Source organism: Manis pentadactyla, chromosome 9, assembly GCF_030020395.1.
Source record: "Manis pentadactyla isolate mManPen7 chromosome 9, mManPen7.hap1, whole genome shotgun sequence".
Classification (NCBI taxonomy): Eukaryota; Metazoa; Chordata; class Mammalia; order Pholidota; family Manidae; genus Manis; species Manis pentadactyla.
In genome coordinates this window covers 20933963-21006051 of record NC_080027.1, presented here as the reverse complement: position 1 = coordinate 21006051, position 72089 = coordinate 20933963, and the positions used below count along the sequence as shown (strand labels likewise).

Genomic DNA, 72089 nt, shown 5'->3' with positions numbered 1-72089 from the left:
GGTTGGGAAAATGTATTTCCCTCAAAGTTACAGGTGGTTATGACACAGATGTGTTAAAAGTGACCTTTAAGATCTTGACACTGTTTTACTAATAATTTTCTTAGTACCACAATCATATCCTAGTCTCTAAGGCTGTATGTCATGAGTTTAAACATTAGAGTCCTTACAGCTTAGAAAAGAGAGGTCATTTTGTCAGTTCCTGCAGAATGGATAAACTTGGGCCTTAAATACGTGATCATAACAGAGACAAAGAATAATGAGATGGGAAGAACAGGTGGTGAAGGCTTTGGACAGACCTATGGTTAAGGGCAACTTCAGGATGATGGAAAGGATCTTGACATAAGGACAGTATCAGTAGGAAAGGAAACATGACAGAGAATACAGCACCTACACAAACACGGGCCAGCTTGATCACTGGGGCTGTCACAGGAGAAGTGGTTGATTTGGTTGGAAGCACCAAAGGGCAGCAAGATCGCCTGATGAGTCTGCCCTGTCTGGACAGGAAGTCCCCTGAGCCAGGCACCAGCAGCTAAATGGACTCACACCTTGTGGTTCCTGACTAGGGGATTGTGCAGAGGTGCAGGCGGACACGTGGTGGTCACAGGCCATCAAAGCCAGAAGAAACACCAGTGTTCCCTGAACAAGGAAGAAGCACATTGAAGTGGTGCGGCCCAAAAAAGAAATGCTTCTATCCTGAGTCCAAAGGCTCACCAGAAGCCTGGGATGACTAGTTGCACATACAAGAACCATAATAGTTATGAGTAGTTCTTCATTTATTCATGAACAGATCAAAACACCAAGAACTACAGTGAACACATGGTTTTTCTTTCTCTGGCAACAGAGTAAACATGTTTTCAGTTACATGTAGAATACCTGTATCATGTTAAGTGGAAATAATTCCACTTTTTAAAATTTAAGTCTTTGTTTTATGAAGTCTCTGTTATTGTCTGCATTTGGAAAGTAAATCTGGGTTGTGGAGATTTATATCATTGTCAACTTGACAGGAGATGGACTCTGACAGTAGTATCTTATGCCAGCATGCCCGGGATCTAGTGTCCAGATTTCAGCCAAGCAACAGGCTAGGCATTGTTCTGAAGGTATTTTGAAGATGTGGTTAACATTTAAAGTCAATCAACTTAAGTAAGAAAGCTCATCCTTGATAATGTGGGTTTCATCCAATCTGTTAGAAGACCTTGTGAGCAAAATAAGGATTCCCTAGGAAGAAATTCTGCCTCAAGACAGCTTATTCCTGACAGTTTTTAAAGTCTGACCATTTCCACAGACCTTAAATTTACCAGCCACTACAATCTCATAGCCAATTTTTAAAAGGAAATCTTTCAGTGTGTGAGTGTGTGTGTGTGTGTGTGTGTGTGTGTGTGTGTGTGTGTGCATTTATTCGTGTATCATGAGTGTCAGTGTTTGTCTCTGCTGCTGGCATTTGGACACTCAGCAGTGACTCTAATCATAATATTTTAAACGTTTATCTACATTGTAATATGTCCATATACATATACAACATTTTGTATTTCTATCCATCAGTTGATGGGCATTTGAGGTGTTTCTAATTATGCCTACTGTAAATAATACAATGTAGGAGGGTTCCCGTTTCTCCATATCCTTGCCAACACTTGTTATTTCTTGTCTTTTGGATAGTAGCCATTCTAACTGGTGTGGCATGATATCTCATTGTGGTTTTGGTTTTTATTTTCATGATGATTAATGATGCTGAGTATCTTTTCATGTGTCTGTTGGCCATCTGTATGCCTCATTTGGAGAAATGTTTGTCTGGGTCCTCCATCCATTTTTTAATTGAGTTATTTGTCTGTTTGGTGTTGAGGCATAGGAGTTTTCTATTCTTATTAGTTTTTGTCTGGTTTTGCTAGTAGATAAGATTTGCCCATAAAATGATTTGACATTTGTTACTTCCTTTTCCTTATTTTGGAAGAGTTTGTGAAGGATTGTTATTATTATTATCATATTTTTATATATTTGATAAAATGTGCAAGTGAAGCTGTCTAATGTATAGAGATTTTTTAATTACTAATCCAATGATTTTAATTATTATTGTTTTTGGAGATATACTTGTGTTTGTGTATGGTTTATGGTGTTGTGCCTTTCTAGAAGTGTCTCCAGTTGTTTAAGTTGCCGAATTGGTTGGCAAAATTTGTTCGTGCCGTCCCTTAGAAATATTTTTTTTCTTTAAGAACATTCATGGCATACAATAAATGCAGTTTTTAATCATTATTTTAAGCTACTATTTTAAATGTTTGCCTACTGCTTTAAAACTTTTAAGTAGGAAAATAGAAAAGCACATATTTGTACTGCAGCATAATTATCTATGTAATTACTTTTACCAATGCTCTCTTTTGATTTTTGTGAATTTGAGTTACTATATAGAAGCCTGGGCAATTGAGTTTTAACAAAGGTGCAGATGCTTTTTTTGGAGAAAAGGTGTTCTTTTTAACAAATGGCACTGTAACAAATGACCAGCCATCTAAAATATCTAAATCTAAAAGTCATCCCTTATACAAAATGTAACTCAAAAGTGTCATTGATTTAAAGGTAAAATCCTAAATCATAGAATTATTAGAAGAAATCATAAAAGAAAATCTTTGTGACCTGGCATTAAGCTAGAGACCTTAAATGTGTTACCAAACCACAATCTTTAAAAGAAAATATTTATAAGTAGGATTTCATCAAAATGAAATTATTTTGCTCCAAGATTGGCATTGCTCAGATAATTAAAATACAAGTGAACTGGTGAAAGAGTTTGGTATCACATATCCAAAAATGAAAATTTATATAAAATACAAAGAAATCCCCAAACTCAGTTGAAAGGTGAGAAACAACTTAATCAACATATGTAGGAAAACCTGCATGTATATTTTACAATAGAGATATATAGAAGTCAAATAATCATGAAAGATGCTTGCTGTCATTAACCATTATTAAAATGCAAACTAAAGCAAAAGGAGATTATGCTATTATGGTTTAATGACCAGAATTAAAATAAAATAAATCACAATATAATATAATACAAATATGGTGAATAAATATATAAACCTTGAATAGTGAGACCTTGCAATGCATGGGCCATGATGTTTCCAGTATCTGTTTTTTGGTCTCCCAACTCATCAATTTTTATACAAGTGTAAACGTATTCCTGCTTCCTGTAGTTAGACCTAATATTCTCATCCGTTAAATTGTGTGAAGGTGCGTTTATGTTTGTTTGTTTGCAGGGACTGTCACAGAAACTTATTCTATTAAATCACACTCATAACCCTGAAAGGAGCCACAGTGACCCTGAGGACATCCTTGGCTGGAAAACAACACAGGAGCTACTTGGATTCTAGGTTTTGACAGTTGAGGGGAGATCATGACAGATACAGGGCATTGTAGCTGGTCACATGGCTGAACCACTAGATACATTTCCTAGCTTCTCTTCCAGCTTGGGGCGGGCTGGTGACTGAATTTGACATGAGGGGTTATGCATGAAGTTTCCAGTTTGTGCTTCTAAAAAGGAATCAGTGAGTGCTCCGCTCCTTCCTCTTCCCCTTTCTATAGCCCAGGAGATGCTGAATTCTGCCTGGTAAACATGGACGTGAAGGTGGAAGTTATCTATCAGAGATGACGTAACTGCCCCCAAAGCCCTAAACTCTCCTTCAGACTTTTTACTGACTGAGAAAGAAACTTCTCTTTAAGACACTGTTCAATTGCATCTTTATGAGAACATCTTACTTAATCTTCAGTAATATGTAGTTATAAGTTTCTGGTTTCACAATGCTTATATTTTTTAATAATCACAAAAAGTAAGACAGGTAGGGAATTTAGAGGAATGGAGTGGCCAGAATATTTTTCATTGTACCAAACACCTTGAGTGGCAGGAAGAATGGTTTAGTTCCATTGGAAAGGGACAGGGGAAAGGAGTGACTCCCAAAGGTAAAGCATGTTTTCTATTTAAACAGCACTGTTTGTGATGACAAGAGAACATGTTTTACAAGGTTAATGACCTCTGTTTCAAATAAAGGTAAAGTACATAACCACCAAAAAAGAAAAGAAGTTCTAATTTTTTTCTGTCTTTTAACTCAATCAATACAGGTTGGCAGTATATTTAACCTTAATCCAAACAGGTAAGCATGAATGATTTTGTCCAACACAAAATTTAGTTTTACATGTATATTGTGCATTTATTTAGCAACAAGGAATACTCATTCACAGAAAATTTAAAAAGGAATCCTTTGTTGTTATTATTGCCATTGTTTAATTTCAAGGGGTTGACTGATGCAGACAGCCTTTTTACTCTTCTGACTCCCACTATAACATCAAAGTGTATCAAAGTGTAGAGCACTTTGTAATATAAGGGAACAATGCACCACAGACTGCTGACATCATCATCATCACCACTGCCAACATTATCATCCTCTTAAGTGCTAATATTTCCTAAGTTATTACTATGTGTTAAGCATAAGTTTAAGTAGTTTGCATGTGTTCATTCTAGGGACCATATCTCAGTAATTTATGTATAACTAAGGAGCAACGTAGCGAGGCGGCTTCACTGAAATGGGTTTGCATACCACTGATACCAAAGGGATTCCTTGTTTCTTAAGAGAAAGTCCCATGGTAAATGAATCTGGAAATTCTAGATATATTGGCAGGTGTCCATTTTTATCTTTAGAGACTTCTGAAGAGAAAAAGACTTCTAAAGGCTTCTGAATGCATCACCGATTTCTGATTATGACCTCCTGTCTTCGATTTGATTTTATAAACTCCCTTTGAACACAGCACTGTATACACCCGGAAAATAGATGGTGGAAGTGGTATCCCAAACTCCATATAAAGAAAATCATTGTTTCAGTGGGAAGACCGGAAAAAGAAACACGAAATATTTGAATGAAAACAATGATGGCTGCACTTAGCTGAGTTATATAACGGTTTTCTTCCTATGTGGTAGAAGCGGAAGCACTTCAAGCTTTCCAGGCATCATTGAGAGCAGCAGCCAGGCGGCGGAATTTGAAGTTTTTTTTTTTTTTTTTTTTGATGAGATGTATGGAAGTACAGTTTGGATCGAATTTGAATAATTATAATATTTCTTTACAAATGGTTTTATATTGATAATTCTACTTAATAGTAAAAAATGTGTTGCTCCATTTGAAAAAAAAAATGTTACATCCAAAGAAAAAGACTTCAGTTTCTTTTGAACATTACATTCATGATTGCAAATTCTGTTGTTCTTGCTTTTTATTCTTTTTAACTTTGTGACAGCTTGATTTCAGTTTTCTTTTCGAGTGTGCTACCCCACTTGCCCTTTAAGGAATAAGCAGAGCAGAGAGTGTATCAGAGGATGATAGACGAGCTTAACAAAGGGCAGATGCAATAAAGAGAAGAGAAAGGATAGCAGTTCTGAGGGCAATGGTTAGCGCACCAGATGTGGCTGCATGATGCTTGCTAGTCTGGAAAGATGTGGTGATTCGCTCAACACACAATTTTAGTAATTGTCCAATTATTAGACCCTACATTGAATAAAATAAGTGAATAAAATGTATTTTAAAAGTGTATAGGATGGTATATTGAAAAAAGGCAGGGTTGTGTAGTCATATACACATGAAATGATATCTTAGTTATGTCACCTACCAGTTTCTATTTTTGGACCATCTTAGAGTCTCAGCTAAAGAATTTTTACATTCCCGATAGTTAAATTTTCATTGGGAGAATTGCATAATAATGAAAACGAGTACTTTAACATGTAGCCTGGAATACTGCCAATGGTAAAATAAGATATTATGTAACTTTCCTTTTCTCAGTCACCTAAAATCCTCTGAATGTCCAACTTTTGCATGGACACCTTCTCCTGCCCCATTTGTGTCTACAATTTTGTAGCTGAACTTTTGACCACTGGCCACACTTAACACCCTTAGGATATGGTTTTGATGTGTCTCTTCTTTACAGTGAGTTAGTCTCTACTAGCTTTCAAATGAGTTAACATATAATAGGAAAGTTATCTGCAACATACTGAGATAATGAACTCATTGCTACTTCTCCAAGAGTGAATGTAAAGAGCATAATTCCTACACACACACACACACACACACACACACACACACACACACACACACACACAAACATGCCCTGAGAAGACATGCTTAATCTACACCAGGTTGTGGGGGAGGCCTGCATTTTGGTAGGAACACGTACCTACACCTTGGGGACTATTCCAGAGAAACAACCAATTTGATTAACTTGTTTTTTCAAGGAGTTAGAAAATTGCTCTTTGTGGAACAAATACAATATGCATTTCATGGAAAGATGTACAGAATATCAGAAGAAGCTTATAATCTAGTTACAGCAATAAGAAAAGGATATAAGAATCATGAGCATCATATCCCAACCCACTCATGAGAGTAAGCACACGCACCCATGTATACAAGGGAAAGTCTGAATGGATTGACTGGGTCAGTAGACTTATAGCAATTAGTGAGGATGTGGGTGATTTAACCTCTCAGAGATGACTTAAGCTGATGTCTCTTGCATATGATTAGTGAGTGACAGGGGCACAGTCGAGTTAGAATTGCTTCCCTGATCATAAATGCTAAATGAGCCTGCCCCTAGCCTCAAACTTTTCTGGACTGGAAGTCCATCTTAGAGTTCCTTTTCTCTCCAATACAAAATTTGATAAATTATGTCTGCTGATTCCATAGATCTTACATTGTAATACATGATTTTAAACATTAAATAACATCCCATAATACATAGTAGTCAGCTCATCAATTTTGTTTTATAGTGAGATAGCCTAAGTATGCAGAAGGTGAAAGTTAAACAATACTTTGGGAATACAACAGAAAAACCAACCACCCCTAAAGCTATTTGAGGTGGCTTACAAAATATTTACTTGTGCAATGAAGTTAATTTTGAATTGGTAATAATAGAACACAGAATTGAGAGGCAAAGAGAAAAACATGGCAGCTGAAAGAATGGAATCATTGTTATAACTGAACATAAATTCAGATTTTGCATTTTTGAGTGTCCAGATGAGTAGCAAAATTACAATCATCTGTCTTATCTTCAGAAGCAAAGAAATATGATAATCTACAGCAGAAAAAAAATGCTATGAACATTGTTTCCATTTAGATACCTTTAATAGTAATAAAAAAATACATTTCACTATACTTTAGAACACCTGGCAGTTATAAGTTTTGTTTTCACAGATAGTTGGAAGAATGGCAAGGCATCCTGCTTGTGCATCAGAAAACCAAAACCACAGAAGGTGAATGAACTTGTGCTTCTGATCGCGTCATTCCCACAGATGAGCTCTGCAGGGATGAAAGATGGGGACAATGTTTCTACAGTGATGCAATTTGTACTCCTGGGATTTTCTGACCTTCCAAACCTCCAAGGCCTACTATTTGGGCTGTTCTCCATCATTTACATTATTATCCTAATTGGAAATAGCCTTATAATAATAATAACCAGACTTGACCCTGCACTACAGAAACCCATGTATTTTTTCCTGGCAAATCTTTCCTTCTTGGAAATCGGTTATGTGTCCGTCACTCTCCCTAGGATCCTGCTGAATCTCTGGACTCAGGATAGAAGCATTTCTGTGCTGGCCTGTGCGGCCCAAATGTGCTTCTTCCTGCTGCTGGCAGCCACAGAGTGTTTCCTGCTGACCGTGATGGCCTATGACCGCTACGTGTCCATCTGTCGTCCTCTGCACTATCCCCTAGTCATGAGCCGCAACGTCTGTGTCCGAATGGCTGTTGGCTCCTGGATCGGTGGAATCCCAGTGCAGATAGGACAGACCTGCCAGATTTTCTCTCTGCGTTTCTGTAATTCTAACCAGATTAACCACTTCTTCTGTGACGTCCGTCCCATTCTCAATCTAGCGTGTGGAGACACTTCAGTACATGAGATTTCGGTCTATGCAGTAGCCATACTGTTTGTCGCAGCCCCTTTCATGTTGATACTCGCCTCTTAGAGCAAAATCATTTCCGCCATTCTGCAGTTGCCCGCAGCCCGAGGACGGGCCAAGGCTTTCTCCACGTGTTCTTCCCACCTGCTGGTTGTGCTTTTATTCTTTGGATCTGCCATTATTATCTATTTAAGGCCCCAAACCAATCATTCTGCAGGAATTGACAAACAGCTCTCTCTTTTCTACACCATAGTGACTCCAATATTTAGCCCCGTGATATACACCCTTAGGAACAAGGATGTGATTGCTGCACTGAGAAAATTATTACTTAAAAAATAGTGCGATGACTTTCATTGTAAATGTTTTAACTGCTTGTAACAAGTTCATCAGAGAAACTTTTCAAATCTCTACATTCTCATTGAAGAAGTTACCCACTTATTGCTTATGATGTACTTGTAGATACTTTTAAATACCTACCTGCTAGTACTGTGATTGGATATGTCCTAGGCAAATTAATCTATCTTCAGTGCTCCGTGTCTAAAGAATAAAATAGTAGTATGCCTCATGAATGAAATAGTAGTACGCCTCGCATATTCCATATAAAAGCTAAAAATAGAATCCAGGGTGTGAAGACTTTCAGCTTAAACATACTGGAAAGTATACAAGACTTCATTAGCTTTTGAACAACAGGGGAATTAGAGGCCCTGACCCCCAAGCAGTTGAAAGTCTATGTATAAGTTTGACTCCCCAAAACTTAACCTCTAATAGTCTACTCTTGATGGGAAGCCTTACTGATGATAAACATAAGCAACTGACTCACACAAGCTTGTGTATTATATGCATTAGAAACTGTATTCTTACAACAACGTAAGCTAGAGAAAAGAAAATATTATTAAGAAAAACATAAGGAAGAAAAAATGCATTTTCAGTACTAGACTGCATTTATCAATAACGTAAATTTACATCTTCTGTTTACAAGATGAATAGCCAGTACTTACTTCAGTATTGTCTTATGTGACACAAAACACTGAAGATGTTATATGTATCCATAACCCTAGACATCAAAAATGAGAAGGTAATGTGAAAAAGAAGCTCATATTTATTTACAGGTATAATGATTCATGCATTGATAAAAGAGAAGCAGCAATATGATTACTCTATGGTAGAGTATCGACTAATGATAAACTCATTTAAAAAATTTTGTGGCATATAACATGGTAGTTATTCATAATGTGGTATTGCACATAATAATTTCGTAATTGTTTTTGATATTTCTAAAGAACAGTTCATCTGGGAGTTTGCTCAAATTGTCACAAATCTCCAAAATTTTTCCAATATATTTATTGAAAAAAATTTACATATTATCCATGAAGTTCAAACCAGAGTCGTTTAAAGGTTAAGTATATTTCCCTAAATAGTTTGCTAACTTTGCACACTTGTATTTATTAGGATCCTTTGATTCTATAGCATGGAGACTGGCCAATAGCAATCAAATAACAAAACCTCGTTGGGTGGCTGACTAAAATTAATGAGCAGCCAAATATTCCTATGTATGATGTCAGACTCCTAGCAAAACCCAGAGATTTTTGAGCTTCAAGAAACATTGGGAGCATATTTATTTAACTCAAGGTGAACCGATGTGGATTATGATCATAATACCAAAAGTAAAGTTCCCATGCACTTAGTTCTCTTCCTAATAGCTTCCTGCCAGAGCACATGATATAACAGGACACGCTTACCTGTCTCAGCCAGTTTACTTGGCACATATTTCTATGTTTCACTTGGCAACTGCAGCCGCAGAGTAGCTTGCTTTGAGTTATTTATTCTTTTTATAACTGCACTCCAAACAGCTACTCCTATGCCAATTAATTATTTTTAAAAGAAAATGTCCATGATATTAACAGTGAAGAAAGGTGTTAGGGGCTGTTTTCAGGACCACCCAAAGTCCACACAGCTGCATTGCATTAGTGTGCCTGCTCTCTCATGCCTGGAAGCCTTCCTAGTGTTTGGAATTATTAGACTTTTGAACTGATTTTATCAAGGAAAATGAGCAGCATCAACAGAACCATTAATGCCTACCCTCCCGGGTCCAGATTCTCAAATCTGCCACTCACAGTAAGAGATTATTTAGTGCATCCATCTCTGAGTACTTCTGCCAGCAGTTGAGTTCTGCCATCTCTAATTTTACTCAGAATTAATACACATGCATGTAAGACAATGTTACCTCCTATTCTATAGATGGTTATATTTTACTTCATCAACTATTTATATCCTTAATCATCCAACATTATATACTACATTTATTTATGTATGTATTTAATTCATGGAAAAAATGCATACATACATGTTTATAAACATTTATTTAAACGTATGGAACATGCATATTTGTATATTGATAGACATAAATATATACAAATATTATTTTATGATTTTTATTTTTAAAGTCATATTTCATATTCATAAATATAAAAACATTTCTTTTTTATATAATACACATTTCATAACTTTTATTAATTATATATTTTATATAAATGTTACATTAGATATAAATATTGCTTATATATTTATATCTATGTATAAATATTATTTATTTACTTAAATATGCATATTTTCCATGGATTAAATTAGACTGTAAATAATTTATAAATAAAATAATAAATGCTTACATCTATCTATAAAGATATCCCTTCTCATTTAATGTTTATATGTTATAAGAATTTTATACATCGTCGATAGTGAAGATCATGGTGAAATGACAGTGATGATAAAGATGATTTGGTGGAGATAAAAGTGGTGGTAGTTTTTGTTTCTGAAATTTAGTAAAGCAGGAATCACAGTGTCATGGGAATGGCGCTGTCCCCAGAGTTCAGGTAATTGATCTTAATCTTCTCTTACTAGCATCTTGAGCAAGTCATTTAGCTGCTTTTTTCACTATATTGTCTTAAAGAACAAAAATTCAGCTGCATGAATATTTAAGATCTTACTGGTTTGATTCAGCAAGTCATGAATTGGATAACATGCAATGACAGGAGCACCAAAGAGCTGTACAAGGCAACAGATTTTATAGACACAACAGAGAGGAACAAGGAAGTTGTAATAGCCAAGAACTGGGCAGTTTATACCGCAAGAGCTGGATTGCAAAGTTTCTGTATAGGGAATGGCAGGAGTTTATCAGGCAGATTGCCTGAGTGATGCTAGTCAGATGATTCCTGACTGGCTTAAGATTCCGTATCTGAGAAGGCCACACTGTAGGTAAATTAAGCTTGAGTTCGTTGAGGAGGTAGTTAGTGCAAACAACTCTGTTTTAGACCTGTTGTCTTGTCTTTAACAGCTCACAATTAGTAAGATAGTGAGAACACACCTTTCCTTTGAACTCTCAAGATTGTTATAAGGCTCAGATATCCATCTAACATGGAGAAGCATTTAGAAAAGCTTAAAATGTCAAAAACTGAAGTGTTGGCTGTATTTAGGTATAATACTTAACGAAATCACTAGCTCTGTTTTATTTTATACTCAGATTCATGGAGATAATCATTATAGTGCTATTTTTGAAGAAAGCTGTATCCATAATACCAATTACCTAGTGAAGAAAAATATACTTGTTTACACATTTGAATTATTTTCCTTTCACTAATGTATCATGTTATGTTTTTCAAAACCATGCTATTCAAATCTTTCATCATCTAACAGGGACTATAAGACAGAATTAATCTTCTTTAATATTTAAATAAATTTTTAATTGACATTTATATTATTATGAACTCAGGACCAATTAACAAGTGTAGGATTATGACTTCCTTTATACTTTTATTAAATCCTTGAGACCTTTGCATTTTTTTCTTTTATTTCTCTGCACCTATCTTCCCAACCTATTGATTGACAGTAAGACATTCAGAGCAATCAATTTCTGGACATATAATTATTTATGTGGTATTCATTACCAGCTAATACAATGGATGCCAAGAAATTTACAACATAGTTTACAAAAATGGTCATCTGAGATTAATAATTATTTTACTCATCCATGACTGCCATTGAGGGGTCCATTCATTTATTGAAGTAAAGACCAATAAATACCCTTAAGAATGCAGTAGTGATTATAATTCACAAAAGCTTATTTAATCAAAGAATTTTATGACATTTGAGAAATATGTTCCTTGGAAGATACATAAAACATTTTAACACAGTGACTTTAAGCTATAAAATAGTATGTGGTCTTGTTTCCTGAATTGCAATTCCTAACACCTTATATACATAGATGACTGTCTCAATGTATCACTCCTTTCCAAACGTGCAGTAAATTTTAGTAATAAGAATTAAAGTTGTGACAAATCTGTTCACATTTCTTTTTAGATTCCTTTCTCTCTGCTTCCCTGGAAGAGGTCCACATTAAACGGAGTTGTCAAGGAAGACACACTTTGGGTGTTCAAAGACTAGTTTTGTTTTCATGAATTTAACACAACTTTATCTGATGTATGAACTGTGGATCTGGACAGTTATGGATGCAAATCCATTTCATTAGCACTTTGCAAGAATTTAATACATTCCAGGTAGCAAGGAGGACATAGAAAGTAAGGTCTTAGAATGACCCATTGATAATTCAAAGACAAGATGTGCATGGTTCTGTTGTGTGTTCCTCATAATTACATTGTACACTAGAAATGTGATGATTTGAAAGCAGTTTCTTCACAAATCCTACATTTAAAAAATATTTCACTTTGTCATCAACTTTGTTGCTACCCTTGTATGATTTTGGAATTAAGCATTGTTAAATCTTCTGACTTTTCAGATATTCTTTATAAGCTGGCTTTAAAGAATTTGACCCCCTTCACCATGATTTGAGATTGTATCCCAAGGTACAGAAAACTATTTCAAGAGCTTACGATTAACAGTTCCATTATCAATGCTGATTCATGGTTATGTTTCAATCTAGCTTTCCTTGAACATTCATACAGTCATACATTCTTATAACCAATATTTCACCATTAAAATAAAGTCTGCTGACCATTTATAAACAGCCTCATAGAGAAGAATGAATCATCCTTGACAGACTTCAGTTTGTTGTATCTGAAATATAAGACAATTTTATCAGTATTGCGCAAATATCTTGGTCACATTTGTGACATAATAAACCACATGTATTTCGTTCCATCATCCACCGTTGTCTGTGCATCCCTTCCTATGGGCTCTGACCACTTTGTGAGAATGTCCACGACAAATCAGACAGTCCTGGAGAGCAACAGAGACCTCCTTCTAATGTCTCACTGAGATTATTTTTAAATATGCAGGCTGCCCTTTGTAAAAGAGTTTCTTACATGGAGTTGCCAGGAGATTGGTTATTAAATGAGGATAAATCATACTCTTTATACTGGATCCTGGGAATGGCCATAGAGAATTATCACAGTGATGCCTTCATTGATGGTGTTTTAAAATGTATTGCTAATCTACATACAGTACATTTTAAACTTACAGGGTGAAATTCCCTCTTTTAATGCAGGCTCTATGAGATTTGAGAAATCCATAGAGCTGTGTAATCACAAACACCATCAAGATACAGAACAGTTCCATGGCTTTCCAAAATTCTCACCCATTTCCTTTTTGCATTTAGCATCTCCCACCAACTTTATCACCAGGAAACATGTCCTCTGCCTGTATAGTTTTGCCTCTTCCAGAACGTTATATAAATACAATCATACAGTAAGGCCTCTTCAGTCTGAGTTCTTTCACTTGGCATAAAGAATTGGGTATTTACCCTTCATTGTTACGTCCACTAATATAGCTTGTTTATTTATATTGCTGAGTAGTATTCCAATGTATAATGCACTGGAGTTTGTTCATCCATTCCCTACATGAAGGATATTTGGGTTGTTTCCACTTTGAGGCTGTTTAAAACAAAACTGCCCTGAATATTTGTTTATAGATTGTTGTGCAAAACACAAGTTGTCCTTTCTCTATCATAAATATCCAGGATTGGGACTGCTAGGTATATATATATATGGTAAATGTATAACTGGCTTTATAATAAGCTACCAGCTCCTTTTCCAGAGTAGCTGTCCCATTTTGCTTTCCTACCAGACATAATGAGCATCTTATCTATTCTGAAACTGTACCAGCATCAGGTATTAGTGGTGGTGTTGTGTTTTATTTTTGTTTTCATTTTTGTCATTCTATTAGGTGTTCAGTGATATCTCATCTGATTTTAATTTTCATTTCCCTAATCAAAGGTGATGTGAGCATCTTCGTGGCCTCATTTGCCATCTCTGTACCTTCTTTGGTGAAATGTCTGTTGAAACTCTTTGCCAATTTTTTTAATTGGGTTGTTTTCTTGAGTTTCTGTATATTCTAGAAACAAGTATTTTATTAAATATGTGTTGTGAAAATCTTTTATCCTAGTCTATGCTGTATCTTTTAAATCTCTTAATGGTGTCCTTTACTGAGCAAAATTATTGAATATAATGAACTCTCCTCTGAGTAACTGTGGGACAGGGGCTGAGTCAATCATATCAATCAGCTTCATCTGCAACTGGTTGCAGCTTTATTTAGATTAATTTTCCAATGGATTCTAAATACTTCTATTATTTATACATAGTAAAGTGATGAAAATTTTTTTCCCTCAGTGCTTGGTGTGGTAAAAATGGACTGTATTATCAGTTCTTTAATGCTTTTGTGTAGATTTAAAATAGATTTTAAAATATTCCACTTTTTGTTACCAGTAGGAGCGCTAGTCTATCTTAGCCTGACATATTCCTGTAAGAAGAATCTCCCTTCTTCCAAGACACTTGCTAGTTCATGTAGACTACATTTTTCCTTTGCTTTGACAGTTTCTTCAGGACTGATTTATGATAAAATTACCACTAGCCTTTGCTAATTTGACACTTGTTCTAGAACATGGGTTCAATTTTAATTCAATTGTACTTTAAATGGACCATAAAATTCATCCACTTTATTGCAGTATTGATACAAGGGTGGGGAAGTATATAATTAGGATTTATGTGAAAATGGCTTACGGGGATTTGAGGGTCAGATGATCATGTGCAGAGAAGAGAGAACTAACTAAAGCAATGGCAGTTTCTTAATAGAAAACAAATCTGAAAAAGCACTTATACAGAGTAAGAAAATGAATGTTGTCTAGTTTAGTAAAATAACAATTACAGCAATAGCAAAATAACAATTACACCAAAGATCTCTAAAAACACTGGAAGATTAGGGGAGTCTTCAGGATTTAGAGATTTTCTGATTGATTGTCTTTAGTGCCATCTGGTGTGTGGAAGATGTAAGAGCTGTGTAGATTCTGTGGCTAAAGGAACTCTTGAGTGCATTCATTCTCAAGCTGTGCCCAGTGTGGACGAGCATTTGCTGGGAGAGTCTGATTTCTTAAGGCTGGCTCGAGGTGGCTATTCTAGATATCTGATAGACAGACACATATATTTTTCTGGTGACATTTTCCTTTAGGGTTCCCGGACCCAATTCTGACATGTGTGCCTATCAGAGAGAGCAATCCCAGCAACCTATTCCAAGTAATTCTTGAACACCAGCAAGGTGTCCGAGAATTCAACTAAATTCTGATGCTATCTGCCTGGAAACAACAACAGATTCCCCAGGTTAAGGGCTCTGTCCTACAAGACTGCCCTCCACCCCCAACTCCAGACACCAGCCACAAGCCCCAGGCTGTTACCTGTGCTTCTGACCAGCCAGCTACTGACTATGGGTTACAGTGACCTTCCCCTCAGGTTTAATTAATCTGCTAGAGCAGCTCACAGGACTCACAGTAATAACTTAGTACTGGTTTAATAAAAGATACCATAAAGGATACAAGTTAACAACTAGATGGAGAGATACATACAGAAAAGTACCAAATAAAGAAGCTCCCTGGAGCTTGGGGCCTTGCTCAGTGGCACTTGGACACATTCTGTGTCCCCAGACACAGCAGATCTCTCTGACAGAACCGCAGGATTTAAGAGTGAGAGAGAGAAAAACGCTCTTGCCTTGTGTATTTTGTGAGGGCTTCTTGCATAGTCATGATTGACTAATTTGGCCATTGGCTGATTCACCATCCAGCCACTCCACCCTCTCCACTCCCTGGACTGGGGGCTGGGAGCTGACAGTTGGGCCACCAGCCCCCACCCTTTTCAACTTTATGACTCTCAAGTGTTTTGAGGAATTGTGAATACAGACCAAATATACCTGAGAAATATATTTTGAATGACCAAATATTCATTTCTTATAACTCATTATATCACACTCTCTATGCCACATCGGTTACAAATTGTAAGGAAAAGATCCTTACATTAAACTTTTCCTACCCTGGTCACTGCCAACCCTGTTCCATTTTCTAATATTCAGTATGCCATTCAGGTTAAATCCATTCAATAAATTGCTTAACTTAGATGTCATAGTTTTCAGTTTTATTCTTTTCTGTGGATTCTAATTCCCTGGTGAATTTTTCCACTCTTTTGTCATTTTGCTTTTTTTGAAATTGATTTTCTTTTAAGATATTATAGTTATTTTAAAGTCCTTACTTGCCAAATCCAATTTGTGATTCTATATGCATTTACTTTTAGCACGTCTTGCATTGTTTATTGATCATAAGGTCTTGCCAGTTCTCATGTTTAGGAATCTGTTACATGCCATATAGTGACAGTAAAGAAAGATGTTTCAGGTGAAATCTCCCACTAAAGAAGGTCCAATCATTCCTCTAATGAAATTAAGGCTGATAAGCTCAATTCAATGAGAAACTGAATTTTGGTTTGGCAAGATGCAATGTACCTCTGTTAGAGGGCGGTTGTTCATTTTCTTTGGTTCTTGCCCCGCTGCAATGAAGAATTGAAGGGCAGAGACACAGTAGTGAAGTAGAAAAAAAGTTTTATTTAAAGTTATGCACTTAAAGAGAGAGAAAGTGTGGGTGTTATCAAAGAGGAGGTGCCCCGAAAAATTGGGGGTTCCCTCTTTCAAGGATTTTTCAGGAATATGACAAAGGGCTCGGGGTGTGGACTTATCAAGTGGTCTCAGGATGTTTATTTTGGTGAGAGATATTACGTCTCTTCTCTTCTATTTATCAGTTCTCTAGGTAATTCTGCATAATTAACATGAGAAGTTTACTGATCTGGTTCCTCACCAGAATAGCAGCTTCCCTCTGGGAACATATCAATCAAGACCGCCTGCCCTGCCCCCACGGTGGGCTGAGTTATTGTCTGTTTGCTAAAGAATATGTTAGGAATCTTACTTCCTAACTTCCTGGGTTTTAAAATGCAATCTTAGCTTTGAGATGGAATCTTTCCTGTTCTTACTATGCTGTTGTATCTGTTCTTGCTTGGAAAATTAATCATGATGCTTGTCTCTTGTCCAGGTTACAAAATTACCAGATTGGGGGCTGGAGGAAGAGGAGGGAAAAAACAGCATATAGGTTAAGTTCAAGAATAAGCTGGGCCTTTTAGCAGACTAAAGTAGATCTTACAATGGCATGATCTAATTGACAGAATGAAGACATGGGCTGAGCTGGGATACTTTTCTTTATCTGGGAAATATCTGGACATTCCAAGTTACTCCTGGTCCTTGAAGCTTCAACTGATTAATTCAGTAACCCTGTGAGTCCTTTCTGGCTCTCTAGTTTTACTGGGTTAACTCTTTGAGTCCCTTTTAGTGGGCTTCACTGGACTTAATTCTCTCTCCATCCTGCTCATATTTATTTTCCTGCCTAACGGTAGGGTGAGGTGATCCCGGAGCTTTCGCTTAAGAACCTGGACTCTTTGTCTCATCAGCAAGAAGAGAAGGCAAATGCTTCCACTCTTATGTTTCAGAGGTTTCTAGTTTATATCTTTAATCTTCCACCCCAAGCAACTTTATAATTTGTCAAATGTCATGAAAGAAAGATCACTGTGTGTCTGAGGCCCCGCACGTCTCCAGTCTGGGGACTCTAATCCTGTGCAATTACCAAAAGTTCTGCAAGTGTTTCTGAGCCCTGGGGAAGCCCTCTTCCAGAGACCATACCTGTGTTCTTAGATGCTGTATATGCCTAGGTTCTTGGAGAAATGCGGTGTATGATTGTCACTACCAAGTGACAAATTACTGTAGGATTTTATACTTTTCTTATTCACAGAAATCAAATCTATAGAGGGTCTTTATATGCAAAGAACTAAGAAACTGGGGAAAATTTCACTTTGATATTCCAAAATTTTTCATGCTTTTTATCTGTTACATGCTGAAGCTTTGAATTCAGAAAATACCCTGGATAAGAAATCTACCATTTGTTTGAGGTTCCTCACATCTCCAGTTTTGACATTCCACTGCTATAAAACTGCCCAAACTCTGGAAAGCCCTACCTCGACCTATAGTTTGAAGGTCCACACTGCAAAAAAAGGGGAAAAATGAATTCAGATTTGAGTTTCCTATAACAAAGATTTTTTTCAACAGTAGAACATTCATAGTGAATTTAACTTGTGAAATTCTTGCTTTTAAAAATAAGTAAGCTGAAGTTGCCAATATTTCAATCTTGATTTAAAAGTGGATCTTCGCATTGAATGTAAATTTTAACAAGATTCCAAGTTTCTACAGATAGAGGAATCATTAACAAATTCATCTAATGCTGTGAAAGTAATGTAATACCTATACTATGATAAAATGTAAAATACAATTAATCATTAACACAAAATCATATAAATTAATATAAAAAAACTAATTACAACTAAGCCTTCAATATCATTGTTGTAGTGAAAATGACAGCTACTATTTATAGAAGAGTAATTAGTTGATGATGAGAATTTGTATTTACTCACTGGGTTGGTTCTCACCATCTCCTTGATATTCTCTTTCATAAGATAGATGCTCATCTTCAAGTCTTTCCATCTTCTCAGGAAGCACATGTTGACACCAAGTTTTACAGAAACATCCACTGTGCTCACCTTTCAATAACACAAAAAATGTATCAGTTTGCATATTTGTCCTTAAGAAGCAAACTGTGGGCTAGATATTCAGACAAGGGTGCATCTACAGACATTTGTATTTTTAAAAGGCATTTTTCTATTTTTTTTTCCTTCAGTCTCAGGTGATAGAGAGGCCATGTCACATTCCAAGGACATGGTAATTTTCATGACATCAAAAAAAAAAAAGAATGCAAAATTTTCCCTCTGGGTCTGCTTTTTGCAATTAAATTTTTAATGAAACTAATTTTTGCATTTTAAAGTTTTTGCTTTGCAGAAGGGCTTGAACCACTTCAGAGGCCTTTTCTGCTCAGGTGGGATGTGCCACTGGCCACACTGACACTCCGTCCCCTAAAAAGTTATCAGTTAATTCCCCACCGCCAATTGTCCTTGGAGCTCTTGTGGAGAAATCTGAATAGTGTATCTTAAATCCAAGGGGTCCCATGGGCCCCTTCATTCAGCGTCTGAATATTCCTCCCTTTATACCACCTGGGAGGCTTCTGCCTTTCCTGGGGATGCTCCTGTTCCCCAGCCACTTGTGAGGGTCAGATGCTGGTGGCAGCAGTGTTTTCTATGGTGGCCTTGCAATGGGAGGAGCTGGAGGGGGTGCAGGGCAAGGATGATGCCGGCAAAGCTGGAGGTGGACCCAAAGTTGGGATTTATATTCCCTCCTCTTTCCTCTCTCTGTTTCTCCCTCCTACAAAACAGGCTTTGTTCTCCGGTGGTTAACTGACTCCAGCCATTTTGTTGACATGTGTCTGGTGACAATGTTCATATGAGTCCTTGGCAATCAGTCAGCATTTCTGTGCCCTGTTATCTCCTCAGGGGAGCTGAGTTCTGGGTAAGAGGCTGCTTGCATGAGCAAAATTCCTTTTGATGATTAACAAGACTATGTACAAGGTTACAGGGCAAACCAGAAGCTTTTCAGTCCAAAGATTAAGGCAGCAAAGGAGACAGATACAATATGATGTAGGGGATGCCACTTTTTCACTCGGTTATGGTAATAATGGGTAACATTTTTTAAGCTTCCATATGGTTTTAAAAATATTCAATTGTGACAGTTACAGATGAAAATATTTGAACAACTACATAAAAAGCATTCACAATAAAAGGGGTTCTTTGTGGGACTCTAGATATCATTAAATAAAACCTCAGTATTACTGAGAGAGAAAATTGCTTATTCAAGTTAATACTAACAGAATTTCTATTATAATTATCAATGTGTTTTTAGAAAAATACAGTTCACAATGGCAATATCCTGCTAATTATTTTTAAATGTCCCTTGTAAATGAGCATGTTTGGAATACTTCAGTTATTAGGTCCCTGATGACATGAGATGGCATATAAAAGTCCTTGGATCTAATGGTGAAATTATTCATTTAAGTAATTGGACAACAGCTTCCTTCTTGGTAAAGCTTCTGTGGTTACTAGACTGGCTGTAATGATGCAAAAATAGACTTTTGTGGAACGAAGAGCAGAACCACTGATCTATGCCTAAGTAGTTGAAAAACATTTCTCAGTCATTATTGTACCACAAAGTAATGTATCTTGTGCTACTCTTTCTTATAAAGTTTCATTTTTACCACTCCATACATTCTGACAAGTGTATATGAACTGCTCTACTAGTTATTAAATACTGGACAGAAAGAGCAAATCGCTGTACAATTATCATTCTAAGACATATTCTATAAGTCAATTTATTTAAAAATATATATACATGTATTTCTTTTCTTCATGTCATCATCAGCCCACTCAAATTCACTGCTTCCTTGAATCCTCTGAGCCAGCTAATACTGCTATATTTGGGGTACAAAAAGATAAGGAAAATCAGACATAATTTCTGAGCAGAGAGCCAAGTCTCCAATGGAAGAAAGTCATTAAACAACCAAATACAATAAAAGTAGAACCATGAATTCTGATAGATACTAAACTATAAGATATATTTATTGGAGTTTGTATTTGAAAGGGAGTTTAGGCTTGGATTCTTTACTTGATTGCTTTTTTGTTTGTTGAGACAAAATAACCTTGTAATTGTATCTAATTATTTTTCTCTTTACATCAATAGAACATTTTAGGATGTTAGAATTCTCATAGAAAGTAAGCAATACGGAATATGGAATTTATAGAAGGCAACTACACTTTGGTGACTGAGTTTTTTATGTTAGGGTTTCCTAATCGCCCTGAATGGCAGATTGTCCTGTTCCTTGTTTTTCTGACACAGTATGGTATGATTTTAATGGGGAACATTGGATTGATGTTGTTAATCACGACTGATTCACACCTTCAAACCCCCATGTATTTCTTCCTTAGCAACCTCTCCTTTGTAGACTTTTGTTATTCCTCAATAATTGCACCAAAATGTTGGTTAATATCCTCTTAGAGAACAAATCTATTTCCTATCATGGCTGTCCCAGCAGTTTTATTTTTTCTGTACTTTTTCAGATGCAGAGTCCTTTATCTTGGCTGCCATGGAGTATGACCGCTATGTCGCCATCTGTAACCCTTTACTCTATGTGGTTGTGATGTCTCGGGCATCTGCATATGGGTGATTGTCTTGTCATACATTGGAGGCAACATGAGTTCCCTGGTTCACACATCCTTTGCATTTATTCTGAAATACGGGTAAAAATGTCAGTAAAATTTTTTTCTGCGACCTACCTTCCCTGCTTAAGCTGTCCTGCACAGACACACAATAAGTGGCTTCTCTCCACATAAGGCAGCTCAGTGGAAATTATCTGTTTCATTATCATCATCATTTCGTATGTTTTCATTCTTCTCTCAGTCTTAAAGATCCGCTCTTCCACCAGGAGGAAGAAAACCTTCTTTGCATGTGCCTCTCACCTGACCTCTGTGGCGATCTATCAGGGGACTCTTCTCTTCATTTATTCATGCCCCAGCTATCTGTATTCTCCCAACACTGATAAAATCATCTCAGTGTTCTACACCGCTGTCATCCCAGAGCTGAACGCATTGATTTATGGTTTGAGAAATAAAGATGTAAAAGACGCGGCTAAGAAAGCTGTGAGATCAAAGGTAGATTCCTCATGAGATACAGCATTCCAGGATTCACCTAAATCTCTGATCGCAAACTCTGATTGGGAAAATGCAACAACCTTACCAGCAAGCACACTTCTCCCACAAGGGATTTTATCAAACACTTTCTTTTCACACGGCCAAATGCATTTCATAACCCCATGATATAGGAAAACATTAAAAACTTTCAACATTGTTGCTAAATAATAGTCATACTACTCTTCAATGATTACTAGCTTGATGTTGTATCAGTTGTCTTAAAGTATATAGTAAATAACTCAGAAATGTGTGTGTGTGTGTGTGTTCATTTGTAGCATATCTCATTCACAAGGCTAGATTAATGGATGAGAAAAGAAGCCAGATCCCTTGGTTCACATGCTACCTCTGTACCCCATTAGAGAGTGGCACTTTGAACAACTTATATACTTTCTCAATGCCTCAGTTACCTCTCTGAAGAATAGGGAGAACATAGTATCCACATCATTGATTATTAGATAATTAACTGAGTAAATGTTTAGAATAGTGCCTATACCATATTAAGCACTACATAAATGTTAATTATGCATAATTATATAATACCTCACATTAATAAAAATGTGTATTGTATAATAAGGTGGTGAGAAGCAGGGATGTCAGGAAAGCAAAATCCACAATCAAAAACATTTTCTTAGGTGCAATTTAATACGTTGATGAGCATATTATTATGCGTTAATTTCCATTTACATATATTCTTTGTTGAAATAGTTCACACTTTTTATTGGGTTATGTGTTTTCTTATTATTGATGAGAATTGTTCGTATGTTCTGGCTACACATTCTTTGTCAGCTATATGATTTGTAAATATTTTCTTCAGTTTATCTGTCTACCTACCTACCTACCTACCTACCCAATTGTCATATCTATATTATACAGTAGTACATAATAGTAATAATAAATGACTCCTGAAAGAAAATAACTCTGATTGTATTCTGTTATCTTTTTACATGTAAACACTATCCTAAAATTACATGGTTTAAAATAATGACCACTGGACTATATTCTGCTCTTCCTCATGCTGACTGAGACCCATGGTATTGAGGTGGATGATAGGCTAGGCTGTACAGTCTCCTATAACCAACACAAGGATGACAATGACCTAAATATTAAATCAGCTGGGTCCCCTTACCTTTCCATGTAGTCTCAAAGCCTGTCACATGTTTTATCCAGAAGTTTAGTTAGACTTATGTAGCAACTCATGGCTTTTAGAGACTGTCTTCATAAATGCTGGATTCAGAAGTGACATATAATATTTCTGCCAATTTATGTTCAAAGCAGTTAGAGCACAGCAAAAATTCAAAGGAAGGACAAACAGGCACTGTGTCTCTAAGGAAAATGTGGGAAGTTGTGTAAAGCCATCTTTAATCTACCCAACCTGCCAACAGCCCATTGTAGAATAAATTTCATATTCCACATTGTTAAATGAATTAGGCTTTTGTTTTTGCTGTGTATATACTTAGCAAAGTCATTGAATGAAGCAATATTTGAATAGCACACGTATAGAAAGGAGAGTGACAGACATTTCAATCATTCATTCAGTCAAGTCATTGTAAAAGCAGTGTGAACTCTGGGACCTTTGGAAGTAGTCAGATCACACCAGATCCCAAGGTGGTATAGACTAAGGTTCAAAAAGTATGGAGAATCCCATTGCTATCTCTTGGGAAAGATTTAGTGAGGATGGAAAAGTATAATTTTCAGTATTCCTCAAGTTGCAAAGAACTAGTGAGGATAATCTCATCCTAAAATTATTTTTAGAGAGAAAGTAGAGTTCTGCTTTTAAACTATTACCCATACAAACATGTTTAAATGATTCATATTTGCAAATATGAGTTATCTTACCAGAAAAAAACAAAACCTGGTATTTTGCTATTCTTTGTACACCACCTTCCACTTTTGGTAGTCTGAAATACTTAACAATAAATACTTAGAAAGCAATTATTTCTTCAAATCCTTATTCTAGGGACTTCAGGGAATACAAAAATAAACAATGACCTTGTTCCTGAAGCTGTAAGTATAGTAGAGAAATTCTTATAAGACTAAAGTAAACATAATTTTTAAAAATGTACTAAGTATAGAGTATGCGATAGTTATAAAATCAATGAAATGTATGTGAATAGCATGTGATGGGGGGATGAAAGTAAGAAAATGATTAGTGATGAAAATGCCTTGAAAGGAACATTAACAGAATATTTATCTCATCATTATTCATCATAGGCAAAAAGTATAAACAACCCAAATGTTCATCAGCTGATGAATGGATCAACAAACTGTGTTATATCTAAAAATGATTTTACCTTTCAGCCATAAAATGATACCAAATTCTCACACTTTCAATAAGGATGAAACCTGTAAACATAATGCTGAATGAAAGAAGCCTGACATAGCCCCCCAAAAATTGTATGATTCAGTTTATATGAGAAGTCCAGAATAGGCAAACAGAATCAGAAAGTAGAGAAGTAGTTGCCAAAAGTAGGGAAGAAGTAACCGCTAATAGATAAGGGTTCCTTGTTGGATTGATGGAAAGTGTTCCGGAATTAGTGGTGATGCTTTGCAATTTTGTGAATATATTAAAAATCAAAGAAGTGTACATGCTGATAGGATGAATTTTGTAATATTTTCATTACTTTCCAAAATCAGAAGAAAAGACCATTGAAGATTAGTTAACAACCATAAATATAGTGGTGAAGGAGAATCTTTTAAAGATGGGAGATACAAAATGAACAATGGAAAGGCGCAGGATCCGATAAGTAGAATTCTATTGGAGTTTTATTATTTCTGCTTTGACCAGAGAAAGAGGTAATTGTGAAGCAATCATAAAAGTAATGAGCATTTTCTTCCTAACATAGATCAATTAGATGATGAGAGTGAAGTATTCATACTCATCTTTGCTAAAGTTGGTGCTCTATTCACAGGAGAACATACAGAACCAAAAACATAATTGATGACATACTTGCATAACACCAAAGCCCAAGGGCAGTAATGTCAGAGATTTAAGTCCCAAATGTCAGCTGTTAAAATAAAATACCTCCCGCCTATTGTTCAGCTACTGAGACCTCCTCATCTCAGGTAGGTTCCTGAGTCTCCTAAATTACAGAATACAGAGGAAAACATCTTTTTGGCACAAAATGAGAGATTTTAAATGCTTACTTTTATGCTTGCTTACTCAATTTAGTATTACCCTCTGTTTAGTTGCCACAGTGAAATTTTCTTGTCAGAACTGAAACATACTATAATTATTAGTATCCAAAAAATAACATTTTAACTACTTTTAAAAATGTAGAGTCACTGAAAAGCCTTTACTCCTATCACTTACAAGGATATACATGAATTTAAGAGTTTTGAAAATTTTATTTCAAAAGTAGGTGTGGTACTATAGTATACATTACATGGGCAAATTAACTATGTAAATCACATGCATATTTACTTAGGTCTAAAAAAAATGTATCTGCACCCCACATTCCAATTCTCATGTATCAACAGAAACACATACATATGCAAACCCATGACACACATATAAAGACTCATGCAAGGGAGAGAAGCCTATACATCTCAGAAGCATTTATTGTCCTTCATACCACATCCATTTTTAGTAAAAAGGCACTTAAAATTAAAAAAGATGCAAATGTATGTGTTAGATCCATAGTTTTCACTTCTCATTATCACTGTTTCTTTGGCCAAGGGACTTCTTCCTTGGTACCAGACCACTCCAAAAATGGGTAATGAGTATTGGGGTAAAGCAATATTATATTTCTAGAGTGAAGGTAAGTAATGCATATTTCATATCTCACCCGCTATTAACAATAACATAAACCAAGACCAGTAATACACTTTTTCCATTATTGTTAGCAATGTGCTCATTGTTTCTAGAAATAAACAATTATAATTACTTTAAACCAATCATGGCTTTGAGAAACATAACAATTGTAATTATTTTTTGTGTCCATGTGAATATTTTCAAGCATAGAAAATGTTTTGTCTTATATCTTACAGCCTAGCATTTCTCATATGTCTCTTCCATACTATTTTGAGTATATGAAGAAAGATAAATTCATCCAATTTTACTCCCTGAGATAAGGAAGGTAAGCCTTACAGAAGAACTTAAGAAAGTCACATACCTTATGACTGACATCTAGATTTAGATCAGTTTCTCAACTGCCTGTCACAGATATTTTTTATTACTGTCTTTATACACCTCTTTAAAGAGTGGTTATTGACTGAGTAATATTCTGAGTATAAAAAGAAAATTGCAGAAAGAATTTGTGTGCTGCCCTACAAATATTTTATGAATGTCCGGAATCATTAAGCATGCATCTGTCATTTTCTTGATCATTTTCTCAACAGTTAGGTGAGAAGAAAGAAGCATGGATAATTGCTCCTCTGTGACTGAATTTATTTTCTTGGGAATTACCAATAACCCTGGGATGAAAGGGGCCCTATTTACAGCATTTCTTGTTGTTTATCTTATTAACCTTCTGGCAAATCTAGGAATGATCATTTTAATTAGAATAGATTCCCGGCTGCACACACCAATGTACTTTTTCCTCAGCCACCTCTCCTTCTGTGACCTCTGCTATTCCACAGCAGTTGGGCCCAAGATGCTGGTGGACATATTTGCCAAGAACAAAACGATTCCCATTGTTGGCTGTGCTCTGCAATTCTTGATCTTCTGTATCTTTGCAGATTCTGAATCAATGTTGCTGGCAGCAATGGCCTTTGACCGGTACAAGGCCATTAGCAACCCCTTGCTCTATACGGTCAACATGTCCAGCACAGTGTGCTCCCTGCTCACAGCTGGGGTTTACATGGTGGCAATGGCAGATGCTCTGATGTACACAACAGTAACATTCCGCTTATGTTTCTGTGGGTCAAATGAGATTAACCATTTCTTCTGTGATGCTCCACCTCTTTTATTGCTGTCTTGCTCAGATACACAGGTCAACGAGTTAATGATATTCACCATATTTGGTTTAATTGAACTGAGCTCCATTTCAGGAGTTCTTGTCTCTTACTGTTATATAATCCTATCCGTCTTGAAGATCCACTCTGCTGAGGGGAGGCTCAAAGCTTTCTCCACCTGCACCTCCCACTTAACTGCTGTTGCAATTTTCCAGGGAACTATGCTCTTCATGTATTTCAGGCCAAGCTCTGCCTACTCCCTAGATCAAGACAAAATGACCTCACTGTTTTACACCCTTGTGATTCCCATGCTTAACCCTCTGATTTACAGCCTGAGAAACAAGGATGTGAAGGAGGCCTTGGAAAAACTGAAAACTAGAAGGTGGTTTTAAATAGTTGTTTACACAGACACACCCATAGCATGGTTGCTGTTTTTATAAAACATTGGATGACACAAGAGTTGTCTGAACCGCAATAAAATGACTATTTTTTCTGAAGTCCAATCACGATAATGTCATTGTTAACCATATGATACCTATTTATTAAATTATTACTTCTAATATGATATTATGAGCACTCTTTTTCAAGGACTGGACATTCCATCCCTGTTATCCAAGACACCCCATACTGTCTGGGACACAGAATGAGAAAACCAATGAATAAATAATAAATGAAAAACACTAGGTAACATTTTTGAATGTCTATTATCAGGTATTAACATAATTATATGCATGTAAGTAATGTGTACTGAATATATATATAATGTTTAATAACTTTTAAGAAAGTGCATAAAATGGTGTAGATATTATGAGATTAGATCTATCAAGAACTACACATTAATTGCATTGAAGTAAAGAGCATTCACCTGTGTATGTTGTTCACATTTGTTTCTCATCTGTCTCTGCTATAGTTTTAATGATTAAGATACTGAATCAGTTTATTTAGATAATGTGGAAATGTCCATGTATTTGAACAACCACATAAGACTCAAGGACACTCCTAATTATCCATTAGAATTGTAGAAGCTAAGAACAATTGAATTTCTTATATTTTCTAGCTGCCATTCATAAATACCTTTGTGTGAAAACATTTCAGAATGGAAACACAGCTCCAAGATCTTCAAAGGCACATTTGTGGAGCACTGTGATCTGTCAGTGTATCATGTTGGAAAATAAAAAAGTTATGAAGAATTTTTCTTTTTTACTGAAAGTGTTGCAGAGTAAAAAAATTTCTCTACTCTTCAAGTCTTTCCTAGCTAGTTTAAGAACCAAACTGACGTAAGACAGACTAACAGGAGAAAAAGAAAAGTTTAATTATGTGTGCCCAGAGCTCCAATAATGAACTTGAGACTGAAAAAAATGATCAGGGAGGCAGTTTTTGTACATTCCAGACAAAGAAGAATAAATCTGTGAAGAACAGGACAAAGAAAATTTATGTTTGGGAGCCTCAATTCATAAGGAATTCTAAACAGACTTTGGGCTGGGGTAATAGATTAATAAAAAGTAAAGTTTATTTGTATAGGCTCTGGGCTCTGCATTTCGTCTCAGATGATAAGGATGTCTCTTTGCCTCCTGGTGTGAGGTCAGTACCTTTCACAGGGGAGATTTATTTCCTGCTTTCTCGGGACAAAAGTGGGAGGTGTCAGGGTGTTCCTCTTGTATTGGCTGTTTCTTAAGTAACTTTGAATTCAAAATCATCAATATGCCAAAGTGGCACATTTGGGGAAGGCCTGCCCTGGGCCCCAGTAAGAGGCTTTAAGGGTTTCCATCTGTACTGTATTTCCTCAAATAACACACACTCTTTTGGAACTGTTACTTATGAGCAGCAGTGTGGTAGAAAACATTGTTTGAAATATATTGTCCAAGAAAAATAGAGTGTCAGTGGATTTCTGTTTAAAATTAGAGGATGTAAACATGTAATCTGATTAACCCATCTCTCCTTTAGGACAGCCATATACTACATATATAATCTAAAGATTTATTTAATCCACATATTGGATGTTTTATCAGTTCTAGTCAGTGTGAACTAAAGAGAAGAAAATTTTAAGCCCTATAAATGGAATTCTAGAAACAGAATTGATTTATTCAATTAAATGTGGGCCTCTTCACTCTGAATTTGCAAGATAGAATAAGACAATAAGGGGAATATTTTTACGGACATTTGACTCAAATAGCAGCTTGGACAGATGGCCTGTAACTCTCTTGGTATTCTACCTAAACAGGGAACATGACATAGAAAGGGTTTGATGTATTCCTGCCTGTTTCATTCCTCATCAATCCCTCCCCTTTGTAGTTATTCTACATGACATCCTTCTTACACATCACCAGTGACTCATAGCAAATATGTTTTCCAAATTCAATATTGTCAGGGTCAAGGGACATTCTTTAAATCTGGGGATATGGGAGTCCCTGCACTCCCCTCCTCCCACAGACACACCAAATGAACAGCTACACATGGTGCAATTATCACTGAAAGAAATCAAGCAACTAGCTGAGCAACTTCTATACATTGAGCAATGAGAAAATAATCCACAGTGAAATGAGTAGGAAAGGCTCAGACACAATTTTGCTCACCCTCGCCTCCAACCCCAGCAAAGAGACATGCAGCTGGGAAGGGACCCCCAGCTCCCAGATCATCCACAGGAATGAGAGGTTTGGACCCCATAACAGTGCCCCAAATTCTAAGCCTCCCATCAAAGGGACTGGCCTCCCAATCTCCGAGGTCTGAAGACCAGTGGAGCTTTCATCCGAAGACCTACAGGAGTAGAGCAAACAAAGAAAAGCAGTTATAAGGGAAGCCAGCACTAACTGCCACTATCACACCAAGGCTCAGAATGGACAAAGCTGGCAGAAAAGCCCATCTCTCAGCCTCTCCTGAGTGGGGAAGGAGCTTGGTGGTGCCACTCTTGCTGCGTGGGGGGTTACTGTCTGTGTAACGGCTCGCTACAAAACAAACTCTGAATGCTGTTTTTGTTTCTTACCTTTTTCATAAAAGATAAAGCCCTGTTGGATTTCTTTTGGTTAGCACAAGCAGGTGCAAATGTAGGTTTTTGCTAAGAGCAAAGTGGCATAGCAAAAACTTTTGAACACTAAAGGATACCTGTACAATGTTGTGTGTCAATTAAAGCTCATTAAAACTGGGAAATAAAGGGTGGAGCCAAGATGGCAGCATGAGTAGAGCAGTGGAAATCTCCTCCCCAAATCACATATATCTATGAAAATATAACAAAGACAACTCTTCCTAGAATAAAGACCAGAGGACACAGGACAACATCCAGACCACATCCACACCTGCGAGAACCCAGTGCCTTGTAAAGGGGGTAAGATACAAGCCCCGGCCCAGCGGGAGCCGAGCGCCCCTCCCCCCAGCTCCCGGCGGGAGAAGAGCAGGCAGAGCGGGAGGGAGACGGAGCCCAGGACTGCCGAACACCCAGCCCCAGCCATCCGACCAGAGCGCTGATACAGTGCATGCGCGGGGCCCTGGATACTAGGGAAATACGGCAGCAAGAACGGTGAGTGGGTACTGGAGGCCTGGCGCCGGAGGACATAAGAAAAGCGAGCGGCCATTTTTTTTTTTCTGTTTTGTTTTCGCGAGTGCTTTTTGGAAGTCTTAAAGGGATAGGGACCCCAATAATAGGGAAACAGTGCAGCAAGACCGGTGGGCAGAAGCCTGAGAATAAAGAAAAACGAGTGATCATTTTTTATTCATTTATTTATTTTTTTAATTTTTTAATTTTTTTTTTTTTGTGGTCGTTGTTTTGTTTTGGCGGGTGCTTTTTGTAAGTCTTAAAGGCGCAGGGCGGGTCACTTAATCCAGAGGTAAGGAATCTGGGGATCTCTAGGCACCCTAATCCCCTGGGCTGCAGGGAGCATGGAGAACCCTTACGGAGATAAATAGCCTCCCACCCGCTCCCCATCCAACGTGACTCCACCACTTTGGAGCAACGGCACCAGCCAGGCTACGCCCACAGCAACAGCAGAGATAAACTCCATAGCAGCCGGGCAGGAAGCAGAAGCCCTGTCTGCGTGCAGCTATCCAGCACAAGCCACTAGAGGTCGCTGTTCCCCCAGGAGGAGAGGGTCACAAACCAACAAGAAGGGAAGTTCTTCCAGCCGTCACTCATCCCAGCTCTGCAAACTATTCCTATCACCATGAAAAGGCAAAGCTACAGGCAGACAAAGATCACAGAGACAACACCAGAGAAGGAGACAGACCTAACCAGTCTTCCTGACAAATAATTCAAAATAAAAATCATAAACATGCTGACAGAGATGCAGAGAAATACGCAAGAGATATGGGATGAAGTCCGGAGGGAGATCACAGATGCCAGAAAGGAGACAACAGAAATGAAACAAACTCTGGAAGGGTTTATAAGCAGAATGGATAGGATGCAAGAGGCCATTGAGGGAATTGAAACCAGAGAACAGGAACGCATAGAAGCTGACATAGAGAGAGATAAAAGGATCTACAGGAATGAAACAATATTAAGAGAACTGTGTGACCAATCCAAAAGGAACAATATCCGTATTATAGGAGTACCAGAAGAAGAAGAGAGAGGAAAAGAGATGGAAAGTATCTTAGAAGAAATAATTGCTGAAAACTTCCCCACACTGGGGGAGGAAATAATAGAACAGACCACGGAAATACACAGAACCCCCAATAGAAAGAATCCAAGGAAGACAACACCAAGACACATAATAATTAAAATGGCAAAGATCAAGGACAAGGAAAGAGTTTTAAAAGCAGCTAGAGAGAAAAAGGTCACCTATAAAGGATAACCCATCAGGCTAACGTCAGACTTCTCGACAGAAACCCAACAGGCCAGAAGAGAATGGCATGATATACTTAATGCAATGAAACAGAAGGGCCTTGAAACAAGGATACTGTATCCAGCATGACTATCATTCAAAAATGATGGTGGGATTAAACAATTCCCAAACAAAAGCTGAGGGAATTTGCTTCCCAACAAACCACCTCTACAGGACATCTTACAGGGACTGCTCTAGATGGGAGCACTCCTAGAAAGAGCACAGAACAAAACACACACCATATGAAGAATGGAAGAGGAGGAATAAGAAGGGAGAGAAGAAAAGAATCTCCAGACAGTGTATATAGCAGCTCAATAAGCGAGCTAAGTTAGGCAGTAACATACTAAAGAGGATAACCTTGAACCTTTGGTAACCATGAACTTAAAGCCTGCAATGGCAATAAGAACATATCTTTCAATAGTCACCCTTAATGTTAATGGACTGAATGCACCAATCAAAAGACACAGAGTAATAGAATGGATAAAAAAGCAAGACCCATCTATATGCTGCTTACAAGAAACTAACCTCAAACCCAAAGACATGCACAGACTAAAAGTCAAGGGATGGAAAAACATATTTCAGGCAAACAACAGCGAGAAGAAAGCAGGGGTTGCAGTACTAATATCAGACAAAATAGACTTCAAAACAAAGACAGTAACAAGAGATAAAGAAGGACACTACATAATGATAAAGGGCTCAGTCCAACAAGAGGATATAACCATTCTAAATATATATGCACCCAACACAGGAGCACCAGCATATGTGAAACAAATACTAACAGAACTAAAGGGGGAAATAGACTGCAATGAATTCATTCTAGGAGACTTCAACAAACCACTCACCCAAAGGATAGATCCACCAGGCAGCAAATAAGTAAGGACATGGAAGCACTGAACAACACAGTAGAGCAGATGGACCTAATAGAAATCTACAGAACTCTACATCCAAAAGCAACAGGATACACGTTCTTCTCAAGTGCACATGGAATATTCTCCAGAATAGACCACATACTAGGCCACAAAAAGAGCCTCAGTAAATTAAAAAAGATTAAAATCCTATCAACTAACTTTTCAGACCACAAAGGCATAAAACTAGAAATAAACTGTACAAAGAAAGCAAAGAGGCTCACAAACACATGGAGGCTTAACAACACACTCCTAAATAATCAATGGATCAATGACCAAATCAAAATGGAGATCCAGCAATATATGGAAACAAATGACAACAACACTAAGCCCCAACTTCTGGGGGACACAGCAAAAGCAGTCTTAAGAGGAAAGTATATAGCAATGCAAGCATATTTAAAAAAGGAAGGTCAATCCCAAATGAACGGTCTAATGTCACAACTATCGAAATTGGAAAAAGAAGAACAAATGAGGCCTAAGGTCAGCAGAAGGAGGGACATAATAAAGATCAGAGAAGAAATAAATAAAATTGAGAAGAATAAAACAATAGCAAAAATCAATGAAACCAAGAGCTGGTTCTTCGAGAAAATAAACAAAGTAGATAAGCCTCTAGGCAGACTTATTAAGAGGAAAAGAGAGTCAACACAAATCAACAGTATCAGAAACGAGAAAGGAAAAATCACGACGGACCCCACAGAAATACCAAGAATTATAAGAAAATACTACGAAAACCTGTATACTAACAAGCTGGGTAACCTAGAAGAAAAGGACAACTTCCTAGAAAAATACAACCTTCCAAATCTTACCCAGAAAGAAACAGAAAATCTGAACAGACCAATTACCAGCAACGAAATTGAAGCAGTAATCAAAAATCTACCAAAGAACAAAACCCCCGGGCCAGATGGATTTACCTCGGAATTTTATCAGGCATACAGGGAAGACATAATACCCATTCTCCTTAAAGTGTTCCAAAAAATAGAGGAGGAGGGGATACTCCCAAACTCATTCTATGAGGCTAACATCACCCTAATACCAGAACCAGGCAAAGTCCCCACCAAAAAAGAAAACTACAGACCAATAACCCTGATGAACATAGATGCAAATATAATCAACAAAATATTAGCAAACCGAATTCAAAAATACATCAAAAGGATCATACACCATGACCAAGTGGGATTCATCCCAAGGATGCAAGGATGGTAGAACATTCAAAAGTCCATCAACATTATCCACCACATCAAGAAAAAGAAAGACAAAAACCACATGATCATCTCCATAGATGCTGAAAAAGCATTTGACAAAGTTCAACATCCATTCATGATAAAAACTCTCAGCAAAATGGGAATAGAGGGCAAGTACGCCAACATAATAAAGGCCATCTATGATAAACCCACAGCCAACATTATATTGAACAACGAGAAGCTGAAAGCATTTCCTCTGAGATCGGGAACTAGACAGGGATGCCCACTCTCCCCACTGTTATTTAACATAGTACTGGAGGTCCTAGCCACGGCAATCAGACAAAACAAAAAAATACAAGGAATCCAGATTGGTAAAGAAGAAGTTAAACTGTCACTATTTGCAGATGACATGATACTGTACATAAAAAACCCTAAAGGCTCCACCCCAAAACTACTAGAACTGATATCGGAATACAGCAAATTTGCAGGATACAAAATCAACACACAGAAATCTGTGGCTTTCCTATACACTAACAATGAACCCACAGAAAGAGAAATCAGGAAAACAACTCCATTCACAATTGCATCAAAAAAAATAAAATACCTAGGAATAAACCTAACCAAAGAAGTGAAAGACTTATACTCAGAAAACTACAGGTCACTCTTAAGAGAAATTAAAGGGGACACTAACAAATGGAAACTCATCCCGTGCTCGTTGCTAGGAAGAATTAACATCGTCAAAATGGCCATCCTGCCCAAAGCAATATACAGATTTGATGCAAACCCTATGAAACTACCAGCAACATTCTTCAATGAACTGGAACAAATAATTCAAAAATTCATATGGAAACACCAAAGACCCCGAATACACAAAGCAATCCTTAGAAAGAAGAATAAAGTAGGGGGGATCTCACTCCCCAACTTCAAGCTCTACTATAAAGCCATAGTAATCAAGACAATTTGGAACTGGCACAAGAATAGAGCCACAGACCAATCGAACAGACTAGAGAATCCAGACATTAATCCAGACATATATGGTCAATTAATATTTGATAAAGGAGCCATGTACATACAATGGCGAAATGACAGTCTCTTCAACTGATGGAGCTGGCAAAACTGGACAGCTACATGTAAGAGAATGAAACTGGATAATTGTCTAACCCCATATACAAAAGTACACTCAAAATGGATCAAAGACCTGAATGTAAGTCATGAAACCATTAAACTCTTGGAAGAAAACATAGGCAAAAACCTCTTAGACATAAACATGAGTGACCTCTTCTTGAACATATCTCCCCAGGCCAGGAAAACAACAGCAAAAATGAACAAGTGGGACTATATTAAGCTGAAATCCTTCTGTACAGCAAAAGACACCATCAATAGAACAAAAAGGAACCCTACAGTATGGGATAATATATTTGAAAATGACAGATCTTATAAAGGCTTGACGTCCCGAATATATAAAGAGCTCACACACCTCAACAAACAAAAAACAACCCAATTAAAAAATGGGCAGAGGAATTGAACAGACAGATCTCCAAAAAAGAAACACAGATGGCCAACAGACACATGAAAAGATGCTCCACATCGCTAATTATCAGAGAAATGCAAATTAAAACTACAATGAGGTATCACCTCACACCAGTAAGGATGGCTGCCATCCATAAGACAAACAACAACAAATGTTGGCGAGGCTGTGGAGAAAGGGGAACCCTCCTATACTGCTGTTGGGAATGTAAATTAGTTCAACCATTGTGGAAAGCAGTATGGAGGTACATCAAAATGCTCAAAACAGACTTACCATTTGACCCAGGAATTGCACTCCTAAGAATTTACCCTAAGAATGCAGCAATCAAGTTTGAGAAAGACCAGTGCACCCCTATGTTTATCGCAGCACTATTTACAATAGCCAAGAATTGGAAGCAACCTAAATGTCCATCGATAGATGAATGGATAAAGAAGATGTGGTACATATACACAATGGAATACTACTCTGCCATAAGAAAAGGGCAAATCCTACCATTAGCAGCAACATGGATGGAGCTGGAGGGTATTATGCTCAGTGAAACAAGCCAAGCAGAGAAAGAGAAATAACAAATGATTTCACTCATTTGTGGAATATAAGTACAAAGGAAAATCTGAAGGAACAAAACAGCAGCTGAATCACAGAACTCAAGAATGGACTAACAGGTACCAAAGGGAAAGGGACTGTGGAGGATGGGTGGGTAGGGAGGGATACGGTGGGGGGAGAAGAAGGGGAGTATTAAGATTAGCATGCATGGGGGGGTGGGAGAAAGGGGAGTGCTGTACAACACAGAGAATTCAAGTAGTGGTTCTACAACATTTAGCTATGCTGCTGGACAGTGACTGTAAAGGTCTTTATAGGGGGTACCTGTATATGGGAGTGCCTAGTAAACATAATATTCGTCATGTAAGTGTAGATTAATGATACCAAAAAAAAAAGAAGGTAGGCAAAGGGCCTGTTTGTGTTTATACAGAGGATCAAAGCCTAATTTTGCTACCCCAAAAATGAACTAAGGTATGATATTTAAAAGAACTTCCAACATCAGCCCTCTCTGGAAGACTCATGCCAGCAGGTGATCATCAAAAAACCCCAACAAAGATCCACGCACTGCTACAGATGTAGATGCACTCATCCCACCAGTTCCTGGACTTGCCATGGGAATGAAGAAGGAGATATCTAAGCTGGCTTGTACATACAGTAAAACAACAACAACAACAAAAAAAAACTGGGAAATAATTCTTTAATGAAATACATATGTGGAAACATACCCATATATACAGGCATACCTCGTGTGATCACACTTCATTTTATTGCACTTCACAGATTTTGCATTCTTACCAGTTGAAGGTTTGTGGCAACCTTGTATTGAACAAGTCAAATGGAGCCATTTTTCCAAAAGCATTGCTCACTTCATGTCTCTTCATCACATTTTGATAATAATGACAAGAAAATGAAAAACCTTCTGGAAGAGATTCACCATTCTAGATGCCATTAAGACATTCATGATTTATGAGATGAGGTCAAAATATTAACATTAATAGAAGTTGGGAAGAAGTTGTGTCATACCTCGTGGATGACTTTGAAGCTTCAAAGTCACTTTCAAGACTTCAGGGCAGGAAGTCACTGTAGATGTGGAAATAGCAAAAGAATTCAAATTAGACGTGGAGCCTGAAGATGTGACTGAATTAATTGATCATTAATCAACCAGACTGAAATCCAGTTGGATAACATGTGAATAGATGGCATGTGATTAATGAAAAAAAGTATTCAGTATGACTGATGAGGAATTGTTATATTTGTAAGTGGGGAGGTGGAGGAGTTTGTTTCAAAAACAAAAGATTCAGTATAAAAATAATAAAGGATAAATAACGAGATAAAGTAATCATTGTATTAAATCAATCTATTGCTTTAATAAATTTAGCAGGATAAATGATCATTCATGGATAAAAAATTAAAAAGATTATCTCTTTAAGTTTCATTAGGTCTCTGATTTGACAGGAGGAAGATGGTATAGACTCAGAGTAGCAATGACTCATACTATAAAAATTATTTTACCTTCCTGGCAATAGTCAATTTGGTCCAAGTATGAGAATTTAAAGTTCAGCCTTTCCTGAAACTATTGCAATATTCATGGGGGAAAAAACAGTACAAGATATCTAATTAATCACATGTTTGCATAATACAGAAGTGTGAGGGCAGAGGCTTTAGAGGCTTAAGTCCCAAATGACACTAAGTACAAATAAAATGTCATCTGTCTATATTGTCAGCTACCGGAGGCAAATATGGAAAGACTTGCTCATCACAGGTAGGTTTCTGAGTCTCTAAATTTAAAGAATGAAGAAAAAAACCTTACATTTGAAAAATTGAAGAATCAAATATTTAGAAAACTATATTTAGAAATATTTTCTAAACTGTATGTTTGGAAAACATATTTTTGACTTACTTCCTTTGGTTAAAAGTCTGCAGTTGAATGGCAATGAAATGATATTTCTTAAAAGCTGGGTGAATCAGACTCACGTTGATCAGCTAATGAACAGTTTTACTTACTTATATCTTAATCACAACTAAGCAGAAAAACATTGAGTGTTTTCATCACTGTGAAAGGGGATATGCAAATTTAAGATGTTTTTTTCTATTTCATTTACCAGTAATTGAGATATCATAATACACATACTAGTCTGTGTAAAATCAACCCCATATGAAACACATACTGTATTTACTCCAGCTTTTAAAAAACCAGGCCATCACTCATGTTTCAACTCTCATATATTAACAGAAAGACATAGGTGTATGCATTACCCAGCACACACCAACAGAAGCTTATATATCTAAAACTTATTTATTATTATTCTTCCCATCTCTATTTCTAATGAACAACTCAGGTGTAAACTCCATGAAAATGAAAATGTATGTGTTAAATTCTATTTTTCCTCTGTTTTTAGCATTTCATTTTCCTGGTAAAGAGACATGCTTTTTGACACCAGACCACTCCTACATGTAAGTAATAACAATGTGGCAAAGCAGTAAAATGTTTCTAAAGAAAAGTTTACTCAAATATGTCTCATGTCTCAATAAATACTAAAAACAATAGAGACCAAGAACAGTAACATCATATTGTTCATTATCTTAAAATTAGAGATACGTTCATTGTGTCTGAATTTAACACAGTCTTAAATGAATCATGATTCTTGAGGAAATCAGCAAGTCCAATCATTATTGTGCTCAACTGGATATTTATGTTTCAAATGAAAGGCTGTATACTCCAGCTTTCCTTAATTTATGTGTGACTTTCATAGTATATTTGACCTGTGATGAGCTGTCAGTTCATGATTGACTGCTGAGATTAGGCAGTGAAGATGGACACAACCACATACCTGATGGGTGGTCTAAATCCAGAGCCAAACTTTCTGTAAATCCTATCCCAGACACTAACTTTTGTCAATAACGTAACAGTGAAACTTGTCTGGGCTATTTTTTGAAGATCAAGAATATCATGTATGAAATAAATCCTTTCTGACTTGCATGTTGTATTTTTCTGAGTGTCATGAAGAGTTGAAACTTTGATCTACCATTTCTTGATCATTTCTATAGCATTTTAGAAGAAAAAGGAGAATGGAGGGGGTAAGTTGTTCCTCCTTGAAAGAATTCCTTCTCTTGGGAATTAGCACTAACCCTGGAATCAAAGTGACCCTCTTTACCACGTTTCTAATTGTTTATTTCATTATTCTTGTGGCAAACCTTGGGATGATCATCTTAATTAGAATGGATTCCAGGCTGCACATGCCAATATATTTTTTCCTCAGTCATCTTTCCTTCAGTGACCTCTGCTATTCTACGGCAGTTGGACCCAGGATGCTAGTAGGCTTCATTGCCAAGAACAAGTCCATTTCCTTCTGTGGCTGTGCTCTGCAATTTTTGATCTTCTGTACCTTTGCAGATTCTGAGTGTCTGCTGCTGGCGGTGATGGCCTTTGACTGGTACAAGGCCATTAGCAACCCCTTTCTCTACGCAGTTAACATGTCCAGCACAGTGTGCTCCCTGCTCACGGCTGGGGTTTACGTGGTGGGAATTATGGATGCTTCAGTAAATACTATATTAATATTCTGCTTATGTTTCTGTGGGTCAAATGAGATTAACCATTTCTTCTGCGATGCCCCACCTCTCCTACTGCTCTCTTGTTCAGATACACGTATCAATGAGATAGTGATATTCATCATTTTTGGTTTCATTGAACTGATTACTCTTTCTGGACTTTTTGTGTCTTATTGTTATAAGAAACCTGGAAAGTTTTCAAAGGTTTTAGGCTCTTAGTTTGCCAAATTTTGTTTGTTCAATCTTTCATCTGAGTAGTAATTTAGTTTGCTAAGCACTATTGAGTGTTTTCTAACTACCTGGTTCACTTCAATGTGGTTTTCATTTTATGGTAAGCCTGCAGTTTTTAATAGCAATGCATCTTATCATTTAATGAAACCATTTTAATTCAATAATATTCAAACTATTTGTAATAAACTATGATATATTTATACACTTTGCTATTTCATTCAGTTTTCTAGTCTTCAGTGCAGGCCTTTTCCCTGTGCTGTTGGGTTTCAGATAAGTGAGGAAGTGGCTGCAGAAACCCTGGAGTAGGAGCAGTGGGCTTGCACGTTCCCCTTGCCTGGGAGACCTGGAGGGGCTGCGGCTGTATTACAACATCCTTGAGCAGCCTACCCCAATGTCACTCACTCCATCCGGTGCTCCTCAGCTCCCGCAGTCCTGGGGTGGCAGGGTCATCGTTCCCAAGATGGGCAGATCCAACTGGACACTGGATGCCAGGGGGCCCTAGCTTTAAAGTTGGCAAGGGATTCGCCCTATGCTGAGCAGTAGTTCAATGGACTTCCCTTTTCTGCCTCTGTTCTTCCTTGCTCTCCACCACCAGTATGGCTGCACAAATAAAAGCCTCTTCCTGGCACTGTGTGATACAAACCCTCACTATTACTTTCACATTAAAGAATTCTTTTCTTGCTGCACATGTTTGACCTGTTCAAGAATTCTTTCCCAGTCAGAGTCAAGGGCCCTCTCTCCCCAGTCCAGGTTTAGGTTTCACTTAGTATGCAGGGAGAGACACCTCTTTACCAGACAGGAATGCCCAGCAACAATTTCACTTTCATTTGTCTATGACCAAAAAGAAAATGTGGTTTAGAGTAAAGTTGTTTTAATGTCAGAATGAAGGACCTTATGTTGGGGTGTTATCTCACCTGTTCTCACTGATAAGGACTCAGTAACTCAGCTTCTGAGGGACCCACTTGCACCTTATCAGTAAAAACACATGAACAAGCAACTATGACAAGGGACTTCTGATTATAAATACTGAGAATTTTTTAGGACTATCTGAAATTGTTTGGTCTGGGCAAGAATTCATTGTGCTGATCAGAAATAGCTCTCCAGAGACTGTGGGGAAATCAGCTCCCTCCATGATAAAGGCGATTCTCTTATTGGCAACAGCAAAAGTCATGCCACAGCCTGCAAAGATCATTTTGTCTGTCAGCACTAGGTGTTCTAGCAACAGGAGACTTTTCCTTTTGCTCTGACACCTGGACACTATCTTTAGATTGGGTAAGCCTTCTCTCCCAAGTGCCAACACATACTTGAACTCAATTTGGATTTTATTCCTTGCATGTCCCATTGCCAGAAAATAGTGTGAGTACATCAGTCATTGGTTGGACTATGTTATCTCTTTATTGGCTTACTAAGAGGCATTTTCCTATATACTATTTGTCTGTGAAATTCTCACAGTGAACCTGTGTTAAATAAATTGCCAGCAAAAACAAACCCTGCCTCTGGGCATTAATTTGCCTCCCAAAAGAAAGCAGAAGTTAAAAAGTGCTTCCTGAAGATGGAAACAATCTGGTACCACAAAATAAGTCAAAATTAACTGAGAAATGTAAGTAGGTAGAGAAAGCATTCTATGCAGATGAATCAGCAATCAGAAAGGCCCTCAGGTGGACAGGACCCTGCCATTACCATCCAGTTAAAAGAAAACCAGTGTGGCTATGACACTGCCACAGTTCACACTGTCACTTCCTCCAGGGGCCTTTTCTCCCCTCCCGTGCTCTCTAAACCTGGTTCACACACACCCAACCTCAGAACACTGCTGAATCTGTGACGGTATCCTAAATCATGACCTTCAATGTAACGCAGTTAACCGCAATGAGCTTAAGGACTATGTAGTTGTATACTCTTTGCCCAAGTGCAGGATAGCATCTCGGTAAAGAAAGAAGGATACTCCCCCCAAAAGTAATTTTTATTTAGTGTTTATTCATGGGAAGCTATATATATACATATATATATATACACACACATATACTGGGGGTCTAGTATGTGCCTTAAATGTAGTTTTTGGTATCTTCTTTAAGTACATAAAGTAGCTATGGATGCTAAAGGTAATGGAAACTTAAAGACATACAAATAAATTATTTGGAAAATAATTTAACCAAAGAGCTTTGATCTGGGTGTTTACAAGATATTTAACACATTGGTTCTGCTCTAGTTTACAGATGATCAAATCAGTGAAGTGGCTTGTTTAGGAAACAGGGACAAGGACATGTATTTGAAGGACCACACAAAATTCAGTTCTTAAATGTTTGCTACAATAACACCAGCTAAAAAGTCATTCAATATCTAAGGCTATCTAGGTGCCACTGTAAAATGTGTTTGAGTGAAAACATTTCAGATTGACAGCAGAGCCCAAGTAGGAGAACAAGACTCCTCTGCTGTAAAGGGTGATATTCTTTCTCTAATTCTGAGATGTGATGGGGGGACGTGTAGAGGTGGGAGAAAAAATGGGGAATGATTCCTTTAGTCCTAATATCTCCCCAATTAACCCATGCTCTTTTGGAGTTTTACCTCTGAATTAGGTACTATCTTGAACACCAGTGTGGTAGGATTGGGACTGAATCAGACTAAAGTCCAAGCAAAATGAATGCCAGTCTCAGAGATAGAAAATATATCTTCTAGTTGGCACATTGCTCTCTCATAAGATGACTGTAATGCATGGAAAATCAGACTGATCTGCATCCTAGCTCCTATGGCAAATCAAATTCTAAAGTGTGAGCTAAAAAGAAGGAAATGTTAAGTCTATTACATGAAGTATTTTTAAGCTCAGTAAAATATGTCTGAAAAATAGGATCAACTAAGTTGTAACATTTGTGAGATCCTATTGCCTAAATTTGTGAAAACGGAGGATGAATTAATGGAAACACTGGGGAATTCGTGATTCAGCTAGGGGCTTGGGCCAATGACATGCGAGGTATTACTGTCCATAGCAAGTCAGGGAAAGCTAATATCAAAATATTTTACCCTTTGTAACTCAATCCTAACTGTTTCCTTCACTCTCTATATCCATGACTCACACGTGTCTCATAGTATACCCACCACCAATAGGTGGCAAACGTTACTGTCCAAGTAAGACATTCTCAGTGTCTGTGTGATGAGTCAATGTGATGGGTCAGCTCATTCATCTCAGTTCCTTATTTCTGCCCAGGCACCGGTATCCCTAACATAAGGTAGCCCATGATACCACATGCAGTATGACACAAGCAATTAACTCCAAACTGCTGGAACAAACAGTAATGATTCTCACTGCTTCTGTAAGTGTGTGGCTCTTTCTTAAGGGGCAGAAAATTAAACCTAACTTGATAATCCTCTCTAAAAATGTGCAATGAATTAGAAAAGCAACAACAAAATTGGGTCTGAATCTACTTTCAACTCACTGTAACTCTCACCTTCTATAAGTCACTTTTCCTCTTAGGGTCTATTTCCATTGTGTCAAAAGAGGGGTTTGAACTGGATAATCTGCATTGTACATTCCAGCTACCGCATTCTGTATCCATATTGATTTGATTCTTTCAATGCACAAACCTCCTTCTATCTATGGGGATATTAAAAAAGAATAACAGGTAGCCAGAGATATATGTATTCATATCAAAAGACTAAATGATAACACTGGGTTAATCTTACCCAAAATGGGGATGGTAATGGTGACAGATAATGACAGATAGCATGGAATGCAGAAGCCCCAACACCATTACACAGGTTCTGTTTAGCTGTCCTTCTGTTCTGCATTTTCACTTTAAGAGACACTTCATAAAACTGCATATCCAGCTTAATCACCAAAGAAATCGCATACTCTATATAATGGCTGAAATTAAAGTGACAGACAACATTAAGTATTGGTAAGGAGGTAGAACAGCCAGAACACCCACACACTGAAAACCTGATGGTAGCAGTGTGGCTCAACATAATTCTTTGGAAATCTGTGTCATGATATTTACTAAATCTACATTTTATACATACCTGCATGCCCACACATTTTCAATGCCTGGTTTTATATGCAAGATAAGTGAGATTATGTCTCTATCCAAAGATGTACTACAATGTTCACACTAACAGTACTGGTAACAGAAAAAGGAAAATCTCAACTGCCTATCAATATTAAAATAGATGCATAATGATATTTTTACAAAGAGTATTATTTAGCAATAAGAATGCACTGAAATTGCATGTGACAACATGAATGGGCTGCACACATATATCACTGAATAAAGCACTATTTGCTCTAGGCTTCACCTTATGTATGGTCCAAAACAAGAGCTAAACCAAGCTAATCTATCATGATGAAAATGAAGACAGTATTTACCTTTTGGGGGTAAGAGATTAGTGATTCAGGATTTATACAATAAAGTCCAGTATATTTTTGTGGAATAAGTGATATAACTTGTGTATAATATTTCAATGAATAATTATCAGTAAGTAATTCCAATGAATAATAATTGTTTTAAAAGTAAAGATATCTTATTCATACAATGAACACTCTCGATATTGTTTTCAGCAGCCAGGAGACCTGGTGAACCTGGCACTCCTTGATGCCATTATCATGTACTGAACTTACTCGGAATGGCCCATGTTTAGGGCCATACAACTTTCCAGAAGAAGGAGTTTATCAGTAGACAGTTGGCTAGATAGTATTATGTATAGAATCATAGTGTCACCAGAGAAATCATGTAGACACTGATGTTTTTTCTCACTTGTCTCTGATGTCTTAAATTCCACTGTCATTTTCTTCCATGATGTAAGAAAGCCAAGTTCAATTAAATAGAAATCCCTTAAGGAGGTTAATGATCCAATTTTTAATAATAACTTAGCCACTAAGGCTCAGGTTTCAAGGGAGAGTGTTGGAGAAAAGTTATACTAAATGCTCTGCAGAGGCAATCCTGCTTAGAAAGCCCATCCCGAAGAGCTTTGTCATCCCTGAAGACAGAGAAGTGCCTGGCAGGAAAATCAGATTGGAAAGGAATCAGAACAAAGTGAAGGAGGACAAATCCCATTCCTTCAAATACGTACCAGAGAAGTAAAGAATGGGAGTAAAGCCTGGGTAACACAAATACCTCAATGCCTTCTGTTTGATCGGTGGTAAACTAATACAATTTCTTAGAGTTTGACTTCAACATAGCAAAAAATTAAGTATTTGTATTGCCATCATCACACAAATAATAAAAAGGGGAAGCCATTGAAATGTATCACCAAGGTGCCCTTTACCCCAAGTCAAATACTTCATTTTAATGGTGTTAGCCTAAGGTGTGGTCTAGTTTAATAGGACCCTGAAAGAAGGCTCTGTCTTTGCCTCATTCCCACTTAGACTTCAGAAGAAATAAATCACCTGGAGCACATCTATACATGCACTGGCTGATGCTTATCATCACAGAAATTATTGTATACACATAAATTTTGCATTTAATGCTTTTTTGTGATAATGAATTAACTGCAATAAGGTAGAAAGTAAGCAGGAATACATTTTTGTATGTTATGATCAGGAGTAGAATTTAATGAACATATAGAAGTGCTTGCTTGTCAGTGTTCTGAAATGATTCACATGTGAAAAATCTCCAAATACATCCAACACAGAGAGTATCTCTCAGGGCTGCCACATTGCTCATCTTCAGGGGCACCATTTTACTTATTCTCTGTGCTCCCTGGAATTGTGCAACTCAGTATTTATTTGGTATATTTATCTACTGGAATATGACTACCACCATATCATCTGCATTGCATCACATAATTATTATTCCTTTTTTGTGGTGAGAACATTTAAGATCTAGTCATTTTGCCAACTTTAAAATGTAAAATACACTATTTTAATTATAATTGCAATGTTGTGCATTAAATCTCCAAAACTTACCTTATAATTGCACATTTTTGCCCTTTGGCCAACACCTCCCCAGTTGCCCCACCCTCTAGCCCCTGGTAACCACTGTTCTATGCTCTGTTTATATGAGTTTGGCCCTTTTAGGTTAGATGTGTGAGCCATATCACACAGTATTTGTCTTTCTCTGTTTGACTTTTATCACTTAGCATAATGCTCTGAAGTCCATTACATTGTAGTCAGGTAACTATTAAAAGAAAGCTCAGTCATGCAAAACTGAATGCACATGTGTATGGGAGAACATATTCATAAAGGACAGATCCGATAAAGGATTGACATTCAAAATATACAAAGAGCTCACATGCCTCAACAAACAAAAAGCAAATAATCCAATTTAAAAAATGGGCAGAGGAGCTGAATAGACAGTTCTCTAAAGAAGAAATCCTGATGGCCAACAGGCACATGAAAAGATGCTCCACATTGCTAATCATCAGAGAAATGCAAATTAAAACCACAATGAGATACCACCTCACACCAGTAAGGATTGCCACCACCCAAAAGACAAACAACAACAAATGTTGGAGAGGTTGTGGAGAAAGGGGAACCCTCCTACATTGATGGTGGGAATGTAAACTAGTTCAACCATTGTGGAAAGCAGTATGGAGGTTCCTCAGAATGCTCAAAATAGAAATACCATTTAACCCCAGAATTCCACTTCTAGGAATTTACCCTAAGAATGCAGCACTCCAGTTTGAAAAAGACAGATGCACCCCTATGTTTATCGCTGCACTGTTTACAATAGCCAAGATATGGAAACAACCTAAATGTCCATCAGTAGATGAATGGATGAAGAAGAAGTGGTACATATACACAATGGAATACTACTCAGCCATAAGAAAAAACAGTCCCTACCATTTGCCACAACATGCATGGAGCTAGAGGGTATTATGCTCAGTGAAATAAGCCAGGCGGAGAAGGACAAGTACCAAATGATTTCACTCACATGTGGAGTATAAGAATAAAGGAAAACTGAAGGAACAAAACAGCAGCAGAAGCACAGAACCCAAGAATGGACTAATAGTTACCAAAGGGAAAGGGACTGAGGATGATGGATGGGAACGGAGGGATAAGGGCGGGGAAAAAGAAAGAGGGCATTACGATTAGCATGTATAGTGCATGGGGGGCACGGGGAGGGCTGTGCAACACAGAGGAGACAAGTAGTGATTTTACAGCATCTTACTAAGCAGATGGACAGTGACTGTGAAGGCGTATGTGAGGGGGACTTGGTGAAGGGGGGAACCTAGTAAACATAATGTTCTTTCTGTAATTGTAGATTAATGATACAAAAAAAAAAACCAAACTGAATGTACATGGAACTCCAGAAGTTTACTGATTATTTCTGGATCTCAAGTTCAGAATCTGTACAATATGGGTGTTAAAAATCGAAGGTAATATTTGTAATACATGACAATATGTATGGACATAATTTGAATGACATAAGAAACATATCAACTGTTTAGAAAGGTCTCCACAATGGTCAATATTTAATTCCATACTTCGGCATCACAATTCTAGGGCCGAGTGAAGAGGTGTTTAAACAGCCTATTGGTAGAAGGGGGCGTAAAGATGTTTTATGAGGCAGAATAATGGGGACAGGTTTTAACTTTCTGCCCCAATGAAGGCATCCAGTGAAATCAGGGACCAACATTGTTGACCAAGATGCAAGAAGGAGGTTATGGGGGGAGATGCACAATTCACACTTCCACTACCTCCCAATTCTCAAAGTACTACCAAAAACAATAGCACACAAAACTTATTTTGGAAATACACAGAATGTCTTTTTTTTAAAGCATTAACCCAACACACTTTTTAAAATAAGATTGTCCTTGTAAATATGAAGTACATTAGTAGAAACAACCTTCAAAGGTTTTTATTTCTACTCTTTGTTGAACACCCACCAGTCTAACAACAGGAAAATAACACATTTACTGAGTCATTATTCATGCACTTCCTATGCTAAGGATTGCAGGAATGTAGAAAGACACATATATAAATAGATAAAGTACCTAATTCAATAAAGAGTGTATGAGATAAAGTGGATATTATACTGTTGAAAGAGGGCAGAATATGCCACCCCAAAATATGCCATTTTGGCATAATAATTATTTTGAATTAAAGTTACTTAAGAAACAGGAGGACAGAAGGACAGCCTGACCCTGCCTGACCCCACTTTGTTTAACTAAACATAGGAAGTAAATCTCCCATGTGAAAGGTTCCCTCCCTGCACCAGGAGGGTATAAGGCACACTCATCACCAGAAACAGGGAATTGAGAACCCAGATGGCTGTATGAAATGTCGAAGAAAGAAAATCCTAAGGTAAAACTCCAGAAAAGAGTTATTAGGCTTTTATTTGAGACCCAGGTTTAGGACAGCGGTCCAGGAAACACATTCCTGTGGAAGAAGGAAGTCCTCAGGAGAAGAGAGCTTTCTTACAAGGTTATATATGCTTCCTAACAAAGGATACAAGTCATGATGTGAATTGTTCCATAGTACAGATTAATACATACCAAAATCAGCAGTACTGAGTATTTTTCTGATCATTAGTCAAATGTACAATGGTTGCCCTACAGACTACAAATTACTCCTTTGCTTTAGATAACCCAAGTTTTAAGTCCAGGAACGTGTATTCTTAGCCTTTTGGATTTTTTTCTCTGACAAAATAAACCTGGTTACTTCACAAATTTACTACCCCAAGTCCAAATTCCTTTGTCTCATCAATTTGTCATCAATGTATTGTTTCCTTGTCTAAAAGGTTTAAAAGCTGCCTGCTTCAGTCACTTAATTTGAGTCTCATATTTTTTAAGGTGCTTCCCTGCATACACTACTAAATTTGTTTTTCTCCTGTTAGTCTGTCATATCAGTTTAATCATTAGGCCAGGCAAAGAATTTAGGAGGGAAAAAGGAAAAGTTATCCACCATTACACAGTCAAAAAAATGTGAAGGTGGTTGACGTATACTTCAGGGAAATGAATCAGGCGAGGACTAAGGGCGAGATGAAGTAGGTGGTTCAGAAATGGAAGAAACCGTGTTTTGGAACCAAGTTGGGTCCATTTGCACATATGCATCTGAGAAGCAATTGTAAGATTGCTGGAAAAGGAGATAAGAGCCTGGCTCCAATCTGTCTCCCTGACCTTAAGTAGAGTACAGAATCTTTATAGAAGGTTTATGCATATTCAGCAGAGGCTTATGCATATTTAGCAGGGACTGGTGAGATTTACAGAGTTGGGGCAGGACTTTTCTTTTGCACCTGGGAGCATGTGAACAGGTTATTACTCACACTGGGTGTTCAAAAAATGGCAGCTAAACCACCCAGAGGTTGAGGTTTTAGTAGGGTAATGAATGTAGTAAGTTAAGGTCACTTCAGATTGTTTCTGTGCAGGCTCAGGGGAGGGTCAGTGGGCTGGACCATCTGGGTCCATCTGCTCTGAGTGAAGCTGGATCTAAGGGTGAAAGAGATGTGAACTCAACAGTCCAAGCAGGTGTATTGAGAGGGACCCCTCTATTGAGAGGGACCCCTCTATTCTGGCCAGCAGAACAAAGAAGGTGTCTCTTACAGGCCAAGAGGCTTTTTACGGCCAGGTTTTTTGGCAGGCTCTTTGAGGGGAAGGGTCAGGGGAAAGTGGGCTTGTGGCTTGCTGACATATCCTCTGGATAATGCTTGTAGCCTAAGTAAGATGAAACCTAGGTCTCTCTGAGATGGGGTGGGCTTATTTGAAAGGTGGTACTCAGGTCCTGATTCTATCAAAGTGAGACAGGGACCATGGGTTTAGAGTAGGGTGAGGGCTCTTGGAATAAACAAAGCAAGATAATCCACTGTGGGATTTGCTTTGGCCTGCTGGGGGGCCCAGCTTGTTTTTCTGACTTTCCCCAGGTTTGCTTTTCTTCCTCCAGCCCTAATCAAGTGATTTGCCACATGGGCAGTTCAACAAGCAAGTCCAAAACAAACAGGAAGGATTCCATTGAAAGTAAGATTGCATTTAAAAACCCAATTTGTTAAAATGTAACTTTCTTAACATACTCTTTAACAAACAGACAATAACTCAGCCCACCTTGGGAGCAAAGCATGCAGTCTTGATTGATATCTTCCCAGACCAGGAAGCTGCTATCCTGGAAGGAAATCAGAGCAGTAAAGTTCTTGTAAATAACCAGGAAGACTAATTAGAAACTTAATGTGTCTTCAAAGATAAACATTCTGGGACCACTTAGCAGGTGTACATCCCTATCCCTTTGTCTCTAAACAGCCTATAAAACCCCTAGACAACCACCACCCCAGGGCTCTCTTGTCCCCCTGGCTAGAGCCAGGCGCTCTGTCCTCTAACTTTATCTCTGAATAAAAGCCCCTCACTTGCTCTTCTATCTTGACTGTTTGCAAACTCCTGGAACAAGAACCCCAGCATCACAAGGGTGCTGCAAAACAACTTGCGATTTCTTTGTCATAGAAAAGACAGCAGGGAGTTTGGTAATGCATTTTAACACAGTGATTAACAGGGGCAGGAAATGACTGCTTTGCCTTTTAATTAGAAAGCCCCAATTTCAGTATGTTACTCAAACCCAGTCTTTGTCACCAAAGTCAAATCACAAAACACAGTGACAAGGTTGTGAGGAAAGATAAGAAATAGTTTATTATTTTGCCAGCAAATGAGGGAGTGGCAGGTTCAAGGCTGAAAGAGCCACCATCCTCCCGAGCACAAGTGGCTCAGGGCTTTTAAAGGGGGAATTGTGGGAGAGCTTCTGTGTTGTTTGTGACCACAGACACATAAGGAGCAGCTTGCAAGCACCTAAGCAGGGATTCTTGCACCAATTTCCTTTTTGTTTCTTTATTATTTCCTCCTCAGTATTCAGGGAAAGGACGGCTTGGGTTCTGCAAAATCCTGTGTTGCCTCTGACCCTGAGACTCAGAAAACAGGGAGAAGGAAGAGCAACTGCCATCTGTTAGTAGTTACAAAGTATTTTTGGGAGCTATCTGTGCTCATTTTCAAGTTAATGTTAGTGTTAAATTTTAAATCCCAACAATTTAAGTCAGTTTTCCTCTGTTTACAAACAGGATGAACAATGAAAAAGGTACAAGGTCATTAAGGAGAGGATTTGTTTGAACTTCATCAGGTATCTTGTTTTACTGGAGGAGGCTATAGATTCATGGTAGTCCTAAAGCATAGCAGTAAAATAAATTCTGGTCAAGTTCTGACATAGATCAAACTGGTGAGAAGAGTGAAGAGTTAGAAGGTCAGCCTTTGCTAAAGTTGTAACATTCACAGGGGAGAAATACAGAGCCAGAAATGGAATTAATCATGTTCTCATAACCTAAAACAAAAGGCAGAGTCTTTAGAGGCTAAAGTCCCAGCAGTCAGGAGGTAGAAATAAAATGCAACCTGCCTGCTTTTCATGCACCAGAGATAAAGACAAAGACTTGCTCATTTCAGGTAAGTTTCTAACTGGCTAAATTTAAAGACTATAGGGAAGAAAAAACCCTTAAAATTTTGGAAAAATGAGCAGTCGAGTACTGAGGATTTTGTAAGTGAATAATTTTAAACCTGCTCACTTTATTAAATAAATTCTGCAATTTAATGGCCAAACTGATGTTTTTGGTTAGACCTATATGAATTTGACTGACTTCATTTATCATTTGTATAAGGATATTAAATATTTTACTTACTTATATTATTATCAAGATTGATATGTAAACCATTAATTTTTTTATCACTCTGCAAGTGATATGATACATGTCACTATAAGATCTGTTCTAATTTTATCAAGTAATAATAATGATAACACATTAAAAATAACAACATATGGAAATCCATGTGCATATGGACCACATATCTTAATATTTAAGTCTAGAAAAATAAAAAGCAGACTCATCACCCATATTGAAATATATTAAAACATGCACACAAACACACACAAACATATACATGGTGGTTACATAAATACAAGCTGAAAATCATATTATATCAGGTACATTTATTTATCCTCATCCTATTTTCATTCTAATGGAAAAGACAACTTAAAATTCAAAGATATGAAAATGTATGCTCTATAATCTGTTGTTTCTGCTTTTTATCACTTTGACTTTCAAAGGATTTGTCCTTTGGCAAAGGTCAGTCATACAAATAGGCTCTAATTCTGTGGCAAACCAGTTAAGATGAGTAAGAGAACAGTTCTGCAAGTCCTGTGTCATGTTTCAGTAAACACTAACGCCACTATATACCAAAAATGGTACCATAGTAACTTTCACTAATTAACTTACATGCAATATCACTGCCAGTGACACACTCAACGTCTTTTCTTTTATAAAGCAATAAATGTGATCCTTTTTATCTAACATATATTGTCTAGTGTTTTCTGGCTTTTTCTCCTTAACTGTTGTTTTGAATCTAGAATGAACTTCCAGTTTATTCAAATCTACTATCTGGCATTGGGCAACAAGCCAAGACTGGTAACATATCTCAGGAAGGACATACAGATTTAAAATCAAAGTTTACCAATTTCCTATCCCAGGCATTTTTAGTTTTTCATAACACAATAATGCCTCTTTAACACTTGAGCTATTTGCAAAAAGTAAAGAAGGCAATTTAATAATTTCATGTCTTGTCTTACAGATATATTTTGGGTATCCAGAGGAAACAAATCCTGATCTATCATTTTCTTGATCATTTTTGAAACATTTAGAACAAAGAAGAATGGACAAGGGAAATTGCTCTTCCTTGACTGAATTCTTTTTCTTGGGAATTACTAATAACACTGAGGTCAAGGTGACTCTTCATCATGTTTCTAATTGTTTATATCATTGATCTTCTGGCAAATCTAGGAATGATCATTATAATTAGAATGGATTCCCAGCTGCACACGCCGATGTACTTTTTCCTCAGCCACCTCTCCTTCTGTGACCTCTGCTATTCCACAGCAGTTGCACCCAAGATGCTGGTGGACATATTTGCCAAAAACAAATCAATTCCCATCGTTGGCTGTGCTTTGCAATTCTTAATCTTCTGTATATTTGTAGATTCTGAGTGTCTGCTGCTGGCGGTGATGGCCTTTGACCGGTACAAGGCCATTAGCAACCCCTTGCTCTACACAGTCAACATGTCCAGCACAGTGTGCTCCCTGCTCACGGCTGGGGTTTACATGGTGGGGATGGCGGATGCTCTCATACACACGACACTAGCATTCCGCTTATGTTTCTGTGGGTCAAATGAGATTAACCATTTCTTCTGTGATGTCCCACCCCTCCTATTGCTGTCTTGCTCAGATACACAGCTCAATGAGCTAATGATATTCACCATATTTGGCTTCATCGAATTAAGCACCATTTCAGGAGTTCTTGTCTCTTATTGTTACATATTCCTATCGGTTTTGAAGATCCACTCTGCTGAGGGGAGGCTCAAAGCTTTCTCCACCTGCACCTCCCACTTAACTGCTGTTGCAATTTTTCAGGGAACTATGCTCTTCATGTATTTCAGGCCAAGCTCTGCCTACTCCCTAGATCAAGACAAAATGACCTCACTGTTCTATACACTTGTGATTCCCATGCTTAACCCTCTGATTTACAGCCTGCGGAACCAGGATGTGAAGGGGGCCCTGGAAAAACTAAAAAAAAAAAAAAGATTGGATTTAAGAAAATAGGTATATAGTATTTAAAAATGTAATTTGGGGGAGGAAGAATTTTCCTCTATCCTTCAAGTTTCTTGTAGCTTATCAAAGAATCAAATTAACATGAGGTTAACAATAGAAAAGGAAAAAAAAAAGGAAAGGTTTAATTATGTATGTATAGAATCCCAACAATGAAATTGAGACCCAAACAGATGGCAGATGCAGACAGCTTTTATGCATCATAGACAAAGAAGCACAAATCTGTGAGGATTCCACAGGACAAACAGGCTCAGGATCTTTGTTTAGTAAGGAATTCTCAGCAGCATTTGAACTGGGTTAGTGTATTAGTAAAAAGTAACAAGGTTTGTTTACATCAACTTCTTTGGCTTTGAAATGTCTTTTCTGATAAGAATATCTCCCTGTGTCCTGGTGCAGGGAGGGCACCTTTCCCCTGGGAGAATTATTTCCTGGTTTCAAGGCCAGGGGGGCAGAGGAGGGTCAGCAAATCCCTTCTACTTGTGCTTTCTTAGTCCTTTTAATTCCAAGTAGTCAATATGCCAAAGTGACACATTTTGGTGCAGCCCTTGGTTCCTACACATTTACATATATATATATATATATACACTCACACAGACACCCTTTTGTTTTTTAAATCATTTATTATACTACAAAGGGTCTCAGATACCTCAGTGAATACAATAAATAGTGTGCTAAGCCCAAGTCATACCAATATTTTGGAGTTTCTTAAATATACTATAATTTGTTGCATGTCTTCAATTTAAGTAAGGTGTTCTCTATCTTGGGAACACTTTCCAATCTCTATCTTTTTATGCCAATTTTCATTTGTTTGATGTTCATTTTATGTATTAACTTAATTGTTCTAAGAGTTATTAATGCTTGGAATGCACTTGTAATTCTAGGTGCTGTGCTTTTCATAATGGATCCAGTAGTTCCTATACTAATGGATCCTAAAATGTGGAAATGAGAGTCATTCATTCACTAATCTTACAGATAATTCATAATACACTACATATCAGTTGAAGTATATAGGAAATGATATTCTAAGGTCAGGCAAAACATCTAAATCCTAAGTGGAGAGGAAAAGATTCTTTGAATTTCAGGTTCATGTCTGTCTGGTGAATGGAGACATTGGAGTGAGGGGAGAAGAAAGCCACCTAGATAGTGAGTCTGGAACTGAGGTCCTAGATGGGCAGGAGATGCCTCTTAGAGGATATGAAGCCCAAAGTAGGAAGGACTAAAGAACCCAGTGGGGGATCCTGGAAAAGTGTACCCTTGTGCTGAAATGCTCAGCGTAGTCACTTCCACTCAGTGTGGTTCTTCCCTTCTTCCCCCTTCTAAGTCCTGGTTAAATACCTCTGCTGTGGTTTGTGAATAATACAATCCTCAAGGCATCACTTTACCTCTCACTGTGTGATTAAAAAGTTGCCTCCAATATGAGATGTGAGCACTCTGCTCAGGAACTGTTTCAGTCCTGCTTCCTAATGCACAAAGTGGAAAAACAAATAAACAATCAAATTCAAGTTACCCAATAACATTATAAGGGTATGATATGTGCCTTGTATACTTAATCATTCTTAAAATGGTTGTGGATACTAAATAATGAACTTATAAAGACATTCGTGCTGATTATTTAGGAAGTACAAAGCATTCATCTGGGTGCTTCATTGGTAGACTTTGCCTCATCGGACTCTGCTTAAGGTTTTGATACCAAGGCACTAGAAGCAGCTTGCGGAGAAAACACGGATAAGTCAATGTATTTGAAGGACTGTACAAGATTCAGTGACATTCTTCATGATCCATTAGAATTCCATGTCCTGGAAAGAATTGTAAACATCCTTGTGTGAAGGCATTTCAGAATGGAAATAACCCCCCAAAAGGCTCCTCTGCTTCTCCAGGTGGACTTTGTGTGACATTGTGACAGATAAGAGGAAAAACTGTGGTGGGAAAAAAACCTATTGTGAGTGATGCTTTAGAAAAGAAGTTTGTAGGATTTCTATCTGTATTGTGTTTTCTCAAATCACCCATATTCTTGTGTGAATCTTTCTCATGAGCAGCAACATCTCAGAAAAAATTCAAATGTACTGAAGTGCAAACATTCAGAGGATCAGTAGGTGGACACAATTCAGAAGTGTAAGCATGCCCCCTTCTTTCCACAGGGAAAGATAGTAATATCATGTAATGATATAAAATGATAGTAATATCAAGATTAATTTGAGCCGCATACTGGCCCTTTGAGTCAGATCTAGTGAGTGCAAACTATGAGAAGGAAATTTCAGGGCAATAAATGAGGTATCTTAAGTTCAATAAATGTATGTCGAAGAATGGAAATAGAGAAAAGTGTATTAATGAAATTCAATACTTTTAAACACAGCTCCCCCCATTCACTCTTCAGACTTTAATAGACTTTTCACAGAAATCATTATACAACTTTATTATTGCACAGGTAAGTAAAAATGAAACCTCAGTGCTACACTGTGACTCACCTAAAGAGTAGATAAAATAAAGAATATGCACAATAGTAATATTAGGTATTGTGTGGATGTAGAACAACTATAGCTTTTAATCACTGAAGTAGAAGTCAGAATTAACATTCATCCCTCAAAAACTATGTGACAGTATCTACGATAGCTGGCATGAATTCCCATTCCTAGTTTTATACCCAAAAGAAATGAGTAGCACGTATACCCCAAGCTTCTACAGAAGTGATCACATAGCATTACTGGAACCTAACAATAACGTGTGGGATTTGTTCATTGGGCTGCTACACAGCAGAGAATAAAGGAATGATCACCACATGGAATAGCACAGAGGAATCTCACACACATCACACTGAGCGACAGAATCCAGACTGAAGGGTACAAACTGAATGATTTCACCTCTATAAAGATTTTTAAAAGCACAGAAAACTATCCCATGTGACATCTATTTCTGTTTGGGCTTACAGACCTCTCTGAGATGCTTATTGTGCTCTGTTATGTGATCAGGGAACTAGGTGATGTGCTTCCAAACATTCACTTGCTTTTTTTAAATCATAAATATATGTATACTCCTTCAAAGGATTTTCTAAAAACTCAAAGACTATTTATTATCAGACTGTAGACAATTGCAGGATTACATTATTCATTTTAAAACTATTGCAGATTCTTACATCAGTAGGTTTTCAAGATGTTTCCTAAAATCAATAAATCATACAAATTTCATAGGATATTTCATTAAATGATAATACTTTATGGTACTAAAAAGTGCTTCCTTGATTGTAGAACAGGAATGTTTGAGCCCTGAGGCTCTGCTGTTCTTGATTCCTGCCATAAGCAGACTTTATAAACCTCATTTTCCTTAATATCAATATCACATGTTGTTTTAAGTGACAATATCCCATGCTTCAGGGCCAGACAGCTGTGTTCTGAAGGTAGGAGTTCTTAAGACAATAAGTAGATTGTTGCCTGTGTAGTGTTATGTTCAGGGGCCCCAGGGACAGCAGGAAAGCCAAGCAGATACAGATTTTTTTCTCATTTATTGTATATATAATGTCTTAAAAATGATGTTAAATGTTTCCCTCCATAGTTAAACAAAACTATTGTCTGTTAACACACAAACCTCTGGGTAAAAAATTCTGATTATTCAATTTTCAGAATATATTGTTACCCATGCACAGACTTAATGTGCAGCAAGATTTGAATCCATGCTCTACAGGGACAGCCATGCTTAGAAGGTAAAATCGGCTCCTGCCTAAACAGGGTGCAGCCTGAGGAGATCTGGCATCCCTGGAGGCAGGGAGGCACCTGAGGGAAAAGGGAGGATGGAGAGGAATCAGAATGAGGTGAGCAAGGCTGACTCTGCCTCCTGAAAATATCCACCAGGGAGCAGATAGGGGTCCTGAGGCCTTAGTTACACAAAGATCATGTACTTGAGATGACCTGATGGGCAATCATGGGCCATTTCTTAGGTGTTTAGAGATTTGCCTCAACAGTAGATGTCACAGGAGGATAGTTAGTTCTTTAGTATTAGGATCATCACATGAGGTACAGCTATGCATTCATGATTTTAACATATTAACACTAGAACGTCTTTTCCAAATTTTAAAACATATATTAATTTCATTTAATTTTGTAATGAAGGTATTCTAGCTTTGTAAAACAAAGAGAAACTCCATAACCATCAAAAATACAAACACGTAAAAAAAGAGCTGCAAAGGAGTTGCAGTACTAATATCAGACAAAATAGACTTCAAAACAAAGAAAGTAACAAGAGATAAAGAAGGACACTACATAATGATAAAGGGCTCAGTCCAACAAGAGGTTATAACCATTCTAAATATATATGCACCCAACACAGGAGCACCAGCATATGTGAAACAAATACTAACAGAACTAAAGGGGGATATAGACTGCAATGGATTCATTCTAGGAGACTTCAACACACCACTCACCCCAAAGGATAGATCCACTGGTCAGAAAATAAGTAAGGACACGGAAGCACTGAACAACACAGTAGAGCAGATGGACCTAATAGACATCTATAGAACTCTACATCCAAAAGCAGCGGGATATACATTCTTCTCAAGTGCACATGGAACATTCTCCAGAATAGCCCACATACTAGGCCACAAAAAGAGCCTCAGAAAATTCCAAAAGATTGAAATCCTACCAACCAACTTTTCAGACCACAAAGGCATAAAACTAGAAATAAACTGTACAAAGAAAGCAAAGAGGCTCACAAACACATGGAGGCTTAACAACACGCTCCTAAATAATCAATGGATCAATGACCAAATCAAAATGGAGATCCAGCAATATATGGAAACAAATGACAACAACAACACTAAGCCCCAACTTCTGTGGGACACAGCAAAGGCAGTCTTAAGAGGAAAGTATATAGCAATCCAAGCATATTTAAAAAAGGAAGGTCAATCCCAAATGAACGGTCTAATGTCACAACTATCGAAATTGGAAAAAGAAGAACAAATGAGGCCTAAGGTCAGCAGAAGGAGGGACATAATAAAGATCAGAGAAGAAATAAATAAGAATGAGAAGAATAAAACAATAGCAAAAATCAATGAAACCAAGAGCTGGTTCTTCGAGAAAATAATCAAAATAGATAAGCCTCTAGCCAGACTTATTAAGAGGAAAAGAGAGTCAACACAAATCAACAGTATCAGAAACGAGAAAGGAAAAATCACGACGGACCCCGCAGAAATACAAAGAATCATTAGAGACTACTATGAAAACCTATATGCTAACAAGCTGGGAAACCTAGGAGAAATGGACAACTTCCTAGAAAAATACAACCTTCCAAGACTGACCCAAAAAGAAACAGAAAATCTAAACAGACCAATTACCAGCAACGAAATTGAAGCAGTAATCAAAAAACTACCAAAGAACAAAACCCCCGGGCCAGATGGATTTACCTCGGAATTTTATAAGACATACAGGGAAGACATAATACCCATTCTCCTTAAAGTTTTCCAAGAAATAGAAGAGGAGGGGATACTCCCAAACTCATTCTATGAAGCTAACATCACCCTAATACCAAAACCAGGCAAAGAACCCACCAAATAAGAAAACAACAGACCAATATCCCTGATGAACGTAGATGCAAAAATACTCAACAAAATATTAGCAAACCGAATTCAAAAATACATCAAAAGGATCATACACCATGACCAAGTGGGATTCATCCCAGGGATGCAAGGATGGTACAACATTCGAAAGTCCATCAACATCATCCACCACATCAACAAAAAGAAAGACAAAAACCACATGATCATCTCCATAGATGCTGAAAAAGCATTTGACAAAGTTCAACGTCCATTCATGTTAAAAACTCTCAGCAAAATGGGAATAGAGGGCAAGTACCTCAACATAATAAAGGCCATCTATGATAAACCCACAGCCAACATTATATTGAACAGCGAGAAGCTGAAAGCATTTCCGCTGAGATCGGGAACTAGACAGGGATGCCCACTCTCTCCACTGTTATTTAACATAGTACTGGAGGTCCTAGCCACGGCAATCAGACAAAATAAAGAAATACAAGGAATCCAGATTGGTAAAGAAGAAGTTAAACTGTCACTATTTGCAGATGACATGATACTGTACATAAAAAACCCTAAAGACTCCACCCCAAAACTACTAGAACTGATATCGGAATACAGCAAAGTTGCAGGATACAAAATCAACACACAGAAATCTGTGGCTTTCCTATACACTAACAATGAACCCACAGAAAGAGAAATCAGGAAATCAACTCCATTCACAATTGCATCCAAAAAAATAAAATACCTAGGAATAAACCTAACCAAAGAAGTGAAAGACTTATACTCTGAAAACTACAAGTCACTCTTAAGAGAAATTAAAGGGGACACTAACAGATGGAAACTCATCCCATGCTCGTGGCTAGGAAGAATTAATATCGTTAAAATGGCCATCCTGCCCAAAGCAATATACAGATTTGATGCAATCCCTATGAAACTACCAGCAACAATCTTCAATGAACTGGAACAAATAATTCAAAAATTCATATGGAAACACCAAAGACCCCGAATAGACAAAGCAATCCTGAGAAAGAAGAATAAAGTAGTGGGTATCTCACTCCCCAACTTAAAGCTCTACTATAAAGCCATAGTAATCAAGACAATTTGGTACTGGCACAAGAGCAGAGCCACAGACCAATGAAACTGACTAGAGAATCCAGACATTAACCCAGACATATATGGTCAATTAATATTTGATAAAGGAGCCATGGACATACAATGGCGAAATGACAGTCTCTTCAACAGGTGGTGCTGGCAAAACTGGACAGCTACATGTAGGAGAATGAAACTGGACCATTGTCTAACCCCATATACAAAAGTAAACTCAAAATGGATCAAAGACCTGAATGTAAGCCATGAAAACGTTAAACTCTTGGAAGAAAACATAGGCAAAAACTTCTTAGACATAAACATGAGTGACCTCTTCTTGAACATATCTCCCCGGGCAAGGAAAACAACAGCAAAAATGAGTAAGTGGGACTATATTAAGCTGAAAAGCTTCTGTACAGCAAAAGACACCATCAATAGAACAAGAAGGATCCCTACAGTATGGGAGAATATATTTGAAAATGACACATCCGATAAAGGCTTGACGTCCAGAATATGTAAGGAGCTCACACGCCTCAACAAACAAAAAACAAATAACCCAATTAAAAAATGGGCAGAGGAACTGAACAGACAGTTCTCCAAAAAAGAAATACAGATGGCCAACAGACACATGAAAAGATGCTCCACATCGCTAATTATCAGAGAAATGTAAATTAAAACTACAATGAGGTATCACCTCACACCAGTAAGGATGGCTGCCATCCAAAAGACAAACAACAACAAATGTTGGCGAGGCTGTGGAGAAAGGGGAACCCTCCTACACTGCTGGTGGGAATGTAAGTTAGTTCAACCATTGTGGAAAGCAGTATGGAGGTACATCAAAATGCTCAAAACAGACCTACCATTTGACCCAGGAATTCCACTCCTAGGAATTTACCCTAATAACGCAGCAATCAAGTTTGAGAAAGACAGATGCACCCCTATGTTTATTGCAGCACTATTTACAATAGCCAAGAATTGGAAGCAACCTAAATGTCCATCAATAGATGAATGGATAAAGAAGAAGTGGTACATATACACAATGGAATACTACTCAGCCATAAGAAAAGGGCAAATCCAATCATTTGCAGCAACATGGATGGAGCTGGAGGGTATTATGCTCAGTGAAACAAGCCAAGCGGAGAAAGAGAAATACCAAATGATTTCACTTATCTGTGGAATATAAGAACAAAGGAAAAACTGAAAGAACAAAACAGCAGCAGAATCACAGAACTCAAGAATGGACTAACAGGTACCAAAGGGAAAGGGACTGGGGAGGATGGGTGGGTAGGGAGGGATAAGGGGGGGAGAAGTAGGGGGGTATTAAGATTAACATGCATGGGGGGGTAGGAGAAAAGGGAGGGCTGTACAACACAGAGAAGGCAAGTAGTGATTCTACAACATTTTGCTATGCTGATGGACAGTGACTGTAAAGGGGTTTATAGGGGAGACCTGGTATAGAGGAGAGCCTAGTAAACATAATATTCGTCATGTAAGTGTAGATTAGTGATAGCAAAAACAAAGCAAAAAAAAAGGGCAGTTCCTGTGTGGTAACCTCCAACGAGTTCTACACAGGGTATAAAGGGCATATAAAAGTGTAGGCAAAGGGTCTGTTTGTGTTTATACAGAGGATCAAAGCCTAATTGGGCTACCCCGAAAATGAACTAAGATACGATATGAAAAAGAACTTCCAACATCTGCACTCTCTGGAAGACTCATGCCAGAAGATGATCATCAAAAAACCCCAACAAAGATCCACGCACTGCTACAGCTGTAGATGCACTCATCCCACCAGCTCCTGGACTTGCCATGGCAATGAGGAAGGAGATATCTAAGCTGGCCTGTGCATACAGTAAAACAACAAATTTGACTGGATCTATACTGTTGCAACTCAACCAAGAATTTGGAGAAGTGCAAATTGTAGCGCTCCAAAGTCTTACAACTACAGACTATTTACTGTTAAAAGAACATATGGCATGTGAACAGTCCCCAGGAATGGGTTGTTTTAATTGGTCTGATTTCTCTCAGACTCTTCAAGTTCAGTTGGACAATATCCACCATATCATAGATAAGTTTTCACAAATGCCTAAGGTGCCTAACTGGTTTTCTTGGTTTCACTGGAGATGGCTGGTAATTACAGATATGCTTTGGTTATGTAACTATACTCCTATTATGTTAATGTGTGTGCGCAATTTAAGTAGTAGCTTAAAACCTATATATGCTGAAGTTACTCTACAAGAAGATATGTCAAAAAAATAATCAATCTTCCCATGTTTTCTTCCGCCTGCTACTTCTATAGCTTTTCTTCTTCCTTCCTAATTACAACCCTTAAATAGAATTCGTGCCTCATATCAAATTTAACGAGTATCATAATTCTTCCAAGTGGTAAAGATACCTCAAGACAAATGCTGGACATAGAAGCCACAGGGCATAAATATGCAAAGAAGTAAAAAGCAACCCTTTTCAAACAATAAGGCTTCCCTCTCACTTACCAACTTCACATTTCCCTGTATGGCCCCGGAAGATGACTGGTTAGCCAGAGACGGGTAAGATTCCTCAAGGGAGGAACAACCTAAGACAGGCACAGTCGCAGGGGGGCCATCAGGTGAGAAATTGGGGATCAACAGAGGTGAGGCTTAGAACCTCACCCCCCCTGTTCTGAGAGAAATCTTCTGCATACGTTGATGTTTTATTGCCCTGGTCTAGCTTGGATTAACACATAGTCTACAGGCACACACCTGATCATCTACATTTGCTCTCTTACAACACTAAACTATGTTTTCTACCTTTACCTTGTATCTACCTACCACTTCAGCATTTTATTAAAAATAATAATAATAAAGAGAGAAATGTGGTATCCACATATAAATCAAGTATAAAAACCAAATGAGTATTCATATTTGATCTGACTGTTTAGAGTTCATAATGCATGAGCAAAACTGAAAGTTTCTGTGATGACTGCCCTTGTACTGTTCACTATGTAACTTATTCATTATGTAAGAATTTGTTCTCCATGTAAGAACTTGTTTGTTATGCCTCAGAAGATTGGAGACTGACGAAAATTAGGCTTGGGGTGGATTAATGATAGTGCATTGAGCATTGACTCCCCTATACAGAATTTTATTCTCGTTAACAACCATTTGATCAATAAATATGAGAGATGCCCTCACAAAAAAAAAAAAAAAAAGGACAGACTTCCAATGGTAAAATAAATAAGTAACCGGGATGTAATGTATAGCATAAGGAATATAGTCAAGATATTGTAACAGCTTGGTAGGGTGATAGCTGGAACCTAGAATTATGTATATAAATGTTCTACCACTGTGTTGTACACTTGAAACTAATGTAATGTAATACTGTGCGTCAACTACCCTTCAATAAAAAATAATTATTTAAAAAAAAAAAAAAAGAGCTGCAAAAACCATGTTTCTTGTTAATCCAGGTGAGGTTTCATAAGAAGAACCTACCTGCATATACCTGATGTAAATAAAACAAATTACTTCTGACCTGCCAAGGTGGTAACCCTTCTGCCCTCAGTCAGTGGGGGATCCTGCCTTGGTTTAGAAGGTGAACATGAATGGTCGCGGTTCTCTATGAAATCTAGAGTCTGTGGCTCATTACACTTCTGAATTTTCAAATGTCACTTTAACACAGACACACTTATGGAGCATTTAAGTGAGTTATCTTTTCAGACAAATTTGTTTCCTTTCACTGTAATTAGGGGAATCTATTGTGAACAATTTCTTTGGGTTCAATGTGATTATGACAACAGATTATACAAGTTTTCTTGTTACCTCTTGGTTTCAAATTCTGGTTCATACTGTAAGGATGTCAGAGAGAACTCAGGACATGGGCTAATACATTAAATATGATAATATGTGATTATCGTTAGATGATATCAAGCATCCAGCTATGTAAGAAAGCCAAAATCGCCTTTATTTAAAGTCAAATGTCCTTAATCTTAAAATTAATTTTAAAAATACATCTGGCTATGGTGAATGAGTTATGTAAAATTTTATCTATATCACAATATTTTTCATATAATTATATATAAACCAAGTCCCATTTGCAGGAGCAAGACTGAATAAATTACTTTACATTAGAGAAGAATACATTGCCTACATTTATAATACAAATGTACACATATATGTATATATGTGTGTATGTTCTGGTACCAGAAGTGTTTAAAATTAAAAATTCAATCATATGGACAATAAAATTAAGTGGTCCATGGTAGTGCTATTTAGGTTACTTTTTGCTGATTTTACAAAAATCTTTATGTTAAGAATATAGTGACAGACAGTTTGTGTGGTATGTCTGTGTAGAATGTGAGGGTGCATACTTGTGTGTTTGTGTGTAAATTATGGAATTAAAAAAATGCCTATATAAGGATGCATGGACTGGAAGCAAGGAATGCTCATTGACTGGGTTGTTTTTACTATTGCTAAATAAATATAATATGAGGCAGTAGGTAGAGAGAGAAGAAAAACATTTTTTAAAAGGTCTGTATTTCTTTCTCAGTCACCTACCTGCCTGAAATTGCATATGATAAACAACATGACATATCTGTTGCTTATTCCTGAGAGACACAGTGTTCAACAAGCAGGGACCAGACACAGACATGGTTATATGATGCAGGTCAGTCAGAAGCAGGGCTGAGCCCTCTGCAGACAGCACTGTGCACAGCAAAGGAGTCAGTAGTTCCGTGTTAGGTACTAATATTTTTCTTGTTTTATTCATTTATACTTTAATTTCCTTAGTTTGTTATTCTTTTCTGAAGAAAGCATATTATAAAACTTAAGGAGATTACGGATTATTAGACACACTTTTATTTGAATGACTTAATAATTTTTTTGTTATATTTTATATATATAGAGAGAGAGATGGCAGGGCTTACAATACTTTGCACACATGGATTATGGAGGTTAGATGTTTTTTTACTGGTTTCATTATGATACCTGCACTTGTAAATACTCTTAAAAATATTTCCATTTGTTAAGGGAAGCTTTTTTTAAATATGAATCTACAGAACATATATTTAAAGGAATTTAAGCCATGAGTTTGCACACTGGTACATTGATCACTTGATTATTATTCAGATATTCTTTATCTGTTCTTCATCTACCCTCAACTCCACTTTCCTTTCATTCTCACAGAACAGGGAAGGTCATGGGCAGTATTATGTTGAACATAGCTAGTTTGGGTAAAATACAACAGTGCAACATAAAAATTCAGTTGCCACCATGGACCAACAACCCTTTCAGAGCCAAAGGAGGCAGATTACAGAGATATTCATAACAAACAGGGTTAAAAGAAAACAATAATAGATATTACATTTTCTACATTATTAAGATGGGGGCAAAGTTGAGTCATCCATCTCTCTGAGGTTATGAGCCTATGGACATAAGAATACTTTTATGAGGAGTCCTATGCATGCACTGTTGGTGACTAGTTCATGTGGATTTCTTATAGATTCAGGCAGAGAGACTCACGCACTCATCCATACTCCTGTGCTTGCCTCTCTTACCCGTGCTGGCAGCATCTGTATGATTATGTCCCAAACATCCTTCCTATTCTCCCCTGAGCAACAGCACCTGCCACAGGGGAGCACGGTTAGCAGATCACTCATGGAGCCCCATCCACCTTGTTATCCAGCAACTGCCACCTCTGTGCTGCACTGGGTACCGAATTACAGACTATCTCTGCATTTTGTTTGTTGAGGCTGGATAGACGCTGAGGAGTTTCAGAGTGAAAGGTGCTTGTTGGACCCATGAACCTGCCATAGCTTTGCCTGCTCCACTATTTTGGATGATAAGGCAAAAGCAAGGAAGTAGATTAACTACCTGCACCTTTACTGAATTGGGTGTCTCCATCATAGGATATGAATATATGTCTACTAATTTTTTTTAAAAAACAAGCATTTACACAAGACATTTTTATGTTCATACTAATTGTGAAATTTTTATCTCAACTCTGACAACATCAATTTCTTAATATGAGATCTTAATACCAGGCAGAAGAACCAAACTAAATAGATTGGTGTGGAAATAGCATGATTTAATTTGGATGAGAATGCTACACCTCTATACAATTCCATACAAATGTTGCTGTAATTGTTTTGTTATCATTTTACCAATAAAAATTTCTTTGGATACAGTTGCAGGTGAGTCAGTTTACATGAACAGTCCTGGCATTACCTATTTTCCTATTTTGGAAAAATTGAAGGGAGCAGCAGTCTTACTATTAAGATAGTATGATGGTATAAATCCAGCCCATCCCTTTCCATCTTTCACAACCAGGGATTTCTGGACGCGAGCGATGGCTGCTGACAACTGCACTGGGGTCACTGACTTCATATTCCGGGGCCTCTCTGGCAGACAGGACATACAGCAGGGGCTCTTTGTGCTCTTCCTGCTGGTTTATGGCATAACCATGGTTGCCAACCTAGGGATGATCCTGCTGGTCAAGGAGGACCCCAGACTCCACTCGCCCATGTACTATTTCCTGAGCAATCTGTCCTTCTGTGATGTCTGCTACTCCTCCACTGTCTCTCCCAAGATGCTGGCTGATTTCTTATCTGAGCAGAAGAGGATACCACAAACTTTATGTGCCATTCAGATGTATTTTTGGGGGATCTTTGGAGATGTGGAATGTCTCATGTTGGCGATCATGGCTTATGACCATTATTTAGCAATTTGCAACCCACTTCTTTATACAGTGGCCATGCCCAGGAGACTCTGTATCCAGCTCGTGGCCATTGTGTACATGGAAGGGTTGGTCGACTCGGCAATCCACACCTGTTGTACATTTCGATTGCCATTCTGCAACTCCAACATCATCAACCACTTTTTCTGTGACATCCCACCCTTGCTAGCCCTCTCTTCCTCAGACACCTCCATCAGTGAGATACTGTTGTTCATTTCTAGTACCTTTGTTGTGGGGCTCAGCATCATTACTGTTTTCCTCTCTTACATCTACATCCTAACTACCATCCTGAGAATGAAGTCAGCAGAGGGCAGACTCAAAGCCTTCTCTACGTGTGCCTCCCACTTAACCGCTGTGGCCATATTCCACGGCACACTGCTGTTCATGTATTTCCGACCCAGTACCAGTTACTCCATGGATACGGACAAAGTGGCATCTCTTTTCTACACTGTTGTCATCCCTATGCTGAATCCGCTGATCTATAGCTTGAGAAATAAGGATGTGAAAGGCGCTCTGAAAAACATGGTCAGCACTAAATTATGTTCCGTGTGAAACAAGTTATTCCAGCCAAAAGTGTTATTTAAAGGTTCTGAGATCTGAAGTTCAGGCCCTTTGATACAGGTTCCTGTAGTCTCACCAATACATCTTCTAGATACTTTCTATTACGTATCATTGTGCCTAAGTTGAGCGTAGGAAGCAGCGACTTTTGATCTGAACCTCCACCCAATGTATCAAGTGTGGTCATATGTCCACTTTTGCTGTTTTCGAAGAGAGTCTTTTTCTACCTGCTTTTCTTATTCACGGATAAGTCCCAGCGATCTTTCACTGCCAGAACTCCCCACATTTCTGAGATGATAATTCAACTTATTCTCCCAAGGTACAATATTTCTTCATGAGCAATGGGTTTATTAAATCAGAAAGGTTTAAGTGCCTTAAATTATGTTTGTATATATATCCTTCCTATGCACTAGTATCCCTGTATAAATGATCCATCATAACACCTAGAAATATACCCATAGTAAATAAGTAAATAAGAATAAATAAAAACACTGATGCCCGAACTCACATTTCAATGGCATTTTCATTGCACATTAGAATTTCACCCCTTAAGTGATTGCAAATGTTCTTTTGTGAAGGCATTTCAGAATGATAGTAAACCGTAAGAGGTTGCTCTAGTTTTCAAGGGGGCATTTGCATGACCTATGACAGACAATGGGATAATATGGTAGTGGGATTAAAATCTATGAGAAATATTTCTTTGGATCAACAGTTTGAAGGGTTTCTAGCTGTACCATATTTTCTGAATTCAGGCATATTTCTTGGTAATCATTCTTATGTGCATGAACATATTGGAAAAAACTGTAGTTTGTTTAAGTCCAAACAGTCAGAGGCTCATTGTGTTTGCAGTGTTCAAAAGTTATAAACATGCCATCTTCCTTCCATGTAACATATGACAGTAATACCAGGTAAAGATTGATTTGACATGCATAATGATTCCTTTAATCACATCGAATAAGTGCAAACTAGTGAGAAGGAAATTTGGTCTGAGTAAACTAGGTTCCTTAGCTCAATAATTATTGTAAGTCTAATGATACAATACACCAGTTTGAATAATTGTAATTTAATCTCCCTGAATGTTGCATTTGATGTTGAAAAATAATTTACTGGTATGTGTCATAGGATTCACTGATTAATAGGAACATCATGTATATGGTCTGAACTAACTCTTCCGTGATGGAATTCTACAAAATCAGGGAAAATATTGTATCAGGATCTTTGATCTATTCTTGCTCATCCACTTTAATCCTCACCATTCCCTGCCATTCGCTTCATGTCCTCATCATAGCATTCTCACACACCCACCAGGACTATTGGGAAACACTACTGTCCAGATATAATATTATCAGTGGCTGTGTGCAGTCGTTGAGGTAGTAGGCATGTTTCTGTGCCCGGACACCTTTCCTTCAGCCTTGGTACTGAAATCCCTAAAGAAACAAATGGCTATGGTGGTAGATTTGGGTGCATGCACAGAGCAGTGAACACGCGGAGGCATACTGGTGTAGGGTGCGTGACGACACGGGTGAGGCTGCAGCAGTGCCGAAGCTCAGCGACCCAGCAGTGGGAGGCCCAGTGCAAGATGCACAGGCAGCGAGGTGCAATCTCTCTGGAAGCTCGTCTCCAGGAAAACGCTATGACCCAGGCACCGAGTGCAGCTCTGAATCCCTGTGGTTTTGAAGAAATCACTCCCTCTCTTGTCATCTGAGGAAAGAGTCATAATTGATATCAAACAAAAGCATTTATCTGTGGTCTCATAATGCATTTCTGGGAGTAAGAATCAGGTGGCAACCCAAATTATGCCCCATTCAGGTAAGGTAGTCAGTGGGATTTAAAGACAGAAGGGCATGTTGCGCATGTCATTTACAAAGAATTTTGACTGGAGCTGGTGGCAGAAAACTAAAACTGGCTGAAGAGAAGCTGTTGCTCGGCTATGACTGGGTAGATGTTTGTTACTGCAGGAAGTTGCACATGTCCTGGGCCGCCCTTGGAATACTTCTGGTTTGTCCCAGATCAAAATTTCAGGGATCTACCTGGTCAGAGTGTGGGGAAGGCCCCGTCCTTAATGGCTTCCTTGCTCCATGTTATAACCCCTGGACCTGAGTGACTCCATTTCATTTCCTCTCTGATACTCGCCAGAACCCAGCACCTCTTCGTAAAAGAGGTCCCGCCCTAGGTTATCCCTAAAGTCCTTTCCAGTCATCACAGTCTGTCCATATCTATGATCTAATGCTTTGTGTATACCTATCCTCACTATAGGATTTATAAAAACCAAACAACAACACAAGAGAGTGGCTTCATCTTCATGCAAAAGAATTCCATTGTGTCTCTGACAGATTTCACCAGAAACAGCAATAATGAAAACAGTTAGAGATTGCGTATGATGGAGAACAAATACTTTAAACACAACTCCTCCCAACTGGCTTTTAGACTTTAATAGACTCTTCACAGAAATAATTGTACAACTTTGTTAGTTTTCAGGTAAATAAAAATTATAACCTCCATGCTGCACCATGACTCACACGAGAGCATCTATAATGATAAATATTTACAAAGTTATATCATGTATTGGGGTGCATGTGGAACAATTATAGCTTTCAACATTGAGGAAGGAGTCAGACCTGACATTCATCTTTCAAAAACCATGTCAGAGTCTCTCTGAGAGCTGGCATATATTCCCCTTCCTCATTATCCCCAACAGAAATGAGTAATATGTATACCCAAAGCTTCCACAAAAGTGATCACATACACAGTAGCATTACTGGAACCTGACCATAATGTGTGGGGTTTGTTCATTGGGCTCCTACACAGCAGAGAATGAATGAACTATCACCACAAGGAACAGCACGGAGGAATCTCTCATCCATGACACAGAGCAAGAGAATCCAGACTAAAGGATACAAACTAAAATATTTCACTACTGTAAAGTTTTTTAAAAGCACAGAAAACTATCATATTACACATCTATTTTTGTTAGGGTTATGGACTTCTCTGAAATGCTCATTGTGTTTTTAATTTGGTCAGGGTACTGTGTGCAGTGATGTTTTGTTTCAAAATTTAACGTGTTTATTTAAAATCATAAAATATGTACGTGACTTCAAAGAATTTTCTGAACACAAAGGCTATGTACTGTCAGATTGTAGACAATTGCAGGATATTGTTATTAACTTTTAAATCTCTATCAGATCCTTAAATCCATGGTTTCAAGATATTTTTGTATAATTACTAAAGAACACAAATTTCATAGAATTTATCACTAAATAATTATACTTCATGTTACTAAAAAGTGCTTCCTTGCTTAAAGAATAGAAATGCCTTAAGCCCGAGGCACTGCTGTTTTCTTTCCTGCACAAGAAGACATGGGAATCCTCATGTTCCTTGGCCTCAGCGTCATGTTTGGGCCTCATGTGATCACAGCCCAGGCCTCAGAACTGGACAGCCATTCTCTGAAGGAAAGAATTTATAAGGAGACAAGTGATTAATTAGTATTGTGTACTGGCACCTGTGACACCAGGAAAGCCATGCGGATATGGATTTTTTTCATCACTTGTTTGTCTATAATGTTTTAACGTCTACCTGAAGTGTGTTTCCCCCATAGTTAAACAAAGCCACTGTCCATGAACACACGAACATATGGGTAGGTTATTTAGATTATCTGATTTTTCAGCGATGCTTTTCCACCCATGCACAGATTTAATGGGCACATGGATTTGAGTCTTTGCTCCAGAGCATAGAAGGTAAAATTGGCTCCTGCCTAAACAGGGTGCAGGCTGAGGAGATCTGGCATCCCTGGAGGCAGGGAGGCACCTGAGGGAAAAGGGAGGATGGAGAGGAATCAGAATGAGGTGAGCAAGGCTGACTCTGCCTCCTGAAAATATCTATCAGGGAGCAGATAGGGGTCCTGAAGCCCTTAGGTACACAAAGATCATGTACTTGAGATGACCTGATGGGCAATCATGTACCATTTCTTAGGTGTTTAGAGATTTGCCTCAACAGTAGATGTCACAGGAGGATAGTTAGTTCTTTAGTATTAGGATCATCACATGAGGTACAGCTATGCATTCATGATTTTAACATATTATCACTAGAACGTCTTTTCCAAATTTTAAAACATATATTAATTTCATTTAATTTTGTATGAAGGTATTCTAGCTTTGTAAAACAAAGAGAAACTCCATAACCATCAAAAATACAAACACGTAAAAAAAGAGCTGCAAAAACCATGTTTCTTATTAATCCAGGTGAGGTTTCATAAGAAGAACCTACCTGCATATACCTGATGTAAGTAAAGCAAATTACTTCTGACCTACCAAGGTGGTAACCCTTCTGCCCTCAGTCAGTGGGGGATCCTGCCTTGGTTTAGAAGGTGGACATGAATGGTCGCGGTTCTCTATGAAATCTAGAGTCTGTGGCTCATTACACTTGTGAATTTTCAAATGTCACTTTAACACAAACACACTTTAACATTCTAATGGAGCATTTAAGTGAATTATCTTTTCAGGCAAATTTGTTTCCTTTCACTGTAATTAGGGGAATCTATTGTGAACAATTTATTTGTGTTCAATGCGATTATGTCAACAGATTATACAAGTTTTGTTGTTACCCCTTGGTTTCAAATTCTGGTTCATATTGTAAGGATGTCAGATAGAACTCGGAACATGTGCTAATATATTAAATATGATAATATGTGATTATAGTTAGATGGTATCAGGCTTCCAGCTATGTAAGAAGGCCAAAATCGCCTTTATTTAGAGTCAAATGTCCTTAATCCAAAATTTAATTTAAAAAATACATCTGGCTGTGATGAATGAGGTATGTATAACTTTACCTATGTCACAATATTTTTCATAGAATTATATACAAACCAAGTCCCATTTGCAGGAGCAAGATTCAATAAATTACTTTACATTAGATAGATAGAATACATTATATTCATAATATATATGCACACATATATGTATACATGTGTGTATGTTCTGATACCAGAAGTGTTTAAAATTAAAAATCCAGTTATATGGACAATAAAATTAAGTTGTCCATTGTAGTGCTTTTTTGGTTATTTTTTGCTGTTTTTACAAAAATCTTTATGTTAAGATTATAGTGACAGAGTTTGTGTTGTCTGTGTAGAAAGTGAAAATGAGTACTTGTGTATT

The 72089-nt window shown here is 37.6% G+C and overlaps 3 protein-coding genes and 3 pseudogenes across 3 annotated transcripts; all 6 read left to right on the top strand.

The window, feature by feature from the left end:
* The first annotated feature begins 7315 nt into the window (after positions 1-7315).
* On the top strand, positions 7316-8245 carry LOC130684687 (olfactory receptor 10AG1-like; annotated as a pseudogene).
* Positions 8246-20935: 12690 nt separating this feature from the next.
* LOC118908036 (olfactory receptor 5I1-like) lies at positions 20936-21870 on the top strand (annotated as a pseudogene).
* Positions 21871-26252: 4382 nt separating this feature from the next.
* On the top strand, positions 26253-27179 carry LOC130684686 (olfactory receptor 5W2-like). Its single transcript, XM_057506572.1, has one exon. It carries the CDS (start codon positions 26253-26255, stop codon positions 27177-27179), a length of 927 nt encoding a protein of 308 aa, XP_057362555.1.
* Positions 27180-38818: 11639 nt separating this feature from the next.
* LOC130685001 (olfactory receptor-like protein OLF2) lies at positions 38819-39517 on the top strand. The gene has a single exon (XM_057508174.1). The coding sequence runs from the start codon at positions 38819-38821 to the stop codon at positions 39515-39517; it is 699 nt and encodes a 232-aa protein (XP_057364157.1).
* A 12591-nt stretch (positions 39518-52108) lies between these two features.
* LOC118908030 (olfactory receptor 5W2-like) lies at positions 52109-53069 on the top strand (annotated as a pseudogene).
* Positions 53070-65994: 12925 nt separating this feature from the next.
* Positions 65995-66933, top strand: LOC118908033 (olfactory receptor 5W2-like). The gene has a single exon (XM_036877095.2). The coding sequence runs from the start codon at positions 65995-65997 to the stop codon at positions 66931-66933; it is 939 nt and encodes a 312-aa protein (XP_036732990.2).
* Positions 66934-72089: the final 5156 nt, after the last annotated feature.

Bases quoted from the DNA above. Each gene is read 5' to 3' on its own strand.
- LOC130684686 (XM_057506572.1), top strand. From the start codon at position 26,253: ATGGATAATTGCTCCTCTGTGACTGAATTTATTTTCTTGGGAATTACC.
- LOC130685001 (XM_057508174.1), top strand. From the start codon at position 38,819: ATGGAGGGGGTAAGTTGTTCCTCCTTGAAAGAATTCCTTCTCTTGGGA.
- LOC118908033 (XM_036877095.2), top strand. From the start codon at position 65,995: ATGGCTGCTGACAACTGCACTGGGGTCACTGACTTCATATTCCGGGGC.